Source organism: Acartia tonsa, chromosome 7 (genome assembly GCF_053477335.1).
Source record: "Acartia tonsa isolate MP-2025a chromosome 7, ASM5347733v1, whole genome shotgun sequence".
Classification (NCBI taxonomy): Eukaryota; Metazoa; Arthropoda; class Copepoda; order Calanoida; family Acartiidae; genus Acartia; species Acartia tonsa.
Window position 1 is genome coordinate 37,453,004 of NC_137266.1, and position 72,089 is coordinate 37,525,092.

Below are 72,089 nucleotides of genomic sequence, written 5' to 3' on the forward strand. Positions count from 1 at the left end.
GGATGATTTAAGTAAGCAATCGACCCCAAAAATGGCTTAATTAAGTAAGGATTTTGCAACAAAAATGGATGATTTAAGTAAGTACTCAACCCCAAAAAATGGCTTATTAAAGTAAGGATTTTGTAGCAAAAATAGATGATTTAAGTAAGCAATCAACCCCAAAAATAGCCTATTTAAGTAAGGATTTTGCAACAAAAATGGATGATTTAAGTAAGTAATCAACCCCAAAAATGGCTTATTTAAATAAGGGTTTTGCAACAAAAATGGATGATTTAAGTAAGTAATCAACCCCAAAAATGGCCTATTGAAGTAAGGATTTTGTAGCAAAAATGGATGATTTAAGTAAGCAATCAACCCCAAAAATGGCTTATTTAAGTAAGGATTTTGCAACAAAAATGGATGATTTAAGTAAGTAATCAACCCCAAAAATGGCTTATTTAAGTAAGGGTTTTGCAGCAAAAATGGAGGATTTAAGTAAGCAATCAACCCCAAAAATGGCTTGTTTAAGTAAGGATTTTGTAGCAAAAATGGAAGATATAAGTAGGACATTAATAACAAAAATGGCTTGTTTAAGTAAGGATTTTGTAGCAAAAATGGAAGATATAAGTAGGACATTAATCACAAAAATGGCTTGTTTAAGTAAGGATTTTGTAGCAAAAATGGAAGATATAAGTAAGCAATCAACTACAAATATAGCCTAAATGGCTGAGAAGGGATTAAATTTTGAGGAAAAATAATCCGGATTAAAATCTTAATCTGTAAGACATTTACGTCAAAAGCGTCCGATTTGGCTGATTCTTATCAGCCACCCTTATTTTTGGGGATTTTTAGGGGTTTATAGGGCAATAATAGTTCTTCAAGTAAGCAATTAACCTACGAAAATGGCTCGTTAGTCCGACATTTCCGATTTAAGTAAGCCACTTTTGTTGTAAAGTGCGGACTTTCCCGATGTGAGCACGTCCTACTTAAATCTGACAAAAATGCTTATATAAGCACAAAAAAAAGGTAAATTGCTGAGACAGAGATTACTAGGGTACGTTTTTAAGACTTTATTATATAGAAGCTTCACTTATAAAATTATTCTTTGTCCTAGGAATAAGTATTTCAAAAATCAGATGAATAGGATAATCATATCAAATAAAAATTGTTGTCAAAAAAGTAAAACATCATAGAATTTTAAAATGAACGTACGGACGATTATAGAGTTGCAACATTTTCTATATTTGTCCAACTGTTATAGGAATCATCCTCCAAACTTTGATATCGATAGGAGAATTCAAATATGTCTAAATCAACTAAAAAAGCTAACTGTCCGTGATAGACCGGCAGACCGAACCTGATTATTAAAAAGCTTCGCTTTTTAAAATACAAATTAAATAGAAATAAAATAATACATATAATATTTAAAGATAGTATATATTTTGATATGATAATAATTAAGAATTTTAAGCATAATTTCTTAGAAATATTGCACATCAAAATTTGAAATTAAGCAGATTTTTAAAAGAATTATATTAGATATTTAGAGAAAAATTAGTAAGATTTTGGAAGCTATTTAGAATAATATGATTTTATAGAAGCTTTACAAAGTGTCTTAAAATATCATTCGTGTGCCGTCATAAAAATGAGGGATGAGAGGAGAAGTGGTAAAGGAAACTTCTAAAAAAAGAGATGGATTTATACGTATTTTTATGACGTCACACAACATAATTTTTTAGACACTTTGTAAAGCTACATTTTATTTATTGTATTTTTGCTTTACTGGGAAATCAATAAAAAGTTTTTTTTCTTCTTCAAAATTAAGCTAATTTTTAGATTATTTGTCTTTTTAGCACACAGGGGGGGGGGGGGCGAAATACACAACCATCTTCCGTAAAAGTTAAAACTAGTAATTAAGAATAAAAAAGTAACCCCCCCCCCAATATTAGCATTCTAAACTTTATAAATATTTTTTCAAAAATAAATTATTCACTTAAGAAGTAGCGCAGCTACTTTATAGTTATGATATTTTGTACGTCTATATATTCAATATATAGCATTTTCACATTATTATCAATTTTTAATTTCACTTAGATTTCACTAATGATAAAACTTTTTAAACGTAGAATAGTTTCATGATAGGCCACATTATAACAAGGAGAATTATATTCATATGTAGACAACTCTGGAAACCTGAAAATAAAGAAGATAAAGCAATTAGATAAAAGAGATAGAAATATCTTTTTAGAACAATAATAGCAAAGTGTCATGCGTGATGTCATAAAAAACGTCTATATCCATCTCTTTATTAGGGATATCCTTTGCCTACTTTTCCTCTCATCCTTCCTTTTTATATGTATTTTTATGACGTCACACATGACATTTTCCATATCCCCTGTTATTAGCTGATAATCATTATTTTTTATGGAATAAAGGGGGGGAGGGAATTTAAAATATAGTTCTAAAAAAAGAATCAAATTTATAATCCAGTTAATTCAAAGTAAAAGTTTGCTGGTAAAAAATTACTCGTTACCAAGATCTATATAAAAAAATGTATTTTTGCACCATCTTGTGCTATAAATACATCAGCTTGGAACTTGCGTAGGCTACACTTTGTTTGTGTGGTCTACCCACTAGAGATTTTATATAAGAATAAGATAATTCATTACAATCCAGCTAATTTAAAAGTAAAAGTTAATGGTAAAATTACTCGTTACCAAGAACTCTAGGATCTATATAAAAAATGTATTTTTGCACCATCTTGTGCTATAAATACATCAACTTGGAACTTGTGTAGGCTACACTGCCCTTGGTAATTTAAACAAGGAAAAAATAATGGATGGATTATTACTTGGATCTAACACAAGATTTATGATCTCTACTAAAGTAAAACACTCATCCCCAATTACTGGATGAATGAAATGACCAATTAAAAAGTTCCATATTAGCAACCAATAAGTTTATTAGCTATTTTCTCAAAAGTTTTAGAAAAAGTCATTTATCAACAACTGTCGTGCTATTTGATTAGAAATAATATCATTTTTGAACATCAGTATGGATTTCAATCAAAAAAGTCTACAATACACCCCGTGATACACCTCTTAAATTATATAGCTGAAGCAAAAAACGATAATAAAACTGTAATTGGAGTCTTCTGTGATCTTGCAAAATGTTTTGATACAATTCCACACTCTATTTTAATTAAAAAGTTGTCAAAAATTGGCATTAATGGCATTGAACTTGAATGGTTTAAAAATTATTTAAGTAATAGACAGCAATTTGTACATGTAAACAATACTGACTCAACAAAGCTGAACATAGATAGAGGTGTCCCACAGGGCTCTATTTTAGGACCAATTCTATTTTTAATCTACATAAATGATCTTAAAAACTGTACTGATTTATTTACCCTATTATTTGCTGATGACAGTAATTTTTTAATTTCTGGTAATAACTTTACAGAGATTAAACTGAAATTAAACAATGAACTTAAAAAGATATCCGATTGGTTTAGGAGTAATCAAATGAGCTTAAATCCTGATAAAACTAAAATCATGATATTTAATAAAAATGAAAATACTATTGATTGGAATGCTCTTAATATTAAGCTAAACTTTAACAATGAAAATGAGTTTGATCCTGAGAAAATAAAAATCTTAAATTATGTCAATTCAAGTAGCAATATTCCTGCAATTAAATTCCTAGGTGTATTTATAGATCCTTCTTTAAATTTTAAATATCATGTAGAACATTTACGTAAAAAGATTTCTAGTTCCTTATTTCTTATAAATAGAGCTAAACATATACTGAATTTAGATAGCAAAAAAATGCTTTTTCACTCACTTATAAATAGTCATTTACTTTACTGTTTACCTGCCTGGAGTTGTGGTCTTAAATCTACTATGGAACCATTAATTAAATTGCAAAAAAAGGCAATAAGAATTGTTTTTAGTAAGAAACACATCTCATACACAATGCCTTTATTTAAAAAAATGAATGTCCTTCCTTTACATGAATCAGCTAATTATTTGAAATTATTATTTATGTATGATTTTATAAACAGTAAGCTACCAAGTTCCTTTCAAGGTACATGGCTTCGCCGAAATCAATTACATACCAAAAATCTTAGAAACTCTAATATGTTTGATGTTATAAAACCGAAGTTTAAATCTATTGAAAGATTTCCTAAGTATCATTTTCAAGAATTATGGAATAACCAATGTAATAATGATTTATTAACCCACAATCAATCAAGAAAAAAATTTATAAAAAATCTAAAAGAATCTTTGTTATCAAGCTTAACTTTAGTGTGTAACAACCCATTATGTCAAGAATGTAGATAAAATTATATTTCTTTTCAATATTGTTTGAAATCTGATAAATCAATCAAAATCTATTTGTTGAAATGTTTTTTTAAAATTTCTATTATTGCAATAATGGTGTGAGACTTGTATGCCCTAATCAATCCTTCCTATTATCATTCTTTCCTCTCCAATATGATTTTATTTATTGCTTATTATCTTTTTTCTATTTTTTTGTCTTATCTATATGGCCTGTATGAAAACAATGTGTGAATACACATTACTGCATACTTCCTAGTTTTTAGGAAACTGCCATTTGGGAAGAAAAGGTACTTGCTTACATGTGGTAGACTGGAGCACCGAAAACCCCCCCCCCCCCCCCCGCTTAGTTTTGACAAAAATCAAAAATAAGGGGGGGGTAGTTTTTTAATGTCTGGAAAACGGCAAGGAGGAAAAAAGCTCAGCAAGGCAAAGACTTAACCCCCCCCCCTTAATTTTGAAGAAAATCAAAAATAAGGGGGGGGGGGTAGTTTTTTCACTGTACACTGTTTGCGCAAAATTAAAACCTTTTACTGGCCAAAGTCAATAAATAAGGAAATTATGCCCCAAAACATGAATATCCCTGTAATAAGGTTTCCCCTCTGGTATACTGGATTTACTTGATTTACCTCACTCAACTTTCTGGCGTGTTGTACAGTGAGAAAACTACCCCCCCCCTTATTTTTGATTTTCTTCAAAATTAAGGGGGGGGTTAAAAACTACCCCCCCCCTTATTTTTGATTTTTGTCAAAACTAAGCGGGGGGTTAAAAAACTACCCCCCCCTTATTTTTGATTTTTGTCAAAACTAAGCGGGGGGGGGGGGGGTTTCGGTGCTCCGGTCTTCACATGTAAGCAAGCACCGAAGAAATTTTTTTTTATAAATTAACCATATCAATAAAATTTGACTGTATATATAAATGTATATAATATTCATTTAATTCATTTATTATTTTGTTGTTTTTTTTTTTCTATGTATGTACACCCAAGAATAATAAATCTAATCTAATCTAACCTTAATTGACGACAATTTTTTCCTGTCATTAATGCCATGCACATATATTCTATATCCATTATAAAAATGTATGATTCTAGTCCAGTTGCTTGCGGCTTCTAACCCTCCAGGGCTCTTTCCTTAAGAATCTTTTAAACTCTTAACTACCATAACCTAACGTTTTATCCTTCTAAATGTGTATGTGTGCTCCATTAAAATTTTACCCTAGATCCCCTAGACGGTCAATGTGTCAATATATAATCATAGGGCTTAAAGATCTTACAGTCTTATAAATTTAACATGCACTTTCATTCGTTTGGCTTAAAAAGTATGTGTACTTTTATTAAATCTTGATTATTGGTTTATTAACTAGCAAAGTCCAAACTTTTCAACTTATAATTTAAATCTACAGAAGAGGTATTTTTAAATTAAAAATTGTGCATCAATTTATTTCATTGTCTTATCCCTTAAGATCTCTAAACAAATTCACTCTATACCAAAGACATTTCAGAAAGAACTGACAGATAGAATTTTAGAGTAGCCGCATAAGTAAACAGAAACCAATTAATTTCCCCACTGCACTGCACCAAACTTTTGCAAAAGTTGAAAATTTCGCAAAAAATATGCCAATCATTTTACAATTTTCTTCAATACACTATTCTCACATTTTTTAAGGCTTTGCAAAAATATAGTGTAATTATAGATTTGAAATTAGGTTAAATTAATTAATTTGTAGCAAAGCTACTCTATAAGTAGCAATATCTGTCTCTCTCAAATATGAATAGCAACTTCGCTATCTCTCTCTTTTCTTCCTCTCTATCAATCTCTCTTTTTCTATCTATCTATCTATCTATCTTTCTATCTATCTATCTTTCTCTCTCTCTCTCATACACACATACACTCTCTCTCTCTTTCTCTCTCTTTCTCTCTCTTTCTCTCTATCTCTCTCTCTCTCTCACACACACACACACACACACACACTATCTCTCTCTTACTCTAGATTAATTCTAAGAAATTAGTTTGAAGGTTCGTAGATTTCATAGGTTAAACTTTGCCTGTTTAGGATCTTAGTTGACATCATACACACAAACAGACACCAAATTACTTTGATTAATACCAACGTACCTGCACTCGAACTTGTAAATGAGGCAAAGCTTCCACCAGAGAGCGCCTAAAAATATAAACATTTTTATTAGCCGGATATACCCTAGAATTTGTGCAATAGCTTCTATACTAAATACTAAAATCTACGCCCCTTGAAGCCTCTATAGGCGAATTTTACCTCAAATTTTTAAATTTTAGTATTGAAAACAAACTGAAAAACATAATATTTATGCAGAAAATAATTTTTACTGGGGGCGATTTCTCATGGGAGGGTGGTGCTACCCTCCCCCAATACAGCTACAAACCTTTTCGGGACTTATGAGAAGATACATTGTAAAGGGGGCTAATATTTACTCAGCGATTAATGAGATCCTTCGTTATAGACAGACAGATATCCTGTTACTTTTATATAAAGAATAAAGATAGAATATGTCTTTTACCCTTACAAAAAAAAATACAAAAATCGGAGAGAGGGGGACACTGTTGTCTATTACACTAGTCCCCAAGGTTTTATACTAACGTTTTCTTATTCGTCGGCATAACAACTTTGAAAATTTTCAGGGAGTAAGGGAGGGGACAATGGATCGAATATTCAATTTTTAGGAGTCTCAGACTTTGGGGACTGGCTTAAAGGGAATGTGCAAGAATTTAGCAGTTTCTGACTGAGTTTGGGGACTTGCGCATGAAATGCCGCTACTCGTTATGTATGTTTTGAATATTGCAGACGGGGAGAAGGGATAAGGGAAGTGGGGGCAAGGGAAATAAACACTCGTTGTGTTAGTTTGGAATGTAGCAGACGGGGAGAAGGGAGAAGGGAGGTGGGGGCAAGGGGCAAGGGAAATAAACAGAATAAAAAGGGGCAGTCATATTCTTGCTAGCAGCTGGCCGGGTCCAATAATCTTTTAATATAAAAATCACACCAAAAAACCTCAATATATTTCATCAAAAACAAGTTGTGATTTTTATCTTACATGACGCTATGGAAATCTATTATTCAATTAACAATCCCTTTATAATTTCCTACAAATTTATTGGATTAAACTGGATTTCATGCCCTTTCTTTGATAACTCTTATATTGAATTAATTGCCCATTCTCCCCTCCCTTACTCCCTGGAAAATTTTAGTAAATTTGATTGGTTGGTTGAGTGTTCAAATGTTTCAACCACTAATTTTACGCTACAGTAGGGGTTAATTTATGTCTCATCATTGAGGATGTATAACTATTTATCGGCCATCGTCTTATCCCTTTAGATCCCTGCATAAAAAACACAAACCTTAGTCTGGGTGGTGGACCAGACCCCCCCGGCTATGTCACCATCACAGCTCACTTTGGCCACACCCCCAGGGAAATCTTGGATACCTGCCCGCAACCTAGATAGATAATTGATAACTAGATGGATAGATAGAAAGATATATAGAAAACAGACAGAAAGATATGTAGAAAATAGATAGAAATATATTCAAATAGATAGTAAGTAAAACGTTAGAAAGATATTAAAATAGATAGATAGAAAGATAGAAATTAAGATACATAAATATAGATGGGTAGATAGTACAAAAATAGAAAGATTTATAGATAAAACGATTAAGAGATAGATAAATAGTTAGATAGATTTAAAGATAGATAGTATAATAGATAGATAGATAAAAAAATAGATAGTTAGATAGGAAGTTAGATAGATAGATAAAGAGATAGAAAGTAGTCAGATAGATTGATAGATCGATGTATAAATAGTTGGATTAATACATAGGTAGATAGATAGAAATATGTCAGACAAAAAGACATTTGTTAGATCTGCAACTAACAAGAACATACCTTAACCCAAGAATAGTAGTTTCTAGGCAAGATTTCTCATAGATAAATAGTTAGATAGATAGATAGATAGATAGATAAATAGATAGATAGATCTCAACAAACAAGAAAATACCTCAACCCAAGAATAGAAGTTTCCAGGCCAGATTTCTCATAGATAGATAGTTAAATAGATAGATAGATCTCAACTAACAAGAACGTACCTTAATCCAAGAATAAAAGTTTTCAGGCCAGATTTCTCATAGATAAATAGTAAGATAGATAGATAGATAGATAGATAGATAGATAAATAGATAGACAGATCCCAACAAACAAGAACATACCTCAACCCAAGAATGGAAGTTTCCAGGCCAGATTTCTCATGGACTATTGACTGACGGTTTGTTAAATCACTCTCTCCAACCTTTAAAAGTTTTAGTTTTTAAATCTGAAGGGATAAGACAATGGCTGATAAATATTTGTAATAAAACCTTAAATACAACACAAAACATAATCACCCTCTCTTAAGATTAAAAAGGTTTGAGGTGGACACTAGTTTGAACTAACAAATCAAGATTTAATAAGAATTATCAAAGGTTTTTCAGCAAACGAAGGAAAGAATGTGTTTATAAAACTGTGGCTAATGTACCAGTGTAATTTTCAGTTCAATGTTCCCTCCCTGACAAATCGAATGTGACTTATGGAATGTTTAAACTATCTATTCGTTTTTAAATGGTACGACTTAAATTAGTTAATATTTATATTAAAGAATGGCTCTATAGATGTTATAGCTTTTAATTACAGACGGACGGTTTAAAAACTCTAGAGTAGCTTTGCACATAAAATATTATTTTCAAATAATTACCGGGTTGCCATTCAACTTCCAGCTAAGTTTTGCTGCTGGTTTTGACCTAGAAACAAAATAATATTATATTGATGCAAGATTTCCTTGGTCTTTTTTTTGCAGAAGATTTCCCTGGTCCTTTTTTTTGCAGAAGATTTCCTTGGTCCTTTTTTTTTGCTGAAGATTTCCCTGGTCCTTTTACGAATTTCACCTTAATTTTTTTTATCACCTCTTGGGGCAAAGCACCTAGAGGCTTTGGGCGAAGCCGCTAGTATAACATAAAGTAACCAAATCAAAGGTAAAACACAAGGAAAAATAGGTAAATAAAATGATTTTTATATGCCAGTATGGCTTCGAAACCGATTAATATCTGCTGAATTGGAATCCAGTTCTCCGCCATCCTGAAAAACCATGTATAGCACCGTATTACAAACATTTTCTACTAATATTAAAATGAAATAACAAAATGGTTTTAATTTTAGTATTCTTCATTTAATATCCGCGGAAAGCTGATTTATTACGATGTTATAAATAACTTTTTTTAACCTGAAAGAATATATAAAGTTAAGACCACTCTCATTAGTATGATGTACAGTTCTTGGTGTGCCACGACTTTCACCAAAATAAGATATAAACTTTGAGTAAAATAGCCTGAAACCATCATAAGACTAAAATGTAGGGCTCATTCAGTTCAGGGGTTGGTGAGATGTTAATGGACAAATAGAAAAAAAACCTTACTACTTAATATAATATGACTTTATAAAACAAGACTTAATGCAGATATGAAGTCTCACCTATGCAGTTAAAAACTGCATTTAAGATTAGGCTTTTCGCGGATTATTTAATTATAATTTCATAAGAGTTATTTATCTAAATTATTATAGACAGCTTTCCTCGGATATTGAGATTAAAAATTAAAAGAATAAAACTTCGTTCCATCGGGGCGAACAAAACTGGTATCAATTTATAAAAATTTCAAATTATGTTGCTTTTTTCGCTGTAAATAATATGAAATACAGACAAAAAGGCCAATTTAATTAATTGTAGTGAAGTTATGCTTTATCAAGCTATGCCTAGTTGTATGCTTTGTTTACTTTATGTTTTAATTATACTACACAACTAGCAAACTTTATCTAAATTAAATTTAAACACAGGACTTTATATAAGCTTCTTTCATAGAGACCTTTTGAGCAGAGGGAGGGAGAGGACATTAAGTTGTTTATTATACTAGTCCCCAATGTATTATAATAACGTTTTCTTAAACGTTGGCTTAACAACCTTGGGGACTTTTATTGATTTTTGATTGGTTAGTTAATTTAGTGTCCAAATTTTACCACCACTAATTGTAATCTACTAAATGGGTAATTTTGTGTATCATCAAAGGGATTGCACACCAGTTAATCGTCCATTGTCTTACCACCTAAGATCCATGCCTCTTGAGGTAAATAAGAAAATCAGGATTTGGGGGGAGGGGGTGAATCAGAGTCACCTCCACCATAAGTATGAAATGATTGACCTTTCCCCACTCTTCAAGTAAAAAAAATAGATTCACTTATAAGAAACCAGCAAAAGACGCACTCAAAAAAATAGAAGGAAATTCAGTTCGCACTTTAAAAAAATAATTTTTATACTCAGGTTAGTTAACAAGATATCTTATTCGTTGGCGCAAAATCTTTAGTTAATAACATAAATTCTTGATTAGGTTTTACAAAACTCTATTACAATAATTTTACTCTTCAGAAGGGCCAATGTAAATTTTCGTAATTAGAGGTGAACATTAATTTATCGTCGATTGTCTTATCTCTAAAAAATCATCTTTCATTCATGTAAAAAGTTAGCTGTAAGTAAATAGTTGAATTTCTTAATTAAGCTAAAGCTTCGATAATCAAAATTTCTTTGGTCGTAATATGGAATTGAAACGTATATATCTAAAAATTAACTCAATAATCTTCTTTTCCGTAGCGCGAAATTGTTTTTGACTAACCATCGAGTGTAATAAATCTATTGCAATATTCTTAACGTCATCTGCACATTATTAGTAAAATATGTTGTTTCTAGAATAATGCTCTGTAAGCCAATTGACAATTCAAATGATTGATTGGGGGATTTTTAAATGTAAATTGATTTGTGGTACAACTTACAATTTTAGTTGCGAAGCTACTCTATGACTAGGTAATAGTTTTAATTTTATTGAACACTACTTCATAGCAAGTTCAGAAAATTATTTATATCATCCTTGATAGTTCTAAATACTATAACTATAAATAAATGTACATTACTTTAACTGATATATCTAACAAAGATGTCATATTCACTTATTTAATTACAATGTTATAGCTTCGTTTAATATTGACATCATCATTCTTGCTTTGTTAATTATAATATTTGATCATTATGGTGAAAAAAGTTTTATTATTATAGATGGTTATGCAAGAATAGGTCAAAGGGAGACAGAATAAGTCCCTAGATGGATTAAGGCTATTTTATTAAGTCTTAGGATGACTATATTGTCTGACATTATTCTCCCCCTCTACCGACAGAGCCCCTAGATGCTAGGGGCTTAACAACTAGTGGTTATATTATAACTTATTCCCAAAATGTAATATTTAAAATATGTAAAATATGGAGAGAAATTAAAAATATTATGTCTACAATTTTCTTTTTGTTAAGTTTAGAAAATTAGGTCAAATAAATGTAATGATGTTATATTTATATTCTAGTGGCTGTATCCCAAGTCTCTAGAATTAGTCTTTAAAGATGGGGAAAGTGGAATGGAGGGGATAGTCTTTAAAATAGATGAAAACCTGCCTTAGACAAATAAATAGCTACCCTATTCCAATGGTTCGAAAGATCTTACCGAATAGATGTACATACACGTAAAAAAAGATTAATAAGTTTTTTTTTGGTACAGTCCCTTTTGTGCCAACGCCTCTTAAGGGGCGTTTCTTCGCATTTTCACTCCTATTTCTAGCCCCTGCGGGAGGCTCTAATCCTTCGGGGCCAATTACCTAAACATGCGGGTAATCACCTAAACCAATATAACCTAACCTAACCTAAAATAACCTATCATAAGCCATTTTGAAAATACGACGATTCGCCCCTTAAGAGGCGTTGCCACTAAAGGGACTATACTCGTTTTTTTGTATGACACCAAAGATCTCGGAAAATGCTGATCCGGACTGGTTGTACTTTTCCAGGAGGTTTTATAGATGTCTTAGAGTGGTTTAAGGCTATTTTCTAACAGTCTAGGAGAAATCAACTGGTCTATATGATTTTAAAAACTGATATAAAGAAGTAGCTGCGTTGCTTTGCGAAGTATGAAATTGCTGTTTGGTTTGCACACTACCAAGGCTTAGGAAATTTGCATTAATTTAGGCCATTTTGTGCAGGATTACTCAGGAAGAGGATATACTCAAGAAAAAAAAGGCTCTCAATCCATAAGTACAGCAGCAGTATATATAGATGCTCAAATACCATTTACTATGCATAAAATATAGGGTTATTATGTAATAATGTAGTTTGTATTAGTCCTTCAATTTTTAAAGTGTTTTTAATAAAAAATAACATAATAGATTTTAGATTGTATGTTTGAAAGGACTTAGTCTATAGTAATCTAGCAATCTCTTTTTAGAAATAAAAATGTTGCATATTTATTAAAGATAAAGTAATCTTCATGTAAATAAAAGAGTTTTTAGAAAAAGACTCATATCAACAATAAAATTTACAGGATTTCCTGTCTAATTGACTGTCTGTTTGTCAGTACCAAAAGATCTCGCTGAACCGATATTGTTCTCCTTTACTGTGTATCTCTTTATAAGTCCTGAGAAGGTTTATACCTATTTTAGGGGAAGGTATCATTAACCACAAATGATAGTCTATATTAATCTATAAATCTAAAAATAAAAAAGAACTACATTTATACTTATATAAAAGTAACAGGATCTGTCTGAAGGATCTCGTTAACCACTGAACCCACATAGTTCTCCTTTACAATGCAGCCCCTCATAGGTCCTAGGAAGTTCTAAAACTATTTTAGAGGAGGGTACCACCCTCCCAAGAAAAAATACGCCCCTAGAAAAAACATCAGTTCTAAAGACCATGCTTACTAAGCATTGCTTAGGATTTATAGATTTTTAGATTTTATTTTAGAAAGATTCATATATTTATATATAGATTGTTAGATTGATAAATAAAAACATAGAAAGATAGATCTATTTATCTAAGTAAATAAAAGTATTATTGGAAATAGCTATAAATCTAAAATTGCTCTTATGGATAAAAGGAAAGGTTAATGGAAGCTTAAATTGACTTTTCCTAACCCAAATTATTAAAGTGATCTATAAAAACAGAGCGTTGTACTTAATGAACTAGTGTACTGATTTAATTGATAAATCTAACAAATTCATCTTTTTGCCATGAAATCTATAAAATGGTTTCGACGTTTGTCACTCCTATGTTTGTCCTAGGACCATATTTGAACTTTTAATCCAATAGTAAAAATTGTATTAATGACTATTATGAACCTATATCTGCAATCTTACACATTTTAAATAACAGCTTTAAATGTCTATGGCCTTTGTTGCTATAATAACAGCACTAAAATTTGCTTTAATAATTCTATAATAATAATAATTTATCGCATCGTATTATAGAAAGCTTTCCGAGTGTATTAAAATTAAAAGTTCTAAGATTAAAACCAGTTTTTTATCCCCAAGCGACCGTGGGACCGGGCTAACATAGCTAGTATTAATTCTATGATTTTTATGTTATTATTCGTGGGAAGTTGTCTACAATACGATAAGAAACATGATTTATCAGTATGGCTGATTACCTATTCTAATCCAACGGATATTAATCAGTTTGGAAGCCAATCCTTGCATCCGTGATTTGGTGTGCAAGTTTGGGGCCACTTGAAATAACTTTTGACTTTGAAAACAAAACTTCAGATGAAAGATTTATTTCAGGTGCTTTTTCTTTCTTACAGAAAACATACAACAGAAATGGATATAGAATATACGTGGATTTTATGACAGGGGAAAAATTGTCGTCGGTTGCTAACATGGATATCACATATTGGTCAGTTTTTTCATCCAGTAGGAGGAGAGGAGAATTGGCCAGCTACAAGTTTCACTTTATTAGAGTTCAGAAAAATCTGGGGTAAGATCCAAGTACAAATAAATCCAAGTACAAACAAATGGAAGTTCTGCCTATTCCTAAAAGGCAAAATTATGCATGGAAACTGTTTCGAAAATTTCGAACTGTTTAATATATCAAGACTAATAGAAAAAGTACTGAATTTAAAGAACACGAAATCTTTTATTTCATTTTAAAGCCATTTTGAAAGTATGTTATATGTGCCTAACATATCAAATATTTCTGACTTTATATGATTACAACTTTATAAACAACTAGCGGCTGCTTACCAAGCATCTAGGGCTTCTGCATTCTAAAGAGAATAGAGATACAGGTAAATAGCTTGAAATCTTCTAAAACATTAATCTGAAAATAAAATGCCTAAAATCATCCTTAGGCCTAATAAAGCTTCAATAAAATGAAGAGATCAATCCCTTCAGTGGTATTTGAAAGATCTTACCACTTACCTATTAGGCTTAGAAAGTGGCTTTACTACTAAAAAATATTTAAAATCTTCTATAGTGCCTTTATCAATAAATGACGTTAAAAAATACAAATGAAAAATAATAGGCCAATACACAGACAAAATTTCAAATGGCAGGCCAGTATACAATATACGTTTAATTGACCAATGGCAGGTCAGTATGATGAAATTCTTATATGTACTATAAAAAGCTTCTTTAAACTTGCAGTATGGCAGAAATCGTAATCTCTTCAAGATAATTGGATCATTTTTGCACTCTGTACTTTACGTATGCAAAAATGGATAGAAAATTTAAATGGATATTATTACAAAAGAAAATTCGATCATCAAGTCAGATGGAGCAGGATGGGGTAATTGTTTTTATCGTTATTTTAGCCCACTGTAAGTTTTACTTTATTAGATAATATGAAAATCTGGTACAACATCCAAGCAATAAAAATCCATTTATGGAAAATAGAAAATATTCTGTTTGAATAAATCTGCAAGAAAGAGAAATATTGAAGTAACTTTTGATTGTTTGTCAGTTAAGAAGTCAATTCAGCTAACAGATATTGTCTCTAGAAAAATGTACACTTCCTAAGAAAAATCGTTCGTTGAAATCTTTATCTACCTTCCCCCACCCCTTAAAAGACTTCGAGCCGCTAGATGCTAGGGGCAAAGCTATACTTGTGTATGTACATTGTATAAAATGTGTATAAAATGTTAAATTTTACAGATCTTCTAGACCGGCATTTACGGACGGTCGGACAGACATACCTTTACTTTAAGGTAGTGAATCTACTAAAAAAGTGTACTTACCCTCTGAGAGTACAATTAAGCATGATAAGATCTCCGACGGAGTAGTATTCCTTCCCTCCGCTAATCACAGGAGCCTCGGGGGGCGCAACTAAATATATCAAAATTTATTCAGTAGACGAAGGGTTTTTTATAGAAAAGATTTTTACATTGCTGTCCAAGATCTTTATAGCACCTATAAATGATGTCATACAATACCCATGATAGGCCAATACACAGACTAAATTACCAATGAAAAGCAAGTAAATATTTAAATTGACTAATGGTAGGCCAGTATGACGTCATTTTTTATAGGCACTATAAAAAGCTTTTAGTAAAAAACACTATAAAAAGTATCTGAGAAATTCTAAATAAAGTCTAAAGCCAATTTATAGCTTCCAAACAAATCAATTTTAGGATAATAAAAAATATCAGTTTTGATGCACATTGGACAAAACAAAGAAAGACAGACAGACGAAGTGAGTTAAGAGTAGCTACTCTACAACTCAGTATAACTTACCAACAACAGTCAGGTTATGAAGGGAGGATCTTGTGAAGAATGTCGGTGCTTCCACGGATATCTCACATTTGTATCTACCTGACCCCTGCATAGATAGATAGAGAGATAGATAAATAGATAGATAGATAGATAGTTAGATAGATAGATAGATAGATAGATAGATAGATAGATAGATAGATAGATAGATAGATAGATAGATAGATAGATAGATAGATAGATAGATAGATAGATAGATAGTTAGATAGATAGATAGACAAATGATTTACATAATTATATTGTTAGATGAATATGAAAATAGATAGATTGATATTAAATTGTTAAAAATATTTTTTTTATTTAGTATCAATTGATACTCTGGAGAGTATTGGACCCGTAAGTACCCTACAAGTATATATAATTAATATATAACACTATGTAATACTATATAACACAATAATTATTACTATACAGAACCCATACATTTTTTTAGTATCGATTGATACGCTCTAGGGTACTATAGAATACGCTGTAGAAAAGTTTATAAAAATAGCAATATTTTATACGTTGTAGGGTATCGGAAAATACGCTGTAGAAATGTTTTTTGATTTAGTACTATTTCATATGCTGTAGCGTATCAGACAATATGCAAGAGAATGGTTTATTAAAATAGTAACTATTCATACGTTCTAGTGTACGAATCTGTACTGTAAAGAATAATTTAAACAGACACCATTCGTGCACACCTCTCATGGAAGTGTTTCAATGCTTGGTCGTTTTAGACAAAGATGAAATGTAACTATTTATGCTCAGATTTATAATTTTGTTTTTTGTAATTATGACTGACCATAGTTTTTATTTTTAAGGATAATGTTTAGTCCTAAACATCTTTAAAGTAATTTTTTTACTAAATTTACATTTAAATTAATGTTTTATGGCTCTGCTTGGTATGTTTGTTGATATAACAAAATGTATATGTACATATAATAATCATATATTATAAACTGATCTTTCATACAAAGTAAAACAGTTTCATACTCTCCAGAGTATCAAAATTATGATAGAGGGTAACAACAATTGTGAAGGAGCGTAATGAAAAATTACTTCTACTGTACTGAATTTTATTCCCAAGAGCGTATTGGATAATACTCTACAGACAAATACATTATTTAGTACTAAATGTTACTTCACAGAACATTACCTAATACTTAATACAGCATTGAAAACTTCCTTGTATCGTAATGAGGTTTTTTTCCTAGTACATACGGATTGATACTATACATTAATGTGAAGAATATATAGTATTACCTGATGCTAAAAAAAAAAATTATTTTTAACAGTGTAGGAAGACCTTATATATAGATTTTGCTTACTCCTACCCTCTCTCTCTTTATCTGTCTATCTCTTTATCTATCAATCTATATATCTCTCACTCTCTAACTCTCTCTTCCTATGAATTTTATTATTGATTACCACAATGAAAAATTTGAAAATTAGATTTTAAAATTTAGAACCGAACTATGGGAAAATCCAGGGAGGGCTTAGAAACTTAGGATACCTTATAAGTGCTAGTGTCTAAACCTTTTCAATAATATTTTGATCTACAGAACGAATGATATTGTTTATCATAATTGGAGTTGTATATTAATATATCGTTCATTGTCTTATCCCTTAAAATCCCTGTATTATACCCTCCAAACTTCATCCACAAGAATGTATTGAGAGAAAAAATGAAAATATACGGGATAGGGGGGGGGGGGTAGTATGGTGTCCCACAAACTATAAAAGTATTCTACTAAAATTTCGATATCGGAATCTGTTAATATTTACCACGAGCTTAAAATTAAAATTGATTGGCCTATGTTATTAAAGTAAATTTTTAATTTTGTAAAATAAAACTTGGATAACATTGAACAATATTTTCATAACTTCGTAATTCATTATCAAGTAAAAAATGGATATTCTTAGAAAATTTTATTATACCCTATAACTTACTAAAGGTTACGCCCCTAAAGGCCTCTAGGGGTGGTTGGAGTAGAACCCCTCCCCACAATTTAAATTTTAAAAAAGTATTAAAAATTCTCTATAAGAGTCATTTTTTCTCAGGGGCATTTCCTTTTTGGCTGAGTGGTGATACCAAAAAAGTTTAAAACCTTCCAAGGATCTATGGGAAGCTACATTTTTAAGCCATATCGGTTCGGTGGTTACTAATCCTTTGGTACACATAGACAGACAAACAGACATCCTGTTACTTTTATGTAATAGAAGGGACGTCGTGTCACTTGTATGAAATTATAGAAAAGCTCCGCTAATTTACATAGAAGGTGTAAACAAAAACAAATAATTAAATAGAATTTTACCTTTGGACCTTTTATCTTCAAAACAAGCTTGTGTGGCCGACTGGACTGCTAGAAAAAAAGAAGTTCATTAAAACAAGAATAATGATTTTAATATGTAGCGAAGCACAGGAATATAATAAAACTATCAAATTTAAGATAAAGGGAAGGGTGTAAACAGCAAATTGTGTGAAAGATTCGGTTGCTATAGAGATGGGTTACCGAACGTCATTTTGAAACCAGCAATGACATCAATAATTTCAAATACCAGCTGACTTATTTGATGAGTTGCCGAATCTATTATTTAATTTAATCTTATGTTACCTAATACTTGAATATTATGTTATTTAATATTTTAACAACTTTTTAAAATTCAAGATTCAGCAGAAAAGTTTATTAATAAATTCATTAATAATCCCATGTAGCATTTTGAAAGGATGGATACTGTCAAATGCGTGTCTTAAGTCAAACTGTCTAAAATATTTAATTTCTTTAAGATCATTGAATACATTAACAGAATGGGATTAATAACAATCTATAGCAGTTATGCATTCATGCAAAAAGATTTATCTATCTTTACTTATCCTAATCTATCTAAAAGTTTAAATAAAATGAGTATTATAGATATATTAGGGAGATCCATAAATAATATACCTCCCCCCCCACCCCTTCCTATTATCATATTAGACCAATAATAATTTTCCGCCTATTGTCTTAACCTTGTAACTAGATCTTTTATAAAAAAAAAATATAAAATTTGGCTTACCAATATTTCTATTCCCTCTACTGGAAATGTTTTAAATGAAGGTGTATCACTGGGCACATAGCGCCATATCTCATTATTATCCTAAAATATTATTATATCCTTATATACAAGTAATAGGATGTGTATCTGTATGTAAGGAAGGTGTATCACTAGGCACATAGCACCATATCTCATTATTATCCTAAAATATTATTATATCCTTATATACAAGTAATAGGATGTGTATCTGTATGTAAGGAAGGTGTATCACTAGGCACATAGCACCATATCTCATTATTATCCTAAAATATTAATATATTCTTATATACAAGTAATAGGATGTGTATCTGTATGTAAGGAAGGTGTATCACTAGGCACATAGCACCATATCTCATTATCATCCTAAAATATTAATATATCCTTATATACAAGTAATAGGATGTCCATCCGTCTATCTGTTAGTGTGTATCAAAGGATCTCGCTATCTGTTTAACCGATTTGGTTATCCTTTACAGTGAAGTTTTTATCTATCTATCTATCTATCTACAGATATCTATCTATCTATCTATAGCTTACCTTATACCATTTAACACTATAGATAGCATCCCTCCCTACGTCATATTTAACTACTAGGTCGACTGTATCTCCACTGAAAATAGAAAAGGCAGTATTAGTTATTTCTCGCATCGTTTTATAGACAGCTTTCTGCGGATATTAAAATGAAAAACTATAAGATTAAAACAAGTTTTATTAGACCAGAAGGGTCGAAGTCACGGTATTAATTGGAACTAATTTTATGATTTTTATAGTAATATTCGTGTAAAATTTTCTGTAATATGTTGTTACACATGATTTTTCAGTATGGCTGAGAACCTGTTCTAATCCACAGGATATTTATCAGTTTCCAAACCATACTGGAAAAAAGACTTTAAATTAGAAATGGACCATGTAAAATTATAAATCATTTTAGGTTAATGTAATGTTGGATTATATGTAAAGTTACACTTCAGAAAAAGTCATTAAATCTGAATATTTTTGATTTTCTTAAAACTGTATTCAACTACGCGATCTTCAATCAAAAGGACAGAAAAGGACTAGAAAAGCTTTAAACCATCCCAAGGCTTAAATCTGAAAATAGAATAGAATAAAACAATCACAGAAGCTAAATAAGGAACCCTATTAGTTCAGTAGTTGTTGAGATCTTAAGCTTCAGACAAAGGCCCTTTGGGTACCAGTATAATGTGATGTATAGTCCCTTTCTTCCTGATTTAAGAGCAATGCATGTATTTTATAAGTTTAGCTTTTAGTTCTGGTATCCACGGTTTCGGAGCAAGACATTGCTCTGCAACAGGATACGAACATAAAAGTGAACAGTAATCTTAATATTAATGTTATTATTGTATGTTAACCTTGTATTGAATTAATACACTTTATAAGAATATTTAGCTGTTTGTTCTTGCTATTACTATACGTCATTTTGGCGCAGTAGTGTAGTACGAATCTATAGCTCAGATTTTCTTTTAATTGTATTATTTCTTTTCTTTTTAGTTTGTTCAGGTATTTTTTGGTTGGAGCGATGGGATTGACCATTGAAGAGTGGAGGAAGTTGTCTCAGGATGAGAAGGATTTGCATTTGGTTAATGAGATCCATGCTCTTGGGACTAGAATTGATAATGTGGCGGCGGAGCTGGGTGGGCGTATAGCGCCACTGGAGACGAAAATTCAAGAGTTGACGGATAATGTTGATACTAATGTTGCTGCGGTTACTGGACTGGCTACTCGGATGGACGATTTGGAAGATCGTCTTAATAAGGTGGTGGAGCCTAGTGTTGATAGTGATATCAAGACTGAGAATGTGACCGTTGTGAATGAGTTTATGACTGGTCAGCAGCGAATTCTTGAAAAGATTGCCCAGCAGAATAGTTTGAATGACCAGCAGAATGGTTCGAATACCCAGCAGAATGGGTCGAATAATCAGCAGAATACCCAGCAGAATGGGTCGAATAACCAGCAGAATGGTTTAAATAACTCTATGCCGTGGCAGAGGACGGCTGGTGGATCTGGAGGATTTGGAGGATCAGAAGAGAAGCCTAAGTTGTTTGCTGGTGGTTCTCGGCCTATTTTTGGTGGTATGCAGGGACATGAGGATAAGATCATAAAACTTTGGGAATTGTCTAGAGTTGATGCTGTGGATAACATCTATAATGGAGTTCTCATGTGGTGGCCAGCCCTTTCTGAGATTGATGCGGAGGACTTTAATACGCTCAATTTTTTTGAAGCTGGACTGAGTGATTCGCAGGTTAGTTGGTGTAAATCTCTTGTTTATGTACCAGATAGATCTCTGTATGTTTCGCAGGGGGAGGAGAATGTGCATAGGTACAATGAAACGTGTGCTAAACTTGATGATCAGTTCAGAAAAAATGCGCCTGAATTTGCAGTTGACGATGATGTGATTTTCTTTGATGATTATTTGGAGAGATTTTGGATGACTACTAGACGTTATCATATGACTAATCATCAAGTGTGTAAGGAAATTTTGTTTGATAAATGTGTGGGTGTAAGAACCGCTTGTGGTTATACACTAAAACCTGCTGATATGGAGAATAGACAATTAACATTAAAGGGGTACTTGTGTAAGATGCGGGAGACATTTTTACCACCCGACATGAAAAATGTGTGTAAAGATGCGTATTTGAGTGTTAAGCAACATGAGAATGATAAGATTGATGCATTTTTTGATAAGATACTATCTTTCTGGAAACGTGCGTATCCGAAACCAACTGATGATATGTTTATGGATTTCTATTCTCAAGTGTGTAATGTGGTTTTATCTCCACTTTTGGCTAATCAGATGCGTCAATTTGCATTGGATTTGGAACGTGACGGACAAGTGCGAATGATAACGAAGTTTCGGACAGAGTTAATAGTTAAAGCACAATTGATTGTTAAAGGGCTAAAATTTAATCAAATTTCAGGGTCAATGGCTAGAGGATGTACAACAAACCAGATGGCTTTGGCTAAGACGATGGTTGGTGGCGTTGGTTCCAAGTCAAATCCTGTAACTATTGATCAGGTTAGTGATGAAGATAATTTGTCATTTGAAATAAATCAATGTGAAATTGATTTAGCTGATGAATTTGGTGGACCAGCTGAACTTATTCCTTTAATTGGCGCAATTCAAGGTGGATTTATTTGTTATTATTGCAACAGAAAGGGTCACATGATGAGGGATTGTTTTGATATTAGAGATAAAAAGTTGCCTAATCCTAAAGGAAAATACTTTTTGCGGTGGGGAAACAAGTCTTTTGTTCCTTATAAGACGGGGCAAAAGAGTTTTAAAAAGAATGAAAATAGTTTGGATAAAAAGAAATTGGTTGGTGAAATTGAAGGAGAGGTGAAAGAAGGGGAGGATACAAAGGAAGTGGCGCATGTCGATGGTTTAGGGGCAAACGATTATGAAGAAGACCTTGTAGCGGAAGTCGAGGCATGGAATAATGCTATTATAGATGACATTTTATGGTTTTAATGTTTTGAATGTATTATAATCATAAAACCTTATTCCATTTTTACTTGTTACGCGGCATTGTTTTGATTTATGCGCATTGTAAATAAACAACAACAAAACAAAATTAATGATAAAGAGTGAACGAAGCGACTCTAATTTTGTGATAATTTATTTTGATGGTTTATTTTGAATTATGATAAGATAACATATTGTTTATAAGCCTATATGAAATTACGAGATTATGTTATAATGGAAATCAAAATAATTAATTTAGTTTTTGATTATGTTTTGTTGAAATTAGGAAAATTCATTTTTGTTTCAGACTGTTGTGGAGTCTAACAGAGATAAGAATAATAAAAAAGTGAAAATGAAAAACGAATTAGGAATACAATTTTGTAAAATTGCTATTGAAAAATATTAAATTGAATTTTAAATTGAATTAAATTTGATAAAAATATGAAATTAGATATTTGAAAAGTATTAAATTTTGATGAAATGTGGAAAATTGTTTTTAAAGATGAGTCAGTTATTGTGATTTAAAGTATTCGATTTTAAAACAATTATATTGCGATTTAGTGATGTTGATTCAGCAAAATTTTTAATGAAGTTTAGAATTTCATGAAGCAAAATTGTTATAATGCATTAGATATAATCGTGGAGAAGTCTCTTTCTATGAAGGAAGGGAGGGGCTGTCTCTCGGAGCTGGTATGCACAAATATGGTGGAGCTGTCTCTTTTGTTGGAAGAGAAAGGGGGAGTGAACATATTTGCAACGAATATTGCACTACCTCTCAGAGTTGGTATGCGCAGATATGGGGGAGCTGTCTCTTTTGTTTGAGAGAGAGGGGGAGTGACCATATTTGCAAGAAATTTGCACTGTCTCTCAGAGATGGTATGCGCAATATGGGGCGGTGTATAGAGGTAGCTGAAATGAGTGGAGCGCGCCATGCGCAGAAAGTTGGGCTGCGCAGAGAAGCAAAGCTGCGCAAGAAAGTGCTCTCAGGTATTGAGATATATAGTTAGTTGAATTTCGACTTTTAAACCTTTTATACATCTCAGTTTAATCTGACAATAATAGTTTTGTTAGGTAATATTTTATTGAATTTCAAAGAATTGAACTTATGGTATTTGGAAAGATTAATCTGCTTGGTGATTGATAATGTTTGATCATGTCATATTTCTTAATACAATTTCTTTTATTGTGTTACAAGTTATTGGTTCAGTGAAACATTTATTTATGGCATCTAAAATCATTGTATTAATTTTAGATTGGCTGAGAAGAGTGTTTGTTTGGTGATTGGGAGATACTGTTATCATTATTTATTTGATGGTGAGTTGTTATGATTTCATGTTGTTACCATTTGATTACCATTATATATATTGCTATTCGAAAAATAGTCTTGTAAATTTGTTATATATATATTGATATCAATATTAATTCTTATGTACAGTGATTTTCCATCAATTGGCATCTAAAATTTGGTAATATTTTAGATTGGTCGGAGAGAAGTTTACTGATTGTGGATTAACAGTTTGGGGAGTTTCTGTTGGCCGGAGAATTTCTGTTGTTGATTGTGGATTAGGAGATATTTTCTGTTGGTGGATGAAATATTGTCGGTGAGTGAATTGTTTTATTCAGTTTTTTTGTTATTTGTTGTAGACAGATAGATAGTTATTTGATAGACAATTGGATAGTTACAACCTCATAACTGTTGGTGTGAGTTAGATAGCTGTTTTATAAGTTTCATGAAGATTCTGAGATGGCGGCTGGAGCGGCTGAAGTCTATGTTCCAACAAAGATTGGTGGCATGGAAATCCTGACTTTAATTGATAGCGGCAATGCAAGAGGCTGCCTGATATCTCAAGTGATGGCTAGAAAGCTTGATTGTGTGATTGAAGAAACGGATTCGAAAGCAACAGGCGTGCAGGGTTCCAGCATCAAGATTGATGGTGTTGTTCGGAATGTTGAATTTCAGATTGGAGGTCACAGTTTTCAAGAAGATTGTTTTGTTATTTCCGGCATGACTGTACCTATGAACCTAGGCAGTTATTGGTTGAACAAAAATAACGTGAAGACGATATTTGCCAAAGACGGCAACAGGATTGAGATGCATGGAATCAGTGTGAATTTAGTAGCTAAACGGAAAATTGTAGTGAAGAATTTGGTTCATACAGTTTTGGAGAAAATGGAGAAAGCAAGAACTAAGAAACCTGAGATTAATGTAGCTGAGTTACAAGACCAAAAATGGATTTGTTCATTGAAAAATCGAATAGAAATTCCTGCATTGAGTACAGTGGTGGTAGAAGTTTCAACTAAAGGAAATATGCCTGAAGGACAGTTGTGTTATATAGCTCCTAGACAAGGTTACTGTAGCCGAAACAACTTGTTGATAAACGAAGGAATTACTGAGGTGGGAAAGAACGGTAAAATTATGACTAAAATCACGAATTTTGAAACTGTTAAGAAATCTGTTCCTGCTGGTACTTTGGTTGGAAATTTGTTTGTGGCGGAGAAGATAGCAATGCTGCAAGAGAACAGAGTTAAAGAAGATGTGTCAACAACATTAAAGAAGATTCGTTTTATTAAAGATAAATTGAAGTTGGATAAAGTTCCGTTTTTAAAGGATAATGTTTCTTTGAAAGGAAGGATAGTTGGGTTGTTTTTAAAGAATTTCAAGTACGGATATTGGATCTTGTACTTTGGAGGAGTATGATATTCAGTTGGTTCCTGGAGCTCAACCTTTCAAGAATAGGATGATTAGGCTCAATCCTCATCATGCAGAGAAACTAAAAGAACAGATTGATTTATGGTTGGAAACAGATGTGATAGAAGAATGTAATTCACCGTTTAATTCTGGAATTTTTGCTGTTAAGAAGAAAGTTGGAAATACTAACGAGGTGAAAGTCCGTTTTGTCCTGGACTACCGCTCATTAAATGAGATAACTGAGAAGATCTGTTACCCTTTGCCTAACATTGGTGAGCTGTTTGACAAACTTGGAGGAAAGAAGATTTTTACGTCTATTGACCTAACTTCAGCATATAATTCAATGCATTTGAAGGAATCTGTCAGGAAATATACAGCATTTTGTTCTAATGGACGGCAATATTGCTTCAAGAGGCTTCCGTTTGGATTGACCAATGCTCCAAGTGCATTTGTAAAGTTGATGGATAGAGTAATGGATTTGAGTCCTGAATTAAGGGCATTTTGCCTAGTTTACCTGGACGATGTTCTTATATATAGTATGAATGTGGAGGAACATCTGGAACATTTGAATATTCTACTACGAACATTCTGTGAAGCAGGCCTCAAGATTAATCTTGGAAAATGTACATTGTTTGCAGAGGAAGTGAAATTTCTGGGCCATATTATAAATGAAGAAGGCATATTTATGGACCAAGCATATATTGAAAAGATTAAGAATTGGCCAGTACCTGAAACAGGTAAAGATATTCAAAGATTTACTGGTTTCATAAATTATTATGGTTCATATTTCAAGAATTTTTCTGATATTACAGCACCATTGAACAAATTTAGAAACAGTAGTAAAATAGAATGGGATGAAAAAAGTATGGAAGCTTTTACAAAGACTAGAGAATTGTTCTGTGAAGAAATAAGTAAATCGTTCCCGGATTGGAGAATGGAGGCTGAACCATTTGTGTTGGATACAGATTGGTCATCTACAGCTATGTCAGCGGTGTTAAGTCAAAAACAAAATGGACAAGAGAAGATGATATCGTGTTGGTCACGTGTTTGTTCAACTCATGAAGCCAATTATGCAGCACATAAAGGAGAATTATGTGCATTAGTAAATGCTGTTGAAAGATTTGAATGTTATTTGAGACACAAGAAGTTTATCGTGAGAACTGATTCAGCTGCACTGAAACATCTATCTACTTGGAGGCAGAACGGATATTTTGTTGGTCTCACCATAAGGTGGATAAATTTTTTATCCACCTTCAGTTATGAGGTTGTACATAGGCAGGGCAAGATGCATACTAATGTTGATATATTGTCACGTACTGCATTAAAGGATAGTAAAGATAGGATATCTAAATTATCGACAGACGAACAAGGAGAGTTAATATTGGATACTGTATATCAATTGGAAGATCCTAAATTATGTCTTATTGCAGGAATTGGAGCAGAGACGGCCAGTCAAATATCATCCAGATTGAAGGCGAGAGAGTTTAGTCGTAGCCTGGAAAGGATCCTGTTTTAGTTGAGGTGAGGAAATTTATTGTAAATAATGTCAAACCTACGTCCAGAGAATTGTCTCAAATGCCTTATCGTGGTAAACAAATATTAAGATTTTTTGAACATCTGAGTTATAAGGATGGTTTAATTATCCTGACTTCACCTATGCGGCTTCAGAAAGAATTTCAATTTATTGAACGGGTAGTGGTACCTATTGGAATGTACAATAAAGTTTTCTTGTTAGCTCATGCAGATGTTACAGCGGGGCATAGGGGTTATTTGGAAACTTTGAGCAGGATTAATCGTCACTTCATTTTGCCCTATGTATCTAAATATGTAGCGGCGGCAGTTGCAAATTGTGTCATTTGTTTGAATAGACGTAAAAAACCTAAACATAATCATAATATAGAATTTTCTCCTTTGGCTGGGGAAGCTATGGCAGAGTTGGCCATAGATGCTTTAGGTCCTTTGAATGAGTGTGAATATAATGGAGTCATTTGTAAGCACATTTTAATAGTAGTTGATAGTTGTACTAGATATGTGTGGTTGTTTGCTATTGAGGATGTTAAAGCTGAAACAATTATTGAATGTCTGAAATTTAATTTATTTTCTGTTTGGGGACTATGCGAGCGAATTAGGACTGACAATGCACAAAGCTTCAAATCAAAAGTTTTTAGGGAAGTTTGTTTAAGGTTGGGAATTGAACAAATTTTTATCCCTCCAAGATCAGCAAATTCGAATTACAGTGAAAGATACAACCAATCGGTGTATTCGTTTCTTAAGACTGATTTACGTTTTCAAGATGGAGATTGGGCTTATAAACTTAAAGCTACACAATTTTGTATGAACACTTCTTTCAATCGGAGGTTAGGATGTTCCCCATATTTTAAGATGTTCCTAAGAAACCCTAAGCTTCCACTTGACTCATTTGACCCGTTAACACGCTCGAAAATTAAACATATGAATTTTTCAGAGTTATTGGAGTGCCTTGACAAGAATTGGAGGACTGGACAAGAAAGAACTGAGAAGTATTTGCAGGTAGAAAATACAGAAAGGATAGGTAGGCCGGTAGCTATAAATTCCTATTGTTACATTTTTTATGACGTCACAACGATTGGTGTAGCTCGTAAGCTCTGCTCGTTATGGGTGGGTCCGTGTTTAGTGACAAAAGCAATTTCTGATAGTTTATTCGAGGTTCAACCCCTTGAAAAGTGTAGATTGAAAGATAAAGGGGTGAGAATTGTACCAAGAGATAAAATATATGTTATTGAGAGTACTTTAGACTTGACTCCAGATGAAAAGATTGACTTAGTGATTACAGATGAATGTTTCTCTGTGGATAATACCTTGAAAGTAAACTATGACTTTCCCAATACTTTGAGAAATTTAACTTGTTCAGGCGTTTCTGAAGAGGATAATAGTTGTGGCGCTAGTCCAGAGGTGGTTGGAAGGCGGAAGGATGGACAGGTAACACCAGAATTTTTGGAGAAATCTTTTTTGGGTGTTGGGTTGTCACAGCAAAGGTCAAATGTATCTCAGAATAATGAAAATTTAGATGATTTAGTTGAGGATCTTAGTGATACTTTGGAAAGTACTCATATTTCTGATAGTGTAGATTCAAATGATATGACTGACAAAACTAAGTTAGACTCTACATATTCTACTATTAGTAAGGATAGTGTTTTTCATGGGGATTATGCCTCTGATAATAGCTTAGTAGACAACAGTTTGGGTGTAGAGGATGTTAACATGGAATCTGCTAGAGAGTTAGAGTCTCGGATGAGTATTTTAGAGGACACTTTTCCAAAATTGCAAAGTAAAATTGTAAACTTGGAACAACGAAGGGGAAGTGTTAAACGAGGTAGAGATGTTGAGGAGGATGAATTAGATAGATCGTTAGATAATGCAAAATCGCAAAAAATGTCTGAGACTATTCCTGTTAAGGGTCGTCCTAAAGGTTCTACAAATGAAGTGCAATTACAAAAATTAGAAGAGGATAGACAAAACAGAGAAAAGGACAGATTAGAACGTTATTCAGTAGCCGATGTAGTAACTAGGAACCTCGCAAAATTGATTAAAAAATAATATTTGTAATAATTTGTATAATATTTGCAGGAGAAGAGATTACCACGAGAACCGTAGAGAGCGTGATGACAAGAGAGGAAGCGGCGGTGGTGATAGACATCGTGGAGATCGTGGAGATCGTGGAGATCGTGGAGATCGTGGTATGCGCAAGAGGTCACCGGACGCTTGTAGTTCAAAGAGTGGACGTGCTGGACCAGTACCTGTGAAGAAATCCAAGGATGAAAGAGGAGTCAGGTACTTGGATATTTTGTTATTTGTTGTTGTGATGCAGGTTTATTGTTTGATTGTTGTTGGTGGTATGTATACGTCACAGGATCCACGGTTAGCAGCTTATGATTGTTCTCAAATAAGTAATGTTGAACTTAGATCAGCTGCCTGTTTGCATGATAGGATGGAACCGGTCAGATCTGTGGAATTGTTGGGGTTAGCAGAAACCGATTTTATATTGTCAGAAGCCATTAGTTGTGAGGTTAGACTAAAATTGGAGCGCTGGTTTTGCGGTACCGCGAGTCATGTGCACGTACTAGACGTGCCACATGAAAAACAGGTAGAGTTGAGTATGGACGAATGTAGGAGGGTTTTTCATTCTGGCAAGTATCAGCATGATGGAATTAGTTTTAAAGTAAATATAGATTTGCCAACTGTTCACAGTTTCACAGTTAATGGAACATTGTCACCTTTCTGGGATGTTGGTGGTGAAAATATTCAATGCAAGACACTGGGAATATACGCGCACAATATGTGGTTCAATTTAGGTTTTGCTGTTGGGACTTTGCATATTTTAGTAAAAAATACACCCGTTTTGATCAAGGGAAATGTTGTTATGGATTATGATAAAAAGACGATTGTGGCGAATTTTGAAGATAATCATTTGTGGGCAACATCAACTTCTCCATATTTTCCGTATGTAGTACGAAAACCGGCCAGTAATTTTAAGGTAGTTTTTCAAGATACATTCAATTTAACTACTTGGAATGAACAACTTTTTGTTTCTAACTTGGAAAGGAATATTTTAGTTAAAATTATGGGAACAGAGAAACTTACTTTGCAGCATCTGGATTTCAACATTTTTGTAACAGAATTAGAGGGTATCAAGTTTTTAGAGGAACCGAAGGCGGCTGTTAGAAGTTACTTTGGGGATTTGTTAAAACAGGAAGCTAGATTTGATTTGAATGCTATGTTTTTGGCTAGTAGAGAAAGAAACGAGAGGATGATGGAACTTTTTAGTATTTCTAGATGTGCTCAAACAGAAGTTAGGTCAAATGTACAGATGCATCATGGGTTCAGAATTATATACCTGGGAGAAATTGCTAAGTATGAAAAGTGTACAGCGGTTGAAATTCCAGTAAAGTTAGGTGTGGATTATGGATGTGCAGTAGGACACTTAATGGTGGATTATAAAGGTGAAACAGTTGGAATACAAGAATATAGTAGAATGATTGTAGCAGTAGAGGATATAAAATTGTTAAATTGTTCGCAAAGTCCGGTATTTTTGAAGTTGACAGCTAATTTGTTCCTTGGGAATCAGGGGCAGGGACTCGAACTTCTGCATATTGCCAATGAAAAATCAGAACACGTGGGACAAAAGATTTTTCTGAACGATGAAAAGGTGTTTATTGCTGACTTTAATAAGACTATTAAATATCAGGGATTAGAGGATTTTGAGGATTTTAATGGACAAGCTTCTAAATTGGATTTTGTTGATCATAAGTTGTCATTTTTCGAACAGGTTACAGGTCCTTGGTTTGGTCTAGAACATTTGTTCAAGGATATATTACCATTGTTTGCCAAGTTTGTTTTGATTGTGTTAATGTTGTTGTTAGGTATAATTCCTATGTTGGCATTGTTGTATTGTTGTTGTTCATGGTGTCATAAAAAAAGATTTACTGAGGCAGAATTTAATGCTAGATCTTAAATTTCTTATGCTGAAATTTAATTATATTGTATTTTTGCAGTTTGGTTACGGCGGCAACAATGAATCAAAAGTTATTGAGCAATGAAGAAGATGGTCGCCACAAACAATCTGCCAATGAAGGAAATCAAGTCAAACCTGGTCTACCAGTATCTGCATTGATCAGCAACTCTGCATCCCGGCTGGTGTTGGTAATGTCGCGCGTTGAGCTGCCCACGTTGAGTGTGGGCAGGGCGACAAGGAACATATTTTTGAGCAGTGAGGACATGCCACTGGCAGATTTAGCTCGTCTTATTGATAATGAACCAAGGTTTAAGTTGAATTTGATAAACATGTTATCAGTGCAGTTGGAGATGGGGAGATGCATCCACTCCATAGACTGGCCTGTGGACAGGATCCCTATCTTTACCAGCCAGAATTCAAGATACCTCAACCTGATGGCGGCTGGTGAGCATTCTAAAGCTATAAATAAAAAGTTGTCATGGAACGAGACAACTAGTTTGAATAAGTTGAGTGCGACCATATTTCTCTCTAAGCTTGTTTGCGAAAATTTACCAAGTTTGGTATTGCTTGCTAAGATTGAATACCTGGATGGAGATGAGAGAAAAAGCTGTCAAACGTTGGGCGAATTGTTACCCATAATCAAACATATGGGGGAACTTGAGGATTGGCTTCAACTTTCAAAAATTGACGTCATACCTGCAGATGGTAAAATGAGCCTTCAGACGGTGTTGAGAACGGTGGTGGGTAATAGCGTTGATCCGAGGTTGAAGACGCAGGTTGTGTCAGCTATCCGGCTCCTGGCACATTGGAAAGATGTCGTGAATAAAGTAAGCTTTATTCTGAAGCAAATGCCATCCACAACTTTGTTAGAGTTACAGAAAGATTGGCTTGATGGAAAGTCTGAACAGGATTTGAGTGCTAAAGTGTTTATTGACTCCATTCAGGTAAATGAATACATGAACTTATCAATCTACATTCCACGTATTATAAACGTGAATTCGGTGAGTCTAATCACCAGTGGAGAGATGCCTGCTGAGATACGTTATGTTAGATTGGATGGTCAAAGAGACATAATTGATAACCTGGTGAGTGCCACATATGCAGGTAGTCTGATGAATGATAAAGTAGACTCCAGAGTTTTGACCTGGCAAATGCAGATGCGCTGCAAGCGTCTTCGTCCGACTCTAGCCAAGCAGATATTGTTATGTGATCCAAATACCACTTTAGAGAATGTAGTGAAGGAAATCAAACTGGAGTTGGATGGAAACGTTTATACAAGTTTGTTGACAACCAATATTGAGTGGAAGTTTAATCCTGAACACAAAGTAAATGAGTGGTTCGAGGGTGATTTCAAATTGGTTACTCGGTTTGGGGATCCTGTTTGTGTTCAGATGGATCAGCCCTTAAATCCGAACATTCCTGTTTGTCTGGACCTTGAATTGTCAAATCAGCAATGGCGTGTTGATGAACAAGTGAGGGAGGAAATGAGGTTGGAACACACGCCTGGAATATTGATGATGCTTGATAAATTTGGAGAAGAGGTTAGTCGTAAGCATCAAAAGATTTTGGATAATCAGGAGGAGGTTGATAACGTTGCAACCTCGATTTCGGTTGCGGTTAATAACGGATTTGAAAGATGTCTTCATATGCTTGGTGATACTGAGGCAAGGATGTCTCAAGACGGCTTGTGTGATGAGACCGCAAAACTTGGAGTGAATGATGAGGAAGCTATTATGCCCATGGATATTGAAGAATCTGGCAAGAAGAGCAGATCATCTGGAAAAAGAAAGTAATAATTATAGTTTATGTGTATTAATTCATATTTTATTTTATTTTATGTATTTAATATTTGTTGAGGCAGTAGTAGTCTCAGAAAAAGTTTAAAATTCATGTTTCATATTAATGCTCTATAATACTATGCTTAAATCTGATGGTTATATGTTAACCAATGTTATTTTTATATCATGTATTTATGATAATTATGTATTAATGCATTAGGTGTTAATCAATGCATTCTTAAATGATTATATGTTAATCAATGTTTTTTTCTTAAAAAAATATTAAAAAGAAAAAAAAACACATAAAGAAAAAAGGAAAATATAAAAAAAAACACAAAAGAGTTCTAAGGAACCAAAATAAATAAAAAAAAATGTATACAAAGTGTTTAAAGATCTGGAATAAAAATATATATAAAAAAAAAATAAAAAATATGACAGGTGTCATACCAGATCCACTATTATCTATTTAATAAGCGTTCAACGCTACTTATAATATCTATGATAATTAACATGTAAAAACCTATTGTTATATTTAATCTGAAATATTACAGTTTGAAATCGAGGTTCATGTTTAAGCCAGGGAGAAATGTGATGTATAGTCCCTTTCTTCCTGATTTAAGAGCAATGCATGTATTTTATAAGTTTAGCTTTTAGTTCTGGTATCCACGGTTTCGGAGCAAGACATTGCTCTGCAACAGGATACGAACATAAAAGTGAACAGTAATCTTAATATTAATGTTATTATTGTATGTTAACCTTGTATTGAATTAATACACTTTATAAGAATATTTAGCTGTTTGTTCTTGCTATTACTATACGTCAATAAGTTGCAGTTCAATGTCCCCTCCCTCCCTAGATGTAACCAAAATGCATTAAACTGGCTAGACAATAGATTTTCATAAGAAATTGATAACAGCTGATGTTAATGGATATAGGATATACGTGGATATATTGACAGGGGAAAATTTGTCATAAATTTAGCTTGCTAATATGGACCTCATTTATTGGTCAGTTCCTTCATTCAGTAGGAAAGGAGAGGATGGAGTAAGGGAGTTGTATGGGGCTTTTTTAGCCAGCTTCGAGCATCACTTTATCAGAGTATATAAAAATCTGGTGCAACATCCAAGTAATAATATATCGATTCTGATGATAGATTTGCAAAAGTTGAGGCTTGCTAGCTTGAGCAAAAATTGAATCTATCCATAGCGTAGCTACATTATGAATGAGATTGCCCTTTTTATTAGCCTATAGAGGACAGGAAACACCACGGGTTCTTATTTTGGTGTATCTATTTATTGTATTGTGCCTTTTAAGTGTCAAATTAAAAAAAAACATCATGTTTAGCATATTTTAGGAAGTTGTATATGGTTACATGTTAAGGGGTATTTTCAACCAAAAGATATAGTCTATGAAAAAAGCAGAATTTCCCTCATAGCGTGATGGACGAACTGGCAGACGGACAGACAAATTGAATTATACAAATTCTTTTTTAAAACAGTTTTTTGCAAGCTTGATTGAACATCACCCCAAGATCACTTTGATCTCAGCCGCAGCAAAAAGATAAAACAATTTGTTTTGGCTTTTAAAAGCTTTTATACAGATATACAGAAATGTTAGATAATCGTAATATCGAAGCTACTCTATAATTGTGAATATATGCATGTCTGTCAGGTATTTTTACAACATGGACGTTTACGTCCAATAATAGTGAAGCTGTTTGAAATTATAAAAGCAAAAAATAAGGCCAAAGGACTGATTTGATTGAGTTCATAATTTCATTTAAGCTATTTAGTTTATGGGTAGATTTGTATTTTTTTCTAAGGACTTATGATACTTTTTAAGTCCTTAGAAATTACAATGGCTAGTAAAAATATATTACCTTCCCCTTTTCCCCAAACTACTGAAGTTTTTCATCTTAAACCACCCTTCTGAAAGAAAAATTATGAACCCCCTACCAGTCACGCCCCCTGTAAACGCTACTGATTGTATACATATATCACAAAAATTCTAAATCTTTCTTTGAGGCCGTTGAACCGGTCAAACAAGAAATAAACAGAAATATAAAATTGTACAATTTATTTATAGGATTTATTTTGAAAGATTTTTTAAATATGAAATACCAAGAAAAAAAGTCGACCATCTACTTTAGATTTTAGTTTTAAAATTTGTGCTGGGGAGTGGTGCCCTCAACCAAATTAGTTATACATTATCTGGACCTATGAGAAGCTTATCTGTAACCATATCGATTTAGAGGTTATAGAGATCCTTTGCTACACACACACACACACAGTCAAATAGATAGACATCCCGTTACTTTTATAGATGGATTGACCAAACTCAAAATTAAGACACAATAGCATTTTTATTAGAGTAGGTGTTTAATACTGAGAGTAAAGCAAAGGGAAAGAGAATTTTTTGCTGTTGCAAAATACAGTTCTGTAATGCAATAATAATATATTGCTGGGTTCAATATTAGAGAAATAAAAGCACACCAATTAAAAAAAGAAAAAAATGAAATTAAAAGGTTTCCAAACTTTAATGCAATGGTTATAAAAATTCTAGTAGCGAAGCTACTTTATAGCTAGAATATAATCGTACGAATGACTGTTAATATAAAAAAAAACTTTGCAAAAACAGATATACTAGATTTTATTGATTTTTACTTTACTACAATGTTAGTTATTTATTGGTGCATCACATACAACACATACATTCGTGAAATAAAAAGACTGCTTTTATTGTAAAAGAAATTTCCACCCTAAAATTATCTTGTAAGTGGGGAGTGGTGACAATTTATTTGGGAGAGGCATAAACCACTTTTCGTACCACACTGGCAATCATGTGCACGCCCTACATTAAAATAATTGAATTAGGACAAAGCTAAAAGTTTTATGATATTTTTGTTTACTTTACAAAACTTGCAAAATCAATTTTACTGTTGTGCAGAAAAATATTGTAAAATGAAAGTCCTAAAGAAGTTTGTTTGTCTGTCTGGTTAGTTCATTAAGTTGAGTGTTTAAACGTTTCAACCACAATTTGTAATCTACAGGGATTTTTTTTATTCATCACAGGGGATGTAAATTGTACATTAATTTATCGACCACTGTATACGGGCTACCAAGGTTTTTTTATTTGGGGGGGAGGGGGACGGGTAATTTGTTTATTCCGGGGTAAAATGGCAATTTTTTAACCCCCCCCCCCCCCCCCACAAATGTTTAACCAGGGGGTAAAATTTGCTTTGGGGGGCGGTGGAAATTAACCCCCCCCCCCCCCATAAACTGTTTGGGGGGGGGGGGGGGGGTAAATACCCCCTCCTAAATAGTTGAATGGTTGACGTCTTTGATTGGTTAATCCCTTTAGATCCCTGGCTTTATAAGTTTTGCTTAAATTAAAAAGGAAAATGGACGGATGGATAGAGGGCACGACCATTGTTATAGGATGCAAAGTGCATCTATAGATTTGCCAAACAAACTTTCAGATTTTGCAGCTTATAATAATTCAAATAACAAGGACAAATACATCCATCTTTTTTTCTCTATGTTTTTCAGAAAAAAAGATTTTTTTCTATAAATTTTTTTTTGAAAAAATAGGAAAATAAACATTGAAATCTAAAACATTGAAAACCTAATCTTCATGGCAATCGATAAATCTTTCTAGTGCTTGTAAAAATGATTATGGTTTTTTTTTATGTACGGGAAAGGAAAATGAGGCCTATAAATTTATAAATGTTTAAGTATAAAATTTCACCTACAAAACTTTCCCCCCCTGTAGTATTTATGTCACGCGTCTGACATAGCAACAGGAAATAATCTACCTTGTAACCCAGGTTGGACCATCTATACCCAGCATCTCCAGACCTCCAGAACCTGCAATAGATAGATAGATGGATACAAAGATAAATTTTTAACATGCTCGATTACAGGTCAGAGATCAACATCAAGTGTAGACATAGGGACAAGTAGCTTCTCAATGAATACCTGCTATTTCAAGACAGTTTTTTACTTGTAATTTCAATATTATAAAAATCATCTAAATTTTATTTAAAAAATCTATGAATACTAATGTTATTGTCAGTATTAAAAGATAATTGTTACTGAAAATTGCTTGAAACATGATGTTTTACAAATAATCTTTTGTTATTCATTCTATGTGGACTAGATAGATAGATAGTAATTATAAAATGTGCAGTCAACGCTTTCTTACGGAAATGAAGATCAAGGATGTTAAAGTCCATTATCACTTCCCCGGTTGATCTATGATTCCTATACGCTTTAAAATGCATGGGGAATATAAAGGAAGAGAGTAAATGGCACCTAGCCTTATTTTGTAGGCAGGGATGTACAATGGGATGGGATAAAGGGGTAATTACCCCTCACCCCAATTTTTAAAAACAATATAGATTTATAGAATACCCCCTCAACCTCCAACAATGTTTGTTTATTAAGACTATGCGTAATAAACGTACCTTAATGACATCAAAATTTATCAAATCTAGTGGGTTACAATTCCCTCATTCCATCCCTCTCCTGATAAAAACATATTACGCCCTTATTATTATATCCATGTTAAGACAATTAAATACAATGCTACCATGGTGTAAACGTGGTTGTAAAGATAGATAAATACAAAGATAAAAAAGAGATAACATAATAGGGATTTTAGCGTATTTCCTCAAAATGCCTAGTAAAGCACTTAGCTTCCCACCCCTCCTCCCCCTTGGTTAATTTTGAAATAAATTAATAGGCAGGGGAGTTGGCTTGTTTTTTATTACATTAGGTCACGTTAGGTTAAGTAAAATTGGGTACTTGGTTAGCCTGCAGGGTAGGCATAAGAAAAAAAACTGCCCTACCCTATCTCATCATTTTAAAAATAATCGTTCGAATTATTAAATCGATTTTAAACTTGGCATGATGATTCCTGTAACATTTGGATATATTTACACGAAAGTACATGTATACTTCTATATATTGTTGAATATTTTTGTCAATGTTCGTTTGTTTGTCTGTCTGGTTTGTTTATGAATGTTATAATACTTGTTATTTTTCTAAAAACTTTTCCCTTTTACATAAAAATTTATGTAAGCATATGCATATGCAGAGGGAGAGGGGACAATGGGCTGTTTATTACTTGTAGTTAATTTTAATTAGTTGGTTTATTAATTTTTGTTTTCATTTTTACCATTAATTATAAATCTAAAGAAAGGATAATTTTGTGAATAATCATTGTGGATGTGCATCAATTTATCGGCCATTGTCCTATCCCTTAGATTCCTGAGGCATATGTATGAATATATTTAATCTTGATAATGCATGCCAAATTATTAACTATAGTTTGCTAATGTTTTTACCTTAGGTAATGTATATGATTATAATTCATATTTAATTTCCCCCCATATGTCTAAGTAAGCGGTTTCTAGAGTTTTATCATACACGAGAATCACAATGCCTTTGGAATTGACCACAACAATCCATTTATAATTTTAGTTTAATTTTGGAGGGGTAATTTTTTCAAGGGGCGATTTCTCTTGGGGGGGGGGGGGGGGGGTAGTTATAAACCTTCCCGGAACCTATGAGAAGCTACACTGTAAAGGAGAACTATATTGGTTGAGCAGTTAGCGAGATCCTTCAATGCATACAAGGCACACTGATCCTGTTACTTTTATATAAGGATAGTCTGTCATTCCATTATGTACTCTTTTCTATTGCTTATTTACAAACTTTAAAACATTTTACCTTAAAATTTAACAAATGCATATGTAATTGTTGATTTTATTCATATATATATGGGAATTTCTACGCTTCAAAAATTATTTAAAACTTTTCTAGTCCCTATACACTATATCTGATCAGCAATTAACGGGTTTTTTCTCGAACTAAACTGGCAGTTTATATAAGGTCTTAAAAATTAAGATAGCATGCAAAGTTTGATTAGTAAAGAGTACCTCTATAATTTGAACCTCTATTACAATACCTTTTTATTATAAATGTATCTAAATAGGGTTGGGTTCTGTAAACATTACACCCTGCCGAAACTTCCCAGGAATCGAGATATTTATTCAGACAAACAACTAAAATACTGCGTATAAAAGTTGAATTAATAATTCGTTTAAAATCAGGTGCTTTCCCTCAAAGAACTTCTCAAGCACTGACCCCCCACCCCAAATTTAGGAGCGATTTCACTTCGTATGCCTTTTTTCTAAGTATTTATAAACCTTCCAAGGGACGAAGCCCAATCTGTCCCACTTTTGAGCAAGATGATTCCTATATGACGTCATATAAAGGGAAAAGAAAAAGGGAAGGGGGGGAAGAAAATCTCTTCAAAAGAGATGGGAGAAAAGGGAATCGTCTTGCTCAAAAGAGGGACAGATTGGGCTTCGTCTTCCAAGGATCTATGAGAGGCTTTTCTGTTAAGGAGAACCATTTAGGTTCAGCGGTTAGTGAGATCCTTCGGCACACACAGACTTAAGCATATCCTATTACTTTTATAACAATAAGGATACACAATATATAATTCTGATTAAAACCAGCGAATATCTCTACCTATCCGTGTAGATATGAACCTAACCTAATCTAGCCAATTCAATTACCTAATGTTGTATACTATATACTAGCTGCGTTACGTATATTCCGGTTTTTAAAAAGATTAATTTTTGGGAAATTCTCTTTATGAGCGCAGCTACTCCATAGACATTTCATCAAATAAAAAAGCACATAAATGTTTTTTTGCTTACAAAGTACATTGCTTCCTCACTTATACGTTTTTTTACACCCACCCAAATATTAAATTGGAAATAAATGGACAATAAATTATTATTCAAATATTCAAATTTTGGTAGAAAATCGAAGCAATTGTCCGTATTTTAATAATAGAAAGGTATTTATTGTAAATTAGACTTTATTATAGCATTTGACAAAAAAACAGGAGTTAAATAAATTACGTACCATTTATCAACTCGTTTTTCCATTTGTTAGCCTTAAAGCTTTGAAGGGGGAGGAGGTAAAAGTTGAATTTTATTTGGGTTGTACTTACAAACAGTGTTCTAACGTTTCCACCAATGATTTTAGTCTACATGAGGGGAAATTTAGTTTATCATAATTGTAAGGGGGATAACAGTTTATCTCTGATAAAATTTAAACAGGCAAATCGAAAATTTCGCTTTTGTCTAAAAAAGATTAAAATAGTTAGTAATTTTTTCCTAAAAAAATGTTGTTTAATAAACATAATTGTCCATTTTGAAGTTTTTAATGAGATTAACCTTACAAATTAAGCAAAACAAATTATAATATTGATTGTTAAATATTACAAACTGATTAAGGTTTTACGATAATTTCTGTCAATTATATCCAAAATTAGCACAGCAATAACAACTTACAATATTTAACGGTTTCCCTCAAAGTCCCTAGTTAAGCACATAACCCCCTAATATTTTGTAAAAAAAAAATAAATTAAAATTAAAAGGGGTGGGGTGGTTTGTTTATTACTTTAGGTTGGGTTAGGTTATAATGGGTACTGGGTAGGATTTTTGTACCCCACGTCCAAGCTTTTTTATTTGAGGGGGGGGGAGGGTAAAATTTTTAAAATAAAAATTTTGGGGGGGGTAATCTTTATTTCATTGAGGCATTTTTTTATTTGGGGGGGGGGGTAAAAATTGAAAATCCAAAATTTTGGGGGTGCCGTAGGGAGGGGGAATCAGGGGGAGTTTTATCAATTTAGGTGGAATGAATGCACACCATTATTCTATAATGATGATATGAATGAATATTATTGATGAACTGAAAATAGTTGCCGAATGTGAACGCAGTTTCCTGGGTGTTTCCTCATCCTAGCTCAATATTTACTACTAGCTACAAATCTTTAAACTTCCCTTAAAAAAATCAAAATTTGAATGTATAACGATTTATACATTATACAATTTACCCCGTCCCGGATTTGAAAAATTTTGTTAAAATTTTTGCCCCCAGCCAAAATATGGTTGATTTATGCATAAAAATGACCCATGCAAAATATTTTTTCTGTTATGCAAAAATTGCGACGGTACAAGCACTGCAAAGTTTTTAAAATCTGCAAAAAAACCTGTTTTTATGGCTTTTTGGGGGCTTTTGTACCATCCCAATTTTAAAGATTTTTACAAAATTTCAATTCAAGTGTGTTGATATATACCTGAAATTTAACAAAAAAAATGGGGGCAGTCTCAATTATAACATATGAAGGTGTAGCAAGTAATCTTCCAAATACAAAATTGTCAAATTGCATACATATATAATAGGGTTGGGCCGGGTACTTTTTTGGACAGATATTGGATATCTGGCTGATTTATAATGCCGGATATTTGGCATCTAGCCAGATATCTAGCAAATAACCGGTAATTTGGCCGGATATCTGGTTATTCGGCCGGATATCCGGTATCCGGCCAAAAAAGTATCCCGCCAAAAAAGTATCCGGCCTACCTCTATTATATAAATTTGAAATTTGTTTGATACACAAAACTATCCCTTCTGTAGATTAAAATTAGTGGTTGAAACGTTTATAAACTTAACTTAATAAACCAACCAATCAAAATTCAATAAAATTCTCAAAAGTTGATAATTTAATAAATTAGAAAAACAACTATAAAACTTTGGGGACAAGTGAAATAAACAGTCCAATTTCCCCTCCCTCTCTGAATTATACCAAAAGTCTCATGATAACTAGGGAGGCAGAGCAAAATGGGCTGTTAATTTCACTAGTGCCCGAAGTTTTAAAAACTTTTTCATTTGTTGGCTCAACAACCTTTTAGATTGTTTGAAATTTTAATTAGTTTAATAAGACGTTCCAACCACCTATTGTAATCAACAGAAAGGGTAAGTTTGTGTATAATCATGGGGTATACACGTCCATTTATCAGCCATTGTCTTCTCTATCTAGATCCCTGTACTCAAAGTTATTCAAGAATCTAAAGGGATAAGACAATGTCTAATAAATTGATGTACATCCCCAATAATGATACAAAAAATTATCCCTTCTGTAGATTAAAACTAGAAGTTGAAACTTTTAAACACTCAACTTAATAAATCAACCAAATAAAATTTATTGAATTTCCCCAATGTTTTAACCTAAATGTAAGAAAACACCGTTATAACACTTTGGGGACTAATTTAATAAACAGCTCAATGTCCCCTACCTCCCTGAACTATACAAGAGTGTATCACAAGTCTAATAATAACTAGGGAGGGAGGGGACATTGATCACTAGTCCCGGAGGGTTTATCATAACATTTTTTTTATTTCTTGGCTCAACAACTTTGGAGACTTTTATTGAATTTTAATTGGTTGGTTCATTAGGTTTAGTAATAAAACGTTGCAACCACTATGTTTTCAACAAAAAAGGGTCAGATTGTGTATCATCATGGGATATACAAATGAATTTATCAGCCATTGTCTTATCCCTCTAGATCCCTGTACCCAAAGTCGTATAATAACTTGAACACTTTCATTTTTATTACATAACAAGAAATAACATGTTACTGAAGGATCTAAGAGATAAGACTATGGCTAATGAATTGATGTACATCCCCATTAATAAAACACAAAATTAACCCTTCTGTAGATTGAAATTAGTGGTAGAAACGATTGAACACTCAAATTAATAAACCAATCCATCAAAATTTATTGAAAGTCCCCAAAGTTTTTAAGTCAACCAATAAGAAAAGGTTATTTTCAAACTTTTGGGACTAGTGTATTAAACGGCCTATTTTGTCCCATCTATTTCTGATATTTATTAAATGCAAATCTTTTATATAATATGAGTCTGAACGAACTTCGTAAAGGTTAGCTCTTTTATTTAATCTAAGCAAGTTGAAATTTTTTGATTGAAAACTTTGGTTGATGATTCATGTAACAATAAGGGTTTAGAAAGTGTAGCAACTCTGCAATCGGTACTTCTGCTTTATAGCTTTCGTTTTTGATATATTGAAGACGTAAGTTTAATGCAAATTATTGCCAGTTTCCCAAGTACCATGTCCCGACCTTGAAAAAAGGAAGGGATACTTTCTAGTTTGTTGCTTAAATATATAAGGTCAGGTTAGGATAGTTTATATTGGGTACCAGGGACCCTTGCAAGTTAATATAAGGAGGGAGGGGTTGTTAGGGATCAAAAGACACTTTGAGGGAAAGCACCGAACATCTTTTATAAGCTAAGACAGTTCTTTCCATTAAGTCAATACAAAATTAACAGAGATAAACAATGAATAATGACACATAAAAAGAAAATGTTAAAAATTATCTAATTTTCACAAGAATAGCTTCTCTATAGTACTTTCTAGCGATAACGCTCCTAAAGGACTCTTGGGCACCTGAGAGAAGGGTCGATCCTCTAATTTTATTTAAGTGGTAATAACTGAAACATTCCCTGGATCTATCAGAAACTTTACTGTAAAGAAGAAACAATTGCATACATATATAATAGGGTTGGGCCGATACTTTTTGGCTGGATACTGGATATACGGTTGATTTCTAATGACAGATAATCGTTATATGGCAAATTACCGGATATCTGGCCGAATAAAAGAACACCGGACGAATAACCGGATATCTGGCCGGATAACCGGATATCCGGCCAAATAACCGGATATCCGGTCGAATAACTGGATATCCGGCAAAATAACATATATTTGCCGGATATCCAGCATTATAAATCAGCCAAATATACAGTATCCGTCCAAAAAAGTATCCGGCCCAATCCTATCATATATGTATGCAATTTGACAATTTTGTATTTGGAAGATTACTTGCTACACCTTCATATATTATAATTGAGACTGCCCCCATTTTTTTTGTTAAATTTCAGGTATATATCAACACACTTGAATTGAAATTTTGTAAAAATCTTTAAAATTGGGATGGTACAAAAGCCCCAAAAAAGCCATAAAAACAGGGTTTTTTTGCAGATTTTAAAAACTTTGCAGTGCTTGTACCGTCGCAATTTTTGCATTACAGAAAAAATATTTTGCATGGGTCATTTTTATGCATAAATCAACCATATTTTGGCTGGGGGCAAAAATTTTAACAAAATTTTTCAAATCCGGGACGGGGTATTATACATTATAAATTTGAATTTTTTAAATTTAGATTTTTTTTAAAGTTTGAAGCTTTTTTAGCTAGTAGTAAATATTGAGCTAGGATGAGGAAACACTCAGGAAACTGCGTACACATTCGGCAACTATTTTCAGTTCATCATATTATTAGCATTATGTTAAACAATAAATGTAATAAGTATTGATGTACTAGAGTTGGCTCAATATAACTATATCGCTATTGGCTAGTTTTCGATAAGTACATATCTATTTATCTATTTCTCAATAAATAAATTTTCCTCCCCCGTCATTACTATCTAAAAGAAAGAAGTAAATATTTATTAATTTAAATGATTTTAAAAAGATTTTTTCAATTATATTTTTTTCACATTACCATCACCAAAGGGTTAATATAATTAAAATTTTAGTTTTAATATTTTAACACAAAGGAAGTGTCGCCACAATCGAATTCTTTTAAAATACAGTTTTCTTAGATTTACTCTATTATGAACGTATATTATTTATTTATGAAATAAGGATTAAATATTTCAATGTAATTCAAATATCTACATGAAGTGAAAAACTTAATTCATTCCATAAACAAATAGGATACAGGTCTTATCGCTTTGGTCAATGAGAGTTTAATGAGGATTATTGGAGCACTATAAGTTTTAAACACTTTATCATTGGAAGACTCGAGCTCATTTATAGACGTTTATTTCCTGTATAGATCTGTCATGGATCTTGATGCAATAAAGTAGGCTGTTTTGTAAATGTTAAGAATTGGAAGATTTCATTAAATAAAAGTAATCACAAATATACTTAGTAAATAACCCAGACACCCACCCGGCCCCTGTCTTGTGAACCTTTTTTGTCTGCTATCAACTTGGCTGTGTTAATATTTTTACTCTGATATGTCTATAAATATAAATATCAACCTACATGGAATCATCAGGGTATCCACAGATTTGTCCATAGTACTCCTTGTATAAAAGTAAGAGGATGTCTTTCTGTTTGTTTATCTGTAGTGTAGGTCTAAAGAAGGTTTTTATCTATTTTAGAGGAAGGACTTCAACCCTCCCAGGCGAACATTTGTTTGATGCTGTAATTGAAAGTGGAGAGTCGGCACCTCCCAACCCCGTTGCCTAAAGAGTCCCAATACGATTGTTTGGGCTAGCTTTTAGGTAGTATAAAAAGTAAGTAAAGAACATTGAAAATATTTGTACAATTTGTAAATTCTATGGTTCCTTTTTAAAAACTCCACCGGGAAAAATTGCGTGGATGTTGTAAGAATGTAAATGACATTAATGTCCAAATTATTTTCTATTACAAAAAAAACTAGAAAGTCGTGGTTAGTGATAAATAAATCTTTTTAGTAGCGAAGCTACTCTATGATTCAATTTGTCTGTCTAAACGCCAGTATGGCTTAGAGAATATAATTTTCCAATTCTCCAAAAGATTTAAGCTGAAACTTTTGTTGAAGATTCCTGTGACCCCTGCGCAATCAGTTTATAAATTGTTTTGTCCGCCAGTCTATCGGTATTGTAATAAGGGATATCATTTTTTCAGGGTAACAAGATTTTGCGCCAACTGTATTTAAGTTAAAACGCTGAAATTTTTAAAAGATTCCTATGACATATGCGCATACACTCATGAAATATCTTTTTTTCAGTCCGCAGTTTGACTTTTCCAGATATTTTGCTATATTTATGCTTCGGTAATTATGGGTGATGTCAACCTTGTTTTTTTATGGAAAGTTTTACACTTTTTTCACTTGGAATGCCTGTATGTTTGTAGTTAAGGCTATTTATAATCGTGCTATCGATGGCATGCGTATTTCTTTGACAAAAAGGAATATACAGGAAAGCCTTGTCATACTTGAAGAGCTTTGCTTACAATGTATGTTGTCATCCTTGTTTTCTCTATATTTTGTGGTGCATAATAGTTATTAAAACTAATTATACTTTTAAGGTTAATGCATAACCCTAGCATATTTATTGCAATAGTTTATTCTTTAGTTTGCTTTTCAAATTCGTTAGTCTAGAAATAACTCTATTTTTAGGGGACTATAAACATTTCAAATCTGCACGTGATAGGGGGTTAAGGTCACCACCCTTAAGAAATATCCCTAGAGGTCACATCTCTAATTTGAAGGTTTTTAAAAATAAAGCAGAATACTTTTTACTAGAAAAAAAGATGATTTTGTCGACAAGTGATCATTTCTTAGAAAAGCAAATAAAAAATGATTGTAAAACTATTCGTATCGCCTCTTGGAATTAGTGGATATTCTAGTAAAAGGTAGGGCGCTAGAAGTACCTATATCAATTATTTTTTGGGGGGAGGGGAAGGAGTTTTGGGCAATAGACCTATTCCAAAAATCGAAAACAATTAAACTAATATTAAAATTCTTTAAAACGGTACACATTAAGCTTTTAAATTTGTCTTTTTATTTATCTTTTTATCTCTGATTCTGCCCTTTAGAACCCTCTTTTGGTAAGATTTTAATATAAAAAACACACAGATACCTTTTTATTTCCGTGACTAAATATGTATATTTTACCATTTTACATCTATAAATATTAGTAGAGTTAGGTTAGATCTCCTTCTAAAAGATAAATGGGATCATGGAAAGAAAACAAAGTCATTCCTAATTAGGACAGAAGTCACTGGAAATTGGTCTAAGGAAGGCTACTTATGTCCTTCATCTAACAAAATCTAACTTAAGGGAGGTGACTTATGTCCTTTGTCTGACAAATTCTTACATTAGGAAGGCTGCTTATGTCCTTCAAGTTGCAAAACTTAGCTTTTCTGTCCTTCACATAGCAAAACCTCACAAAACATAGCATTTCTGTCATTCACATAGCAAATTCTTGCAAAAAATAGCATTTATGTCCTTCACATAGCAAATTCTTGCAAAACATAGCAAATTCTTGCAAAACATAGCAAATTCTTGCAAAACATAGCAAATTCTTGCAAAACATAGCATTTATGTCCTTCACATAGCAAATTCTTGCAAAACATAGCAAATTCTTGCAAAACATAGCAAATTCTTGCAAAACATAGCAAATTCTTGCAAAACATAGCATTTATGTCCTTCACATAGCAAATTCTTGCAAAACATAGCAAATTCTTGCAAAACATAGCAAATTCTTGCAAAACATAGCAAATTCTTGCAAAACATAGCATTTATGTCCTTCACATAGCAAATTCTTGCAAAACATAGCAAATTCTTGCAAAACATAGCATTTATGTCCTTCACATAGCAAATTCTTGCAAAACATAGCAAATTCTTGCAAAACATAGCATTTATGTCCTTTACATAGCAAATTCTTGCAAAACATAGCAAATTCTTGCAAAACATAGCAAATTCTTGCAAAACATAGCAAATTCTTGCAAAACATAGCATTTATGTCCTTCACATAGCAAATTCTTGCAAAACATAGCAAATTCTTGCAAAACATAGCAAATTCTTGCAAAACATAGCATTTCTGTCCTTCACATAGCAAATTCTTGCAAAACATAGCAAATTCTTGGAAAACTTAGCATTTCTGTCCTTAACATAGCATTTTGGTCCTTCACATAGCAAAATCTCACAAAACATAGGTTTTTCTGACCTTTTTCTACCAGGAGATCAGAACTAAATCAGAACACACATAACAAGAGTTTTTACATAATACATTAAGATTATCAATTATGCATTTAACTCTGCATAAATTATGATAATTCATTATTATTACCCCTCCCCCCCCCCCCTATTTAAAATTTACCCCTGCATAAATTATGATAATTTATGCTGAGTTAAATGTACTGTTTGAACTTCTATCTAACAGGATATGAGAACTTAATCAGAACACACATAACAAGAGTGTTTACATAGTACATTCAGATTAACAATTATTCAATTGGCCCCCTTTTCAGTCCATCATATGACATGGGAAGGAGGTTGAGGAGCACTTTATGCAGCCTAAATTCCACTATGCTATGCCACTTTTCCTAAAAGGCGTCATAGCTGGCCTCTTTTGTGTCCATCATATGACATGGAAGGTTGTGACACAAAAGAGGCCAGCTATGGTGCCATGTAGGAAAAGTGGCATTGCATTCTAGGGCCTAAAAGGCGTCATAGCTGGCCCCTTTTCAGTCCATCATATGACATGGGAAGGAGGTTGAGGAGCATTTTATGCAGTCTAAATTCCCAAGAATGCAATGCCACTTTTCCTACATGGCACCACCTTCCATGTCATATGATGGACACAAAAGAGGCCAGCTATGACGCCTTTTAGGAAAAGTAGCATAGCATAGTGGAATTTAGGCTGCATAAAATGCTCCTCAACCTCCTTCCCAAGGCATATGATGGACTGGAAAGGGGCCAATTGAATAATTGTTAATCTGAATGTACTATGTAAACACTCTTGTTATGTGTGTTCTGATTAAGTTCTCATATCCTGTTAGATAGAAGTTCAAACAGTACATTTAACTCAGCATAAATTATCATAATTTATGCAGGGGTAAATTTTAAATAGGGGGGGGGGAGGGGTAATAATAATGAATTATCATAATTTATGCAGAGTTAAATGCATAATTGATAATCTTAATGTATTATGTAAAAACTCTTGTTATGTGTGTTCTGATTTAGTTCTGATCTCCTGGTAGAAAAAGGTCAGAAAAACCTATGTTTAGTGAGATTTTGCTATGTGAAGGACCAAAATGCTATGTTAAGGACAGAAATGCTAAGTTTTCCAAGAATTTGCTATGTTTTGCAAGAATTTGCTATGTGAAGGACAGAAATGCTATGTTTTGCAAGAATTTGCTATGTTTTGCAAGAATTTGCTATGTGAAGGACATAAATGCTATGTTTTGCAAGAATTTGCTATGTTTTGCAAGAATTTGCTATGTTTTGCAAGAATTTGCTATGTGAAGGACATAAATGCTATGTTTTGCAAGAATTTGCTATGTTTTGCAAGAATTTGCTATGTGAAGGACATAAATGCTATGTTTTGCAAGAATTTGCTATGTTTTGCAAGAATTTGCTATGTTTTGCAAGAATTTGCTATGTTTTGCAAGAATTTGCTATGTGAAGGACATAAATGCTATGTTTTGCAAGAATTTGCTATGTGAAGGACAGATAAACTATTTTATGCAAGATTTTGCTATGTGAAGGACCAAAAAGCTAGGTTTTGTGTGGTGAAGGGAGACTACTTATGTCCTTCATCTTGCAAAATCTTTGTTAAGGGAGACAAGTTATGCCCTTCATCTAACAAATTCTCACATAAGGGAAGCTACTTATGTCCTTCCTAGGAAGGTGACTTCTGTCCTAATTAAGGAATGACTTTGTTTTCTTTCCATGATCCGATAAATGTTTAAACTTTTAAATACTTATAAAAAAGAAATAGGATGTCTGTGTTTGTATAGCGATGGATTTGGTAACCGCCGAACTTATATATTTCTCCTTTGCAGTGAAGCTTTCTAAAGGTTCTTACAAGGTTCACAACTATTTCTAGGGGAAGGAACAACAACTCTTCCAAAAGAAATCGCCCGTAGAAAAAATACCCGGAAAAAAAAAATTTATAAACTAAAATTGAAAGTAGAGGATAGACTTCTTTCCCCCTTTCCTCTAGTGCCTCTAGAGGCCCCTAGAAGCGTAGCCGCTAGTATTTTATTTATATATGTTGCTTAATAGAGACATTTGCAATGATAATTGTAGTAATTTTTCCTAATTGTCCTAGGAATCACCAAAAAGTTAATCATGAAATACTGCTATTTGTTTAAATTAAAGGAACTGACTTTCCAATACATAGAAGTACTACGATTTCCTGATTTTTATTAAAGATAAATACAAGCTTTGATATTAATAGGACAGTTCTTTCGTGCATATGCTAACGGAGACACTTCAAATGTAAAAAAGCTTTTCTTTCTAAGGAAAAATATCCAGACAAAAAGTTGATTTAAAATTAATAGAAAATCTGACTTTAAAATAGACCCCTCTTGTTTTGAATGAAGAGAATAACAATCGATATATTATTACTTGGATGTTGCATCAGATTTTTATTTACTCTGATAAAGTAATTCTTGCAGCTGGCTTTAATATTCCCCATTACCCCATCCCCTCTCATCCTACAGGATGAACGAATTGATCAATAAATGAATCTAAATGACCATATTATCAACCTAAATTTACCCATAATTTTCCCCCTGTCAATATATCCACATATAACTTATATCCATTATTATAGCTGAATATTTAATGAAACATGATAGCATGTAAATGTTAAACATCAATTCCGCTAAAAAAAAAACATCTTCACATTTAAGCTTTACTCTACTGTCATTCAATGTCACAGTTTTTTACGGGTTTTGTCAATAAATATCCATTAGTGTAGACAATTACTAAAAGATTTCCATTCAAGATTATGCAAATCATAAATAAATAAAAAACAATAAAATTATTTAAGTCAAAATGAAATTTAAAAAACAATGGAAAGCAGAAAAATAATCTAAAATCCTCGAAAAGGATTTTTTCTCAACTTGTATAGCTTTAACCATTCTGGGACCTATGTGAAGCTTTCATAAAATTGAGAAATCAATCAATTCAGTAGAGGCCTCTAGGGGAACTTGAGGGTGGGGTAAGAAGTAGACCCCCCCATCCAAAGGAAACTTTTAATTTTAGTTTTAAAAAGAAAAGGCAGAAAAAACAATGGTTATCGACCTACCCAGGATCCACGAGAAGCTGGAGAGTCATAGGTTCATCGGTAAGCGAGATCCTGCGGTACAGACAGACACAGATCATGTTATTTCCTTTTATATGAGGATAAATTTGAAACTTACCATTGGGTAGAAGAATTAATGTTAACATCCATATTGAGGCCGCTAGCTTCATAACTAAGGATAAATCAACATCAAATAAAATCAACTCGCTGAAACTAACTCTTTTTCACCATAATATTTTAACATTTTTTCTGAAAAAAAATGTGTATGCATCAGGCAAAAAATATGAATTTAAATATTGTTTTTTTTAGAAAGATGAGGTACAATTGGTTATGTCAATCGGACCACAATTTCTGACATCTTTTGCATTAAACAAAAACCGTTTTAATAGGGAATATTTGAAAGTTTAATATCTTATTCGTTGGTTCAAGAACAATAAAATTTTATTGGTTCGTTCCAAATACCTAGTATCCAAAGGAGACATCTAATAATTTAATCTACAAAGGTGGTAATTAATGTACATCCCCAATGATGACATGCAAATTTTTGTAGATTACAATTAGTAGATAAAACGTTTCAACAGTCAATTTAATAAACCATCCAATTAGAAATTGAATAAAAGTCTTTAAAGTTGTTGAGCCAACGAATAAGAAAACGTTTCCGATAAAACTTTGGAGTCTATTGTAATCAAAAAGGCAATGTCTTCTCCCTCCCAGGATATTTTTCATACAAATAGCCAGACAGAGTAGGTGAAGCTTAAGTTTATATACCAAATTTAGCATGATAAAATAATAAACATTTATGAGAAATAAATATGTTAATATTCAGCTTAAGTGTCATTCAGCCTATTATCATACAGGAAAAAAAAATTCCACAATATTTTTTTTATCAAGAAAACGTAAAATTGAAAAATTAAAGGATATGAATTGAATATACTAGCAGCTATGCCCCTAGCATCTAGGAGCTTCGCATAAAAACAAAAATAGCCTAAATCCAACTCAAAATTCAAATCTTTAAATCAATTTAGTAGTTTTTAAGCTACAGACAAAAAAACCTGCGTTGAATAACAGGATGTCACGGAAAATTCTTGTATGTCCTTCTTATTATCTATCTTTTAAAACACTATAAAAGAGTACTCTTTCAGTTTTATTTATAGTAAAATAGTTATTTGTCGCATTGTTTTCTAACAAATTTCCTCAGATAGAAAATTAAAAATTATGGGATTAATAACAGAATTAAGTTAAATTGTAATACTAGAACACAATCTCTCCTTTATTGGGACACGAGCTATATGTTACCCAGACCATTGGATGGGGACCCTGTGCAGACTTTCAATTGGGTCTTGGAATATCGGGCAATAGCATCGGAAACATAGCAGAAAACAATTGTTTAGAATAAAAAAAGGTCCCCACCACTTGGGTCAGGGAGTTATCTGGTTTATACATATATATATGTACATATCTATGTAAATTTAGTGTTGATACAAACTATAGCAGTGTCTAAATTTTTCCTCCAAAAATTCCTGCAGATCTCTGAGAATTGTTGAGTGATAATCATTGTCAATAAAAGTTAAGAACCTTACAGTTATTGATATTTTACAATTTATCAAAATAAAACTTGGAGGGGGGGGGGGGAGAGAATATTGGACTGTATATTATGCTAGTCCTTAATTTTGAAAAAAAACACTTTCTCTCAATTGTTGACTTAAAAACTTTGGGGACTTTAAAATCTTGATTCATAGTTACAAAATAAAAGTATCTACACTTTTCAACCATTAATTTACAGAAGCAGTAACAATTTTTATCATAACTGGGGTTGTTTAAATTTTACTTCTTGTTTAAAAGTATAATAAATGTACTGTCCCTTTGTTAATACTGATATTATATACTTATCAATCAAAATAAACACACATCATTAATAGCAGATTATAGCGGATATTAGCAGGAAGGGAGGGGACATTGGGCTCTTTATTATAGTAGTCCTCCTAAAGTTTTATAACAACTTGGGACACTTTTATTGACTTTTGGGTTTTCAAACATTTCAACCACTAATTGTATAAATCTACAGAAGGGATTAAGTTTATGTAGAATCATTGAATTTATCCATCATTGTCTTATCCCTTTATATCCCTGGGATATTAAGGATAATTTTCAATATTCATTGTAGGGGCGTACACAGGATTTTATCCGAGGGGAATAGGAAAGGGGGGGGGGTGAAAATAGGCGAAAAGAAGTATCATAATAAGGAAGTATAACAAAAAGAATTATTTAGGTCAGGAATCTTAATGGATAAGAAAATGTGCGATAATTCAACTGCCCCCAATTAAAGTAACCAAAATTTTCTCTTCTGTAGATTTAAATTATTGGTAGAAAATATCGGACATTGCTAATGTGTACCAATTAATTATGATTTTATACATTCTTTCATTTGCTTAAAAACTTTGAGTACTATAATAATTTACAGTTCAATTCCGCTCCCTATTTGACGTAAAGTCAATGTTTAAACAGATATACAAAGCAAAGAGTAGCTTCCCTACTAAAATCTATATTTTGTTCCCTATATATTTAAATTAGTTTTATATTGATAGTTAATTAATATTATTTTGAGTGTGATAAGTACATTAAATTGATTTTTGATTAACTTTAATTATAAATATCTAACAGTAAAAGCTTTAAAAGGGTTTAATCAGTCTAGGAGCGAAGCTATTATATATAGTGGTTCAGCGAGTAGCGAGGTTTTTACAACACACATACAGATAGAAATATTGCTGCTTTTATATATAAGAATATTTCTAGTATGGCTTCAAACCGATTAATATCCTCTGGATTAGAACCAGTTGGCAGACAACTTTCCACGAATATTAAACTTTTGTCTAACAAAACTAGTTTAAATCTTATAATTTTTACTTTTAATATCCGCGGAAAGGTGTCTATAATACGGAGCTAAAAATAACTATTATAACTTACATGGGGAAAATTGTACAATTTAAGTTTTTTAAATCAAACTAATCCAAATAACTGTTTTTACTATATTTTCAACAACTATAATGTTAATACTGAACGTCTAATGGACAAAATTAACCATTTTTATTTGTGAGTTTATTCTAATAGATTACCTCTGTTGTAATTTACTCTATTGTAATTTACTCTATTGTTTTAATGTTTAAAGTTTTTATCATGCAACTCTGACATTTACTTACTTAAACTTTCAATTTACCAGGGATATTAACGGATAAGACAATGGAGGATAAATTTAGGTACACCCCCAATTATGAAAAAGAAGGTTAACCCCTTCTTTTAGATTGAAATTATTGGTGGAAATGTTTGAACCAACCAATCAGATTGAAACCCAAAGCTTTTAAGATCACAAATGAGTAAACGTATCTATATGACTTTTGGCACTGATATAATTTAAAATCCAATATTCCCTCCCTGCAATTTAAAAATTTATATAAAAGGAGTAATTACAAGTTACTTACTCTAATGGATTCGCTCTACAAGGAGGCTGGAAGGTAATTACCCCCCTTTAAGCTTTTTTTCTGCTGGGAGTTCGGGTAGTGTTTACAGGGCTTCGTTCTAAAAGGGTCAGACATCAGGAAGGGAGGGGATATTGGATTGTACATTATGCTGGTACCCAAAGTTTTATATATACGCTCTAAAATAATTACAAAGACAGGATTAAAAAGTTTAAGAACTTTTATTAAAACTTAATTGGTTTGGTTCAAATTATAAGTGTCTAAACTTTAAACTAATAATTATGTTTGTCATAATTGGGGATGTTTTTTTATCAATTTATCACCCATTGTCTTATCCCTTAAGATCACAGGATGGGCAGATCCAATAAAAATTAGCTTTAACCTGCCTAGACCAATTGATCCAGTGGTTTCAGATATTTTACTGACCTTTTATTAAATCATATATCTATCTACTTCACACAGTAAATGGGTTAGGATTTAGATTTAAATTTTATGACTTACAGTAAAATATGCAATTACTCTAAAACAATATTTATGTTAACATTACAAATACGTTTCCCAAAAAAGATTAAATTTTGTAATAAGTCTGTCAAAGGAAAATTTATCACAATTAAAACAAAAAATATTGTGTTTATTTATAGTGTTTTTTATTACAGAAGCTACTCTACAATTTCAAATGTCCGTCCATAAGTCATCAAATGGGAAAAAGGTGATTTTCTTGGCTCCTATCAAAGATGGAAGGCTGAAACTTCTTGTAAACATTCCCATCATTATGGAGTATAATTAACTAAATATAGCTGTCTAACTCCTTTCATATTTTTCACATTGTTCCCAATACTTCAACTTAAAAATCATTCACCTATAAATATCTTTGGATTAAATTATCTTTAATTTTAAACACATTTTCCCAACCAATCGATACATTATAACTTGTATGTTGCACTAGATTTCTAATATAATGAAGTGATACTTGCAGCTGGCTAAAATCCATCTCATTTATTCCAACCCCTCCCCTTCTACTGGATAAACAAATTGACCAATAAATTAAGCAACCTAGATTTACGACATTTTCTCTTGTCAATATATCCACGTATATTCTATATCCATTGCACAATCCAAGTTTACAAATCAATTTTCCAAATGATTAGAGATACATAGATAAGATTACAGCGTTGTTGCTGCAAATTCGCAACATTTAATTTTGCAGTGATGTTGCGAAGAAAACTGCAAACAAAATAAGAACAAATAATAACAAAATCAAGCAGTTTACATCATATTGCATCTGGACCACAAAAGAACTTTTTTATATTTATTTTAGGTTAGGTTGGGTTAAGTTAAGGTTAGAAAAGGTCCCGTAGGGATAGCGCACTTTCGGGCTACAGCCCCCCGCATAATTTAGTAACTTTTTTGCTCAAAATGAGGTAGAGAAAACTAGAAATGTTTAAACTTTGCATCTAATAATTTAAGTCTACAAATGGTGTAATTTTGTTTATCATCATTAGAGCTGTATATTAATCTATGGACCACTGTCTTATCCCGTAAGGTTCATGAAAAAATGAAAAAGAAAATAGAAGATAGAAAAAAGTATAATTCTATTTTATCTAAGTAAGCAATATCAAATTATGTGATTGAGGATTGAAAATAAATTTGCTTTTAGAGTAAGTTCAGATGGAGACCAATTCTTAAAAATAGTTTATTTTTTTGAAATAGGTTGAAAAACATACTATCTTTAAAATAGAAAAATCGGTACAAGGACGTCCAAGGAAGGGAGAGGGGTAAATATTTTAGTGAAGGCAATTAACCCTCAGACCCCACACCCCCCCCCCCCTCCCTCCATTCTTTGAAATACAATTTAATCATGACCCAATTTGTTATTATACCACCTAATAACATTTTATACCCTTCCCCCCAAAAAAAAAAAAAAAATTAGAAGCTTGTTAATCGTTTTGAAATAGGTGAAATAAGTGGTAAGGTTTTTGTTGTTTGTCTGTTTGAATCTCGCTAACTTCTAAACTAATATTGAATTTTCCATTCCATGAAATAAGTTGTTTAATTTTTTTTCTTTTTTTAATGCATTACGTCACAGCCATTTAATTTTTTGCCTCGATTTCTTCGACAATGCCCATCTACTCTACAACTTAGCAGTTGCATTTGAAGAATTTTTTTTTAATTTTTGCGAAGATTTTTCTTACAATTACGTATTCTTCCTGTGTCGACTCTAATTTAAGGATTGGTCTCACTTGTTGATGTGCGTAGCATCTTTATATTACTTTAAGATACCTAAAACTTCATTCTGTATCAGGTTTTAAGCTATTTTCATTTTCATATCATTTATTAAGGAAATATATTGTTATTATTTTTTTTAGTATCTAATTCACTTTCGCTGGAATCAAATCGGTTCAGAGCCATACAATCCATACCATTATACTATCCTCGGAAAATTGTCATTAATTCGACGCGATAATAGTTATTTATCTTAATAGTCGTGGATACATGATCTTTATGAAAACCGGTTCTTATCCAGCGGATATTAATCAGTTTCGAAGCCATACTAGAAATGACTATTCCGAATGCAAAAAGAAGAATAATTAAAATAGTGGAGTTTTGCAATGCAAAACCTGTCTATTCTTGTTATTTATTATATATGATAGGAGAGAATGGTATTACTACTCTCAAGGGGGTACTCTGCAATTGTTTTGGACATAACAAAAAACAAGAACAATTATATCAAAACAATTGCAGCATTATTTGCCATTAATATTTGGGTCATGCTTTTGCATTTATTGTAACGTAGCTGGACAAAGTGTCTCAAAAATAAGCCATGTGCCGTAATAAAAATGAGGGAGATGAGAGGAGAAGTGTGAAAGAAAACCCCTAAAAAGGATATGAATAATCCCTCATTTTTATGACGTCACAAGGATGATTTTTTTTGAGACACTTTGTCCAGCTACATTGTAACTTAATTTTTTTATCTTGAAAAAAACCTACTCATTATTTATTCTAGCCCCTGTGGGGTGACCTATCCCTAAAGGGTATTATCCCTGTAAGGAACTTTATACCTAACCTTGCATAACCTACAAAAGGCGTTATTTTCATAACGTTCGTTTGTGGTTCAAATGCAATTTTAGGGAAACCGCCAATCATTGACAAACTCCTCATATGTGTAAGTACGTCGTAAAAAACTGACAGGCAAACATATGACTCACTTATAGAGTATCTGTACTGAAAAAGAACAATTATAAGGAAAATAATGTAAAAACATGTTGTTGGTCAAGATTTGACACAGGGAGGGGGGGGGGGGGGCTATAAACTTCCTCATAGAGGGAGAAGGCATTGGACTGGAAAACATACTGGTACCCAAAGTTGTATTAATTGATTGATTAGCCGCAGTTTCTTATGGTTTGGACTTAAGTCGTCATAGAGTAGGCTGAGACAGTTGGTGGAGCATAGTTAACCCATTCCCTCTCTATTCTTTTACTTTAATTTAAATTACCTTTTTTTTATCTTAGGACATAGGATATATTGTGTTGCTCTGCTATGTATGGACAAATCATCTTTGTTTTTGTAAATAAAAGAAAATCGAACGCTTATGACGTTTTTAATATAACACATATTGACTAAATTCTTTGAATAATATATAAAACATGGATGTCAACATCCATTCTTAGCGTAGCCTATAATTATAACAAAAATACTTGATCAAAGTTGTTTTCGTTTATAGCAAAACTCTTTGAATATCACAAGGATGATAACATTTATAAGCAGCGAAGCCATAAATATTTAAGAAATGTAATCTTAAAATCTAATAATTTGGTAAGTTGGATATGCTACTTACAAAAAAAAATATTTTAACTTATCTCATTAGTTTTAGATTATATAATTTCATTGAAGAAACAAATTGCAGTAAAAAAAACAAGCATAACAACATACAAACAGAAAAAATAAGAAATCTTGGGAAAAAATCAAACTTCTTTGCTTGAAAACAACAAAGAAAATGTAATAGTTAGAGTATGGGTGGGTATGACAAAACAGGCGCAACTCATTACCATGCACAGGTGGGACTTCCAGTCAATAGTCGTGCAATCAAAGAGTTGATTGTCTGTTGGGTGTTACTTAACCCAATACCCCGGGTGTTTGGACAGAAAAGGAGATATTTGGCTCCCAATAGATATCCTTAGAAGTTAGACTTGACTTTAGAGTGTCATAGACACCAGCTTCGCCAATTATGAGGTGATTGATAAACCTTACAAAAAAACCGCATTTCTTAAATTTTTATTGCCCCCAGAGAAATACAGACAGACAGACATAGTGAGTGGCGGATGTTTATTTGTTAGCAAAATCTTTACAAAAATTATCAACCGTCTAACTTTTTTGGCAGCCGAGAAAATATGTTTTCCCAATAGTAAGGACAGATGAACGTTTTGAATTAAAGAATAACATCATTATTAGGTTTAGTCACTGAGATCTTGTTCAGAACACTTACAATCAATTACTAAGGAAGGGGAGGGAGGGGTTAGAAAAACCATTTCCATTATGATACAGACTATGATGAGAAAGAGAGAGAGAGAGAGAGAGAGAGAGAGAGAGAGAGAGAGAGAGAGAGAGAGGGAGAGAGAGACAGAGATAAAGTGTGAGAGATAGAGAGATAGAGAGAGAGAGAGAGAGAGAGAGGTAGAGAGTCATACTACAAGAGGAACGGGAAATACGGAGAATTTACGTTGACGGAGTATAATTTGGATTCAACGGAGCCTTCAGAGACCATCATATACGTTGAGAGAAAATTTATAGAAAATCTGGGAGGGGGGGAGAAATAGAGAGCGGTTTTGAAAGAACGTTAATACAATACCCTAATTTTTTTTATAATATAAAAGTTTTTAAAAAAGGATAATTATACAAAAAATAACAAATATTATATTACTACATAATATAGAGTCTATATTATAGACAGTAAAGTTTAATACAGTAATATAAGATACATAGAATCATGTACCTAAACCAGTGCAGCGGTGTGAAGAGCGATTCGCAAGGGGTGTATGAAATCATTAAGGTTGTTAAAAGGAAAACAGGGCTTCATAATTTAAATGTTCGGGGGGGGGGGGTGACACCCTCTACACGTCCCTTACCCCCAAGCCATTGACTAAATTAAAACGTGTGTTTTTATTAAGCTTTACCCTCCTTAACAAATTCTATAATTCTAAAGTTAGCGGCCACTCTCCTAGAGGTCTCTTGGGGCAATTGATGTAGTGGGGGAGGGAAAAGGCGATTACACCATTTTCAATTTTTAAAAAATGGGAGGTAGGGTCATTTTTCTATCGGGGGCGATTTCTCTTCCCTCCCCCATATAGTTATAAACCTTCCTAGAACCTTTGCGAAGGTACGCTGTTAAGGAGAAACATATCGGTTCAGCGGTCGCAGAGATCCTTCGATACAGACAAACACATATCCTGTTACTTTTATATAAGGATTATCTAATCGAATAAGCATAATTTGCTATTATGAAGAAACGCCTTTTTCTTTAACTATTGTTAGGATGGTGTAATTTATCTATTATTATTCTCTATAGACTTACAGACAGGCATAGAATATTGTAGAACAACCTAATTGATTTGAGTAAAAATGATTTTAGTGTTTTTTGCAGGGCTAATCTAAAAATGATAGCGACCTTTGTTACTTACACAACAGATCTATAGTATAGATGTAGATACAAATAACTACCTCCCCCTTTTTTCAATGACCTTTTTCGTCTGTATAGCAAATTGTTTTCTGCTACCTGGCTGTGTTAAAATTCCCGTTATCATTGGCTGATTTTCAGAGACCCAATTAAGGGTCGGCACAAAGTCTTTCTCCCTCTATAGTTCACCCAATTTTAGCCCCTGAAGGCCCTTATTTCTACGGATACTAACCCTGCTGGGCTCTTCTATCTTTAAAAAACCCCAACCTACCTACAATAAGCAAAAAGAAATACTCTTTTTTTCTCCAAAAAGTTTGCTTGCATTCTGTCGGTATGGTGTCGGGCTCAAATCTAGTCCAAACCGTGTCATACCAGAGACGTAAACAATATTAGTTACTGCTGATATGTCTGGAAGATGACACCCATAAAAGCAAAGCTTGAATGTTTTTATGATCAGTTGATATATACTTAGATGTTATGCTAATAACAAAAAAAATATTCCAAATTGCAAAGGAAACACGCTCCCTGCTTTATATCAATAGAATTATTTCATTTTGTCAAATTTGTCATTTTTTACTTTTGACTTAAAAAAAAGGCTGTACAGACATTATCATTATGACTAAAGAGTTGCCACGTTATTTTAGGTTAGGTTAGGTTATATTGTGTTAGGTGATTGCCCCACAGGGTTAGAGCCCCCCGCAGGGGCTAGAAATAGGAGAAAAGCTACTGTGAAAAATACGGAGAATCGCTCCTTATGGAGGGATGTCGTGGAAAGAACTATACCCGATTATTTTTGTACATCCATAAAAATACCTTGTGATATTTCTAATATATTTTTCTATGATTTCCTTGTAATTAAGAAATATTTACAATATTTTAATCAAAATTCTTTATTACATTATTTTACTTTTTTATGAAAATCTGTTTTTAATTTGTATATCCATATGTTTATTTGTTTGTCTTTTTGTCTGTCTTTTAGTCTGTCTTTTTGTTTGTCTTTTTTTCTATATATATTTGTCAACTTTCTATCTGAATTTCTGTCTCTTTGTCTGTATGTATTTCTGTCTGTCTGTCTGTTTGACTCCCTGTTTATCTATCTATCTAACTGTCCGTTTACCTGTCTGTCTATCTGTCTGTCTATCTATATTTATATATATTTGTCTGTCTGTCTTTCTCTATTATCTGTCTGTCTGTAATCCTATCTGTCTATTTGTAAATCTATCTCATGTCTGTCCATCTGTCTTTCTCTCTATCAGACTATCTATCTAAATACATTTCATTTTCATTCAAGTGCCCCTAGAGACCTTTATGGGCGTAGCCGCTAGTTATTTATATTTTGAAATGTTTTGTTTAATAAACAATTTTGATAATTTAATTTATTTTAACTATTCCTAATATAAATATCAAAATTATCATTTGTTATGTTTTAAGAATTTATAAGGCCTAAAAATACAATTATGGCCGAATAATTTATAAAATAAAGTAGCTTAATGAGTATTTGTATGTTCAGTAAGATCTCAAAAAAAACTATTTAAATTAATGGATCATAATATTCAAGTCCTCAGAAAAATTATTACGGGCATGTTTTAAGCTAATTTGTTGGGGAAGGATGTTAATCTTTAAAATTAGAGTTTCATTTTTGCTGGTATAATTGATTGGCTTGATATGAATAAACTGACAAACGGACAAATTTACCCTAATTATAGAAAAGCTGCGCTATCAAAAAATAACAATAATTTTATTAAAATGCAATTGATATAGAAATAGAATTTGATAGCTTATAACATTGATAATTGGTTAGTTTTGATAAAACTTTCAACTAAAGACGTTTTAAAAGAATTAGACAATGAATAGTGAATTTATTGAACGCGTAAAATTGACTGTCGATCGGTACGTCTTTAATTATTGAATAGATTTGCCTTTTTACTTTTTAAAATGTTAACATAGGGGGAGGGAGGGATGGGTGGGAGGTTTAATAATTAAAGTTATTCAATAGATAGGGAAGGGATTAAATAACTTTATGTCCCAACCCCGTGGAACCTGTGCTGATTTTCAATTGGATTTTTTAACATTGAACCAATAGCGTCGGTAATATTAACACAGCTAAGTCGCTACAAAAAGCAATTTGATAGCAGACAAAAAAGGTCCCAAACACAGGTAGTTTTCTGGGTTATACATTTATTGTTTTTTATTTATCTAGAAAAGGATAAACTTACCTTCATAAAATGTGATAAATGCATAGTTCATGTAAAAATTTTCTTTTTTCTTCTTTTAATATTGTCATCCTTGTTTTTTGTGTAGGCGGGATAATGTTTGGCTACAGTTACCTGTCTGTCCTGATCAGAGAAAGACAGGTACATAGATAGATAGATAGATAGATAGATAGATAGATAGATAGATAGACAGATAATGTTTGGCTACAGTTACCTGTCTGTCCTGATCAGAGAAAGACAGGTACACAGATAGATAGAAAGATAGATAGATAGATAGATAGATAGATAGATAGATAGATAGATAGATAGATAGATAGATAGATAGATAGATAAATAGATAGATTGGTTAGTTAGATAGATAGATAGATAAATAGATAGATTGGTTAGTTAGATAAATAGATAGATAATTTGATTTATGGATACTAACTTATTAACCAACAAAAGAGAATTCAAATTGTCCCCAAAGTTGGTATGTCGACGAATAAGAAAACGTTATTATAAAACTTTAGGGACTTGTTTAATAAACACCGAGGAGAAAGGAAACATTTGGCTGTTTATTTCACTAGTCCCAAAAGTTTTATGATAACACTTTCCTATTTTCTGGTGAAAACTGTTGGTACTTCATTAAATTTTTATTGTTTGGTTCATATGTTTAGTTTTGTTTCCAAACATTTCAACCACTAATTGTAATCTAAAAAAGGGTAATTCTATTTATCATCATTGGGGTTGTATATCATTGTCTTATCCCTGACAAACAGCACAATGACCCCTCCCTTTTAATTACCCTTGTTTAGGAAAATGTGTACGTCCTCCAGGAGACCTGTGTATATTTGCACATCCAGATCCTGAAAATAAAAATCTTCTAGTTCTTAATTCAGGACTTAACACGTAAGATTTCAAGTAGCGCAGCTACTCATTCATATCACTTGGTTTGCTTGTCTGTTGGTCTGTAATGATTGATGAATGTTTCTTCAATTTCTTAAATTCAGAACCTCAGAATCTGTTCATTTAATACCAGCACCCCTAGAGGCCTATAGTGGCGTACTTGGGGTAAGGAAAGGGAAAGCACAACCTCCCCCCCCCTTTTTAATTTAGGTTATAAAAAGAAAAAGAAAACCTTAATAAACAAAATTCAGACATTCTTTTCTAGGGGCGATTTCTCTTATGAGGGTTGTGATACCATCTTCAAAATAGTTATTAACCTTCCCCGACCTAATGAAATGCTACACTGTAAAATAGAACCATGTCGGTTCATTTGTTGACGATATCATTCGGTACAGCCAGATAGACATCCTGTTACTTTTATATAAAGACTGCTTTTATTATTTACTTTTGCTCTAAATAATTTTTTTTATATTTTCTATAGTTGCAAGGTTGCGTGTTTTATGATCATGATTTTTATGATTATCATTTATTTATGTTTAATTTAGTTTTTATTACAAATTGAAATAAAAAGCTTGTTTAACGAAGTAAAATGCCTGTGCCTCAAGTCAAATTTTCGTTATAAATTAAGCAATTTATCTACAAAAATTACAAATAAAGATTTTACTTTTGTTGATAAGGTTTAATTTAATTTAAGAATATACAATAAATATATGATTTGACTAGTGACACGGGCTAAAGCTATAAAAATTTGTAAGCTTGAAATCAGGGCTTGGTAGTTGGCCGCCACGCCCCCCTACCCTTTTCCTGCCAAAAAAAATATTTCGCGCTTTCCTACAAAAAACCTAGTTGAGCACTGATAATCCACTACCCCCCCCCCCCCCTCCCACCTCAATTCCATAATTTTTTAATTAATTGAAATTAAATAAAAGGAGAAGATCTAAAGGGATGCGACAATGAAGATACACAAAATTAACCCTTCTGTAGATTACAATTAGTGGTTGAAACGATTTAATACTTAACTTATTAACCAACAATTTAAAATTCAAAAATAGTTCCCAAAGTTGTTATGTCAACGAATAAGAAAAGTTATAATATTTTCTGCGCTTGGCCCTAACCCTGCAAGGGCTACTCAGTACCAAATAAAACCTAACCCAACCTGATTTAAACAAACAAACGAAGAAATAACCCCCACTCTAATTTTCAATTCATTTATCAGTGCTTACTAGGTTAATTTGTGTGATAGCGCTTCAAAACGACTTTGATCCTTAACAGACGGTATATAAGCGGCTTTTTAGCGGCTGGCTGACAGCTGCCTAGTCCTGCTTGTAGCTACTAGGAGCTTGTTTAAACTTTATTTCAGGGAGCTTGTTGTTTGTTGCTTTGAGGATGTTTTTAGACGCTGTGCTTGGCCAAATTGCAAGGCAATTATTTAGAGCAAAGCTATTCTATGATTATAAGCATTTGTCATTGTTTGTATGTCGTCGTCTGTTGATTTTTATTTTTTAATCGTTATTTTATGTTGCTTTTAATGCTATTGTTATGCTATAAGCTTGTAGATAAAGTAAGATATTTTTTCATTAAGATTTTGTGACGGGAGAATGCTAGTTAAAAATTCTAGTGACAAAGATTTAAGTTAGATGGTAAAATGGAAATGGACTTTTTGTCTACAAGTATAGAGTTTCTAACGAACTTAACTTTTACAGGAATCATCATGCAAAGATTGATATACCCTTTTTTGATGCACTCCTTTAGGCTACAAAAGTACGTCCAAGCTTTGTAGGGGGATGGGTAAACCACCCTTACACCCCCCCCCCTCTTTTCCACCAATGGAGGTCCCTTTGACAACTTAAATATTCTTATCAATATCAAGCATTTTAAAATACTTCCTGTTGCCAATCAAAAATATAACAAAAGTAGAACAGTTCTATCACTTTTAAAATTCTATAAGAATTGAAAACAATAACAATTATGTCCATAAGTAGCACAGCAATATAAGTTAACAAATATATGGTTGAAAAAAGCTACAAAAGTATAGAAGAATTATATAAATTCTTATAAATACTTATCAAATAACGAAAACTATAAGTTAAAATACTTTAACGTTTTACGGACGGACGTTAGGATATTCATAATTGTATATTAGCTGCACTTCTAATAAGTCATAAAAATAGCACAATTTTGACAATCCTATTATAAAAGTAGTAAGTAGAGGAGCATTATAAATGTGGTTCTAGACCATTTTTTACCACTTCCACTTTCCTCTAGAGACTAGATCTAAACAACTTGTCAGTTATTTTCCATCCAAACTATTACTGGCTTGTTATTGCAGCGCTATTTATAGATCTAATATAGTTTACCTTGTTAAAAGCGAAGCTTTTCTATAATTAGGGTCGGTCCGTCCGTCCGTACGTCCGTCCGTACGTCCGTCCGAGATAGATAGCTTTTATTCGTTAATTTAGGCATGTTAAAATTGTCCTATCAATTTCAAACTTTGCATGATGATTCCTGTAGTAGTTGGGTACGATTTAGAAAGCGTAGCAACTCTATAATCATTACCAGAATGTCCGTACGTCCATTTTAAACATGTTGATTTTTCTACTTTTTTAACAACAAATTTTCAAGTGTTTTAATTATCCGTTTGATCTGATTTTTGGTATATTGATTCCTGGGACAACAAAGAACAATATTATAAGCAAAGCAACTCTATAATCAAGTCCAAAAATGTAAGTATGTCCATAAACATTATCCTGTTTTAAAGCAGTTTTTCAACAAATTTACCTACAATTTTGATTCGACATTTATACATTTATGTTCCGATTTTTCAGTTCAGATACTATACAAGTGTTAATGTCCGTTTGTCCTACCGTTTCAGTGCTTCGCTTTTATGGATGTTGTCATCCTTGTTTTTTTTTTAGTTTTACCATCCCCCAGATCATTTGAAGAACGTTGTCAGGACTAATGGGAAAAACAACCTTAGACTTAGGTGAGATAGATAGATAGATATATAGATAGGTACATAATTAGATAGGTAGATAGACAGATAACAACTCTATAATCGTTACTAGAAATTCCTTACATCCATTTTTAACATGCTGATTTTTAACATTTTTTAAAAAGATTTAATTATCCTGTTTATCTGTTTTTTGGAACAAAATGATTCCAAGGACAATAAGGTGCAAAATTTTGAGAGATGCATCTCTATAATAAAGTCCTAAACGTGTAAGTATGTCCTGTATATACACAATTTGCAACAAATTTATATACAGTTTTGTTCATACTTATTAAGTTCTGACACTCTACAAGTGTAAATGTATGATTTTAGAGCTTTGCTTTCATGTGATGTGTTCATCCTTGTTTTAGAAATGAACTGAAGCAAAGTTTAGGAATTCCTCCATCGAACACCAACAATAGCCAGGAAATCAACAATATTTTATTTTTTAATTATATTCTTACAAAAAAGCAATCTATGATTGAACTATCTAATTTATTTCGGCACTTCGGGGCTAACAAAACTGGTTTTAATCTTAAAACTATTTAATTTAATATCCGCGGAAAGCTGTCTATGATACGATAGAAGGGCTTGGGTACAGCCTTAAAAATGTTGATTAAATGTTAGATGGCGGCTGCGACTTCTGGTATACCCTACCCCCTTGATAATACGGGTAAGCATTCAGAGGGTTCCAGGACAAACGCAGGAGTGTTAAAACATTAATTTAATTAAGTATTTCTATACAGATTAGGTTAGGTTAAGATATGAATCAACAAATAAGCCCCCCGCAGGGGTTAGGCATTTAAAAAACCTAAAAGATGGTATAAAAGAGGTTAGGTTAGGTTAAGTGTCTACTCCAGTGGTTGTACACTCCGACGTTTGGGAGTCCTGCGTTTGTCCTAGGAGTAGTGTAGCTACTCTTAAAACCATGTTGGTTGTACGTTATTCTGTTTCTATGCCAATGAAGTCCTCTAGCAGCACTTTAAAATATTTTTCGGTATTTCTTTTCCATCGGCGATTTGTCTTGGGAGAGAAAAAGGATAGTACCCTCCCCAAAATACTTATAAACTTTATTAGAACCAATGAGAAGCTAAAAAATTCACAAAATTTTTTGAAGGTGAGGGGGTAGTCGAATTCTTCTTTCACTACCCTCAAGGTCCCCGAGAGGCCTCTAGGGGCGTGGCCGATAACAGTTCCAAATGTTTTAGGTTACTATCCATATTATTTGATGAATCAGCCAAACCATGTTCCATGCTTAAAGGTAAACTAGAATTTTTAATCAATACAACATGTTTACCATCTCAAGCACAATTGTATCCATAAAAAGCGCAGTAATAACAACGTCGAAATGTTTTAGTTGTAAAGTATTTTACAGTTAAAAGATAGTATTTGGCAAGTTGATCATAAACTTGTTGTTGATTATTATAGAAAAGTAACTGGATGTTTGTCTGTGTATCTATCTGTCTTTATTTTTGTATTTATAACCACTGGACCGATAAGGTTCTCATTGACAATCAAAATTCGTATAGGTCCAGGGAAGGTTTATAACCCTCCCAAGAGAAATCGCAACTTTGGTAAAAAAAAGACACATCTCCCCCTAAATTTTCTTTCCTTTTTTGTACCTGTTTATTTTAGACTGTATATCCAACAATGGGTTCGAACCTGACATCCCAAAATACATTGACCTATGTACCATCAAGAAATATGGCAACAAGTAGAGGTAGATAGTATAGATATATAGCTGAAAGATAGAAATATGGGGAGATAATAATATAGACAGATATAGATAGATAGATAGATTAATATTTAGACAAATTTATACTTAAAGTTAATGATATTTTAAGAAGAAAGAATGGATATTGCAGGTATCTCTGTGTATGTGTGTGTGTGTGTCAGTACCAAAGGATCTTGCTAACCGCTGAACCGATTTGGTTCTTCTTTACAATATAAATTAACTCGATTTTTCGTTCAATGGCTCATAAACTTCTTTGGTATTTTTATCAAATTATTACTAGCAATAATTTTAATTTACAGAAGGGATAATTTTTGGGGATGTACATCAATTTATTGCTCATTGTCGTATCCATTTAAATCCCTTTTTTTGTTGGGGATGGGGTAAAGCTTTCTATTGGGACTTGACATATAATAGATAGATAATATCAGTTAACTTCTGTGACAAAAACAAAACAGCCTACAGATCAACAAAAACATTCCAATTTATGTCTTGATAAAAGTGAAAGGTTTCGTGATTTTAAGTCCTTATAAAAATATTTGTTTCTTTTAGATCCACGTGACAAATCAACATTGGGCAGAAATAACACAATTATCCAGGTAATAAAATGGAAGAGGCTAGGTTCTAACTAATCCTTTAACTGCAGGGTACATCTTTTTGTAGATTACATAACTGCATAATGACGTCGTATTGAGCTGTTTCAAAAGTTTCGTTGTCTTAACAACTTTGAGGACTTTCAAAGAATTTTAATTGGTTGGTTCATTAAAATTAAGTGTCCAAACTTTCAACCACAAATTGAAATCCATAGAAGGTATAATTTTGTTTATCAAATTATCACCCCTTGATTTTGATTTGAATAAAAAAAATAGGGGCAAGGGGGTTCAGTACACAACAGGAACTTTGTGGGAAAGCACCGAAAAATCAACAATTTTAGTTGAATGGAGAGCCGTTAGATGTCTCTGGTGAGCTATCACACAATAGAATACAACTTCAACCAACGACACACTATACTTCCATAGACAATGAGCTAACACCTCCAGGTGAAAATCCATCACCAAAGAAGAGGTAATGCATTGTGTTAATAGAGAAGCTACTCTAGAATTATAGGTATGTTTGTACGTTTCTTTTGTCATTCTAAAAATAAATGTATGAGTATAGATGTGTAACTCAGACAACTACCTGGTTCCAGTGGTGGGAGCCTTTTTCATCTGCTAGAAAATTGCACTTACAATCAACTTCATTGTCTTTGGGCTAAAAATACACTGTAGTTTGTAGAAAGTTTTCTGAAAAGTCATTTATAAAAATTACCTTACCTCGTAGTGGTGAGATTCTCCTTTGATTTTAAAGTAATCATCTTGAGAATCCAAAGCATCATCTGCTTCTAATGGGGTGTGATACTTTAAAGAAATTAAGTTCAGTAACATCAAACAGACAACCAACACTTTAATTGCAAGACCAAGTACTAACTGTGCATTGTAAAGTTGCGCCTGTTTGTGGGCCAAGGTAAATCCCCTACTTTCACTATTAGTATAAAGTGCCAAGCGCAGCAGCACTAGGTACCATTTTAGACGTCTATAGTATGACGCGGTGTGGCTGTAGAAAAATTATATATCTTACAAATTAATAACCCTTAAAAAAAACATTGATAAATTATTTGATAAATGGAATATTGTTGACATAAAAATGTTTAGCAGAGCCCTAACTCCAGACCGAGGCAACTCCCCTGGAAAGCGGAGCCCAAGTCCAGGACCTCAAATTTGTGAACCACCAAAACGAATGATGTCTACACAACAGGTGAATATCTGTTAAGAATTTCACGGGTAAAAGGCTAAAATTTTTAATTGTTAGAAAGCATATAGATTCTTGTTTTTAAGGCGTTGCTACAAAAGACCAACTCTACAAAAGACCAACCCCTACAAAAGACCAACTCTACAAAAGACCAACGCCTACAAAAGACCAACCCTACAAAAGACCAACGCCTACAAAAGACCAACGCCTACAAAAGACCAACTCTACAAAAAAAAAAATAAAAAAAGCATCAAATTTATTCAAGTAATGCATAAATTATTTATGAACATATTAATACAAGCACATATAATTTTTACAATTCTGATGTACAAAACTGGCATCTTAGATCCCGTCAGCTCTTAAGACCAAACATGTACTCAGTAAGTAAGGCGCGCTTGTAACTTGCCATTGTACTTTTTAAGTACTCAACTCCATTTTTGGTTTTTATAACTGCTCGGGCTGTACATTTATAAGCCTTCTTTTGCCGGCAGACCCAATAAAGCATTAGATCTTAATTTCATGTACTGGTACCGATGTTCGTCTTCCAGGATTCTCTTTTCCTTGTTAAATATAGAAAAAAAACAGCTTGTTTCAGCCCCGTTTCTGCCATTTCATAAAAGGATTACCATTCGTTGCAAAATGTTTGAGAGTAATGAATTTTATCATTAAAATTGGAAGATTTTATCATCAAAATTGGAAGATTTAAAAATTTTTCTTGGAAGATTTTCAAGCCATTATTTCATTACATTGATACAAAAAAATTGTTTAAATTTTTTCTCTCGTAATTGTGTCGTTTATAATCTAGTTAAAGCATTCATTTTATTCATTATATTATTTAATTTGATCAATACAGATATGATGGTACACCATTTGCAGCTATTGACCTTCCAGCTCTACGATTTTTTTAGGCGTTGGTCTTTTGTAGAGTTGGTCTTTTGTAGAGTTGGTCTTTTGTAGGCGTTGGTCTTTTGTAGAACCGACTAGTTGGTCTTTTGTAGGCGTTGGTCTTTTGTAGAGTTGGTCTTTTGTAGCAAATGTCAAGTGTAACACATGTGCTATTAGTAGATTAGAAAATTCAAAATTGTACTGTTGAACCTTTGGTTAAAACTATTTAATTTCTTGATATGCTAATAATATTTTAATATGTATAGTAGTTCTATATCCCTAATTAGTAAATTAAACCAATAAATAAACTGAGTTAAAACAATCCAGCCATATTATTTGTTAGAACGTGTACACTTTGGGTATTTTTCTATTTAAATACATATATATAGCTTTCGAGAAATTTCTTCTATTTTTTTTATTTTATCATATGTAACTAAAAAAACATACAAAAATAAACTAGAAATTCCTTTTTAAGTTGGACAGATTATTGTGACTGAGGGTCCATTTAGGGTAATATATCTATTGATATTTCAGGAATTACAACATAAAGCTGCACAAGGACAAATGATTTACCCAAGCACAGCGCAAGATTTATATGGACTCAGGGAATTAATCAGTTATTTTAAATAATCCAAAATTAAACTATATTCTTATAAACATATTTTTTGTTCAATTAGATTTACCGAGATCTTAAGTATCATGACATACAGACTGACTGACATCATTCTTCTTGGTACTTGATACAATGTTATTTTAATGTTTTAGCTGCTTAGCTCTAGCCTCTAGTAAATGTATTTCAGTGGATAAAGACAGCCTAAATCCACTGAAATACATTTATAAAGCTTTCCTAAAATATTTAATAAGTTCAGACCAGCAGTTTCCGAGATCTTTTGATTCAGACAAAAAAATACTATTTTACATCATAGGTTTCATGATTGTCATATTATTTTGTTTTAATTTTATTCAAAATTTGAACTGGTTTTGATTAAACAGCATGATGTATCCACCCCAACTGTCCACCCAAGGATACATACCTGCACAGTATCAGTATAGTCTTGGGTAACTTGTTTAATTCTAACCTATTATTTTCAAATATGCTTGACCTTTTATTTGCTCTGATTTTTAAATTGTTAATATTAAAAACATGTCCCAACTCTACCAAAAAAAATCACAAAAATGTCAGGAAATGTCACAAAAAATATAAAGGAATTTTTTTTATGAAAAGTTAATCTTTAACGTATTAAAATTGTCTAATTTTATGAGAATCCCCGATGATAAAGAATCCGGCGGTTTTCGGCGGGAGCAGCGGTTCAGCCGCCATATTTGATAAATCCCTAAAAACCAACGAAAATTATAACTGGACAGATGGACAGACAAAAAACATTAATAAAATTAGAGTAATCAATATTCAACAATATCTGTGTCTACAAGAAAATTCTGTAATTTATTCAAAAATTACTTAAATGCTTAAAATGGACTTACTCACATTTGAAGACTTTATTATATACAATCAAGTCATAGTGGAATTTTTCCAGCTGTTTTTTTATTGAAAATTTACACTAAGTCCATATCTTAGATATAATTATGCTGCAAATGGAATTCCATACCTACCCCTTGTCTCAACAGGTTTAATTCCACAAGGTAAAGATTGTCATTTTAACAACTATTTTTTAAATCTTTTAAAGATATTTAATTTTTTGCAAGGTCTTTTAAACTTCATTGTTGCATTTTCTTCTTTTTTGGCTGTCAAGTGAGCAATTATAAAGAACTATCTGCAGTGTTTTACATCTTATTTTGCATTTAAAATTCATTGAAAAAAATATTTTGAATGCTTATTTTAGCCATGTTAGATTAGGTAAAAAGTCCCGCATTTGTATTTACTACCCTGTAGTAATAAAGGCTCGCAGGGTTAAAGCCCTCAAAGTGGATAGATAAAATTTAAGTTAAAAATTAAAAAGAAGAGCAGGGGGGTGATCAATGTATAGGTTAAAGCAAACAGATATAAAAATACAGGGATCTAAAGGAATAAGACAATGACCAATATATTGATGTACATCCCTCATGATGGTACACAAAATTACCACTTCTGTAGATAACAGTTAGTGGTTGAAACGTTTGAACACTGAACTTAATGAAAAAAAAAATTAAAATTTAATAAGAGTCCATTAAGTTGTTGAGCCAACGAATAAGAAAACTTTATT

At 32.6% G+C, this 72,089-nt stretch overlaps 3 protein-coding genes across 4 annotated transcripts in view; 2 read left to right on the forward strand and 1 right to left on the reverse strand.

Moving 5' to 3' along the window:
- Positions 1–1,940: 1,940 nt before the first annotated feature.
- Positions 1,941–50,497, reverse strand: LOC145324303 (cell adhesion molecule 3-like). The gene is made up of 12 exons (XM_080166917.1): positions 50,371–50,497; positions 36,313–36,364; positions 19,597–19,669; positions 19,042–19,122; positions 18,300–18,347; positions 15,964–16,048; positions 15,468–15,555; positions 9,074–9,119; positions 8,553–8,632; positions 7,691–7,787; positions 6,437–6,482; positions 1,941–2,172 (listed from the first exon to the last, which is right to left on the reverse strand). Exons 1-12 carry the CDS (start codon positions 50,420–50,422, stop codon positions 2,096–2,098), a joined length of 825 nt encoding a protein of 274 aa, XP_080023043.1. The 5' UTR covers positions 50,423–50,497; the 3' UTR covers positions 1,941–2,095.
- Positions 28,144–33,144, forward strand: LOC145323693 (uncharacterized). The gene is made up of 3 exons (XM_080166142.1): positions 28,144–28,187; positions 28,836–29,039; positions 30,761–33,144. The coding sequence occupies exons 1-3, from the start codon at positions 28,180–28,182 to the stop codon at positions 32,511–32,513; spliced, it is 1,965 nt and encodes a 654-aa protein (XP_080022268.1). The 5' UTR covers positions 28,144–28,179; the 3' UTR covers positions 32,514–33,144.
- A 10,698-nt stretch (positions 50,498–61,195) lies between the features above and the next one.
- Positions 61,196–72,089, forward strand: part of LOC145324304 (uncharacterized) — an 11,964-nt gene continuing 1,070 nt past the window's right edge. The window contains exons 1-15 of one of the 2 annotated variants that reach the window (XM_080166918.1): positions 61,196–61,286; positions 61,698–61,750; positions 62,404–62,497; positions 63,855–63,915; positions 65,410–65,477; positions 65,855–65,907; positions 66,109–66,156; positions 66,692–66,744; positions 67,119–67,203; positions 67,768–67,814; positions 68,150–68,280; positions 68,907–69,009; positions 70,423–70,490; positions 70,879–70,947; positions 71,465–71,529. In XM_080166918.1, the coding sequence (XP_080023044.1) occupies positions 61,243–61,286; positions 61,698–61,750; positions 62,404–62,497; positions 63,855–63,915; positions 65,410–65,477; positions 65,855–65,907; positions 66,109–66,156; positions 66,692–66,744; positions 67,119–67,203; positions 67,768–67,814; positions 68,150–68,280; positions 68,907–69,009; positions 70,423–70,490; positions 70,879–70,947; positions 71,465–71,529 (1,042 nt within the window). In that variant the 5' untranslated portion in view covers positions 61,196–61,242. The remainder of the gene's footprint in view (positions 61,287–61,697; positions 61,751–62,403; positions 62,498–63,854; positions 63,916–65,409; positions 65,478–65,854; positions 65,908–66,108; positions 66,157–66,691; positions 66,745–67,118; positions 67,204–67,767; positions 67,815–68,149; positions 68,281–68,906; positions 69,010–70,422; positions 70,491–70,878; positions 70,948–71,464; positions 71,530–72,089) is intronic. The other variant, XM_080166919.1, reaches the window with a different exon arrangement.

Excerpts from the sequence above, each read along its gene's own strand:
- LOC145324303 (XM_080166917.1), bottom strand. The coding sequence starts at position 50,422 with ATGAAGCTAGCGGCCTCAATATGGATGTTAACATTAATTCTTCTACCC. Across the intron at positions 36,365-50,370 it reads ATTAATTCTTCTACCCAATG|GTTCTGGAGGTCTGGAGATG; the intron begins GTAAGTTTCAAA and ends TATCTATTGCAG. Across the intron at positions 9,120-15,467 it reads CTTAATTGTACTCTCAGAGG|GTCAAAACCAGCAGCAAAAC; the intron begins GTAAGTACACTT and ends TTTTGTTTCTAG.
- LOC145323693 (XM_080166142.1), top strand. Across the intron at positions 29,040-30,760 it reads AAGGATGAAAGAGGAGTCAG|TTTGGTTACGGCGGCAACAA; the intron begins GTACTTGGATAT and ends GTATTTTTGCAG.